Below are 72,089 nucleotides of genomic sequence, written 5' to 3' on the forward strand. Positions count from 1 at the left end.
CAGTAATTAAAGTACATACCTAGCAGTGGTTTAATCTATCACAATCTTTAATACAGTCAGGGTTTTGTAACCCCTCAGTTACACCCATAATGCCCTGAGTGGGAGGGTAGTTTGTTTACCAGTGTTGTGGCTATGTTTGTGAAGAAACTATTTAAGTAATTGACTACATCCAGCTTTTCTGTGATGAGCGTGTTGTCCGTCTTTATGTTTATGTTTGAGAATCTGGTTTTAAGTTTTTTACTGCAGCCTAGTTGGTTATTGAGTAATTTCCAAAGTTCACGTGGTTTGTTTTTGTTTTCCTCGGTTTTGTCATTGATGATTTTTTTTTGCTGTTTTGATCATGGAGTTTCTTGATCATTGTAACTGAGGGGTTACAAAACCCTGACTGTATTAAAGATTGTGATATATTAAACCACTGCTAGTTATGTACTTTAATTACTGGCCAAACAGTACATCAAATATAGATGGTGAACACCCACAAGAACACGGCATTGACACAGAAATACTATTGGAGGGTAATTTATTATTATTAGGCAACGTTAGGTTACAGAATGAGAATTAGGGTCGCGCTTGTATGGCGAAGAATATACGTAAAGTCAGTCAAGAGCATAAGTCACTAAGAATAGCAGGAATCCTATGATGGGTCTAAGCTGACACCACCTGTTGTATAGTAGCAATTATATAGGGCAACACCGGTACCAACTGGAGACAATGGGTTCCCTCCGGGGTGTAAGGCCTGGAGGGTAGAGGAATGTTCGGGTACTCCGTCTGAGTCAACGAGGAATAAAGAGACTCCAGGTACAGGAGTCGGTGCTTGTACTCCCTTGATCAGCAGACAAAAGCAATAGTTGTAATCCAAGATGCTCGACAGCATTGACGACAGCTAGCCAGCCCCGTCCACGAGGCAGGCCCGAGTGGTAATCCTCACGAGGTTAAATCCCAAACGATAGTGGAAATCAACGATGCTCTTCTCCGGTGGTCACGTCCCAAAGCAATATAATCCAACCAGGAATGGTTCTGCAATCGCCGACGCCGATTCTCCTGTGCACTATACTTCACATTAAACTAGGTCGAACTTGACGTTACTTCACTAGACTCTGACACTTTTACTATTCTATTCGCACATGTTCTAAACGCACGGTTGCTCACTTCAATGTTACCGAACTTGTCACACTGCTGCTTTAGATGAACTGAATGAACGAAGTGCTGCTGTTTACACCTGCGCCGTATTTATACTTAAGTGAATATCTAGTCCCAACCTCAGTCCTTGTCTCGTATTACTACGCTGACTCTGGGCATGTTCTGACATGCCTGCAGTTGTCTTTGAACTTGCCGTTGGGGGCTTGCGCGTTGGCGCCTGGGGGCGCTGTCCAATAGGAGAGCGAATATTACTCTGGTCTGAACGCAGGTAAAGAGATATTCCGTGTATATATATAAATAATATACAAAGTATATCAAACGATACATATATATATATTCAGTTTACTCTGGCCCTTCACAACAGCCGCCTCCTAATTAGTCCGCACCTAATTAGTTAAAAGGAGACAGATTAATAGTCCAGTCAACTGCTCAATGTCTGTTGTGGGGAGTAGGGCAATCTACAAAGTCAGTGGGTCATGGCCGTCATCAGGGGAGTCAGGGAGCCTCGGCAACTCTATCAGCCTCGCCACGGGTCGGGTGTAGGTCCGCCCCTGGACAATAACTTCTGCCGCTCTGACCTTTCCGTCGGCACCAGTGATCACTTTGCTTACGCGGCCGGTCGGCCACGCAGCTCGGGGTAGTGACTGGTCTATGATCATAACGACTGTGTCCACTTTTAAGTTGTCCCTGTCCTTGACCCGCTTCTGACGGGCTGGAAGGGATGGTAGGGAGCTTAGGAGGAAGCGGGCCTGAGACTGGTTGATCTGTGCTTGGCTGTGTCTCCACATCCTCCGTCTGTTCCTCTTGTTCGGTCTGTACCCCGTCTGAGGAGGGGCCGGTTCCGGCCGCCCCATCAAGAAGTCGTTTGGGGTGCTGGGTTCGAGGTCAGCTACGTCGTTTGGAGCGTAGCTGAGGGGGGTGGAGTTCGGAACTCCCTCTTCTTGGGCCCACGGTTCTCTCACAGGCCTCTCGTCTAATGTCAATAGCCTCTCAACGGGCTGTACGAGAGAGTGGCCGGTGTCGCTCATCTTTGTGTGCAGGCAGCGTGTAGACGTGGGTTGACTGTCAAGTCCGTAGAGGGGGCCCTGGAGCGTCCACCCCAGTCGGGTCTGAACCGCGACTGGGCATCCTTTGGGTCCGATGTGGGCCGCCTCAATTGGGAGAATGAGGTCCGCGTGGTCGGAGCCTATGAGCAGGGTCGGTGTGGCGCCGTCGATGAGCGGTATAGGTAGTTGACGTAGGTGCACGTACTTCGCCATCAGCTGTGGGATGGGGTAGTTGTAGCTTGACAGGCCTATGTCGTGGCTGGTGAAGGCGTTAGTGATGCTATACTGCTTCTCGGGCTGCTCGACCGCTGCTATCGTGAAGGAGACATTTTCACCCTTTATGGTCTTCCGGTCTCTTCTAATGGTACGGATTGTCATTGTTTCTTTGGCACCCCGCAGGCCCAACTGGGCTGCGGCGGAAGCGAGGAGGAGAGTCTTTTCAGACCCATCATCTAGGACAGCGTAAGTGTCCAGGACCTTGTCCTCGTAACTCAGGAGCACTCTGACCACTTTGATGAGCACTCGGGGGCTCCCGCTATGCTGGTCTATGTGGAGCACTCCTGTTGGTGGGTTGCCTTGTCGGGCTAGTCCTTTCTTGTGGGCCTCGCGCAGTGTATCGCAGCGAGCGTGGTCCTGTGTGTTCGTCCTACTCCACTGATCCATTTCGGCGGGGGTCAGTTTCTGGTAGGCTTCACACCGTGACATGGAGTGTCCGCTGCGGCAGTAAGTACACCAGGGGGGGGGCCTATGGATCTTCTGTAGTGGTGCCGACTCGCGGTAGTCCGAGTAGCACCGTGACTCCCAGTGTCTGCTGTAGCAGTCAGGACACCAGGGGGGGGGTCCAGGACTGGTTTGTGGTGACACCGCCTCGGCCTGATACATCACCGTGACGGGCCCACTTTGGTTTCCTGGCGGACGCTTGTTGCTGTCATGCAGGACCTCCAGGTGGGCGCCGTCGCACTTGCTGCATCTTTTCTTTAGGCGGCACTCAGCTGCCATATGGCTGCGCGCGCAGCGGAAGCAGCGGCGGTTCGCTTTGATCCACTGACTCACCTCGTCAGTGGTCAGCCTCTTGAAGGTGTCACATTGAGACAGCCAATGTTAATTTTCACAGTACTGACAGACAGCCTTCCACTTCTCCTTGACGTGGGTGTTGTGGCTCGTCTGCCGTGGCTCAACCTCGGCTTGGTGCATAACTGTCACGGACCGGCGGTTGTCATTGAACCTCCGCGGTCCATCTCTAGGGCTAGAGTCACTCCACACGAATGTGTCCAGTCGTAGACTGCTGACCTCCCTGGCGAGGAAATCAGCTAGGTCTAGGAGGGATGCTTCTGGGCCGTTGGGGTCGCGGTGGTCTCTCTGCCGTCGAAAACGCTCTTGACGGGCTGGAGGGAGCTTCTCCAGTATCCGCTCCACGTTAGAATTTGCATACAGTTCATGTCTCCCCTTCTCCTTTTGGGACCCCAGCATCCCCACGAGGGATTGTACCTTGATAGAGAGGTCATCCAGTGCTCTATTGTCTTTGGCTGGGGGGAGGCGGTCGATATCCCGTATTTCTTGGATCACGTAATCCCATATGCGTCCATAACGCTGGTCGAGGGCCACTAGAGCCGCGGAGTATGGGGTGCTTGAGTTGGAATATGCCAGCGCTATGTTATGCGCTCTGGGCACCTTGAGATGCTTGAGGAGGATGGCATATTTGTACGACTCGTCGGGGACGTCGGACATCATAGTCTCCAAACACATGCGTAATTCCGTGTACTGTGCTCTGTCCTCGCGCGTAAAGTCGGGGAACGTCGGTGTGCCAAGGTACGATGCCATGGATGGCTGGCACATTGGTGAGCGTAGGGGAAGAGGCCTCCTGGGCGAGTCTCCCCGTACGTGTGGTCGTGGGTTAGTACTTGGTGGGTACCAGAGGCCGGGTCCCCAGGTGCTGTTCCTCGGTGCTGACTGTACGTCAAACTCACCCGTGAGTTGGGTCGGGGGTTTGTAGTGCAGTGACTCGGGGCTGCAGTCGGGGCTGTACTGGGCCTCTTGGTCCAGAGTACGTTGCTGCTGGTGGGCTTGACATTCCTCCTCTTCCTCTTCCTCTTCTAGGTCCTGGAGTCTTCTAGTCAGTCTCTCGGCGACGTAGGCCGGTTCTTCCCGTTGGCTGGGTCTCGTATGGACCGGTCGGGGAGGGGGGTCGGAGACGTAGACAGGTTCCTCCTGTTGGCCGGGTCCCGGGTCGCTTTGTCGGGTAGGGGAAGGTGCCCTAGACCCTTGTCGTGATGATCTCCGGGAGCTCCGTGCGGAGAGAGGGGGTGTCGCCCTGGCAATCAATTGTTCTATCATCTGCGCCTGCAGCCGGTCGCGCTCTGCTTCGCGCTGGGCATTGGCGGCGTCGCGCTGTGCATTGGCGCGGTCTCGTTCTCTTCCGTCTGAAGGCGCCTCTCCTCCAGTCTTATGCGGTCGTCCTCACTCCTTTATTGCGCCTGGAAGCGATCTCGTTCGGTTGCAGAGTGTTCGCGCTCACTAAGGGCTTGCGCTTGGAGTTACGCGTGAAGGCGCTCTCGTTCCGCTGCAGAGTGTTCGCGTTCGCTTAATTGTTGCGCCTGGAGGCGCTCTCGTTGTTCGCGCTCGCTCATCTGTTGAGCCTGGAGGCGCTCTCGTTCCATGGCAGAGTGTTCGCGCTCACTAAGGGCTTGCGCTTGGAGTTGCGCGTGGAGGCGCTCTCTTTCCGTGGCGGAGTGTTCGCGCTCACTAAGCGTCTTTGCTTGAAGCCGGTCGCGTTCACCCTGAAGTCGGTCTCTTTCGGTGGAGGCTGTCAGTGTGGCGATCAAGGCTTGTGCCAGTCTCTGGTCCGCCTCGCTGGGGGATGACACTGGCGGAGGTGATCGGGTGCTGACAGGGCTTGTTGGAGATCTGTTCTCCTGGCGCGCTCCGAGGTCTATCTCCTGGGCGCGGTTCTCTTCTCTTGGTTGTGTGTCGGGTTCTATCCCTGGAGCGCTTTCTTTATCCTGGAGCGCTCCGGGGTCTATCCCGGTGACGCTGTCTGGAGGTATAGTCATGTCATGTCCCACCTGGTCCCCCCCGTGAGCTGAGTCAGTTTCGTTTGAACCCACTGGGGTCTCTACTGGCAGGGTCGCCAAGTCGATAGGATTGGACATGCTTTGACTATCCGCTTTATCCGTATTTAACGTCTGTTTAGATAAGCTAGGGGGTAGAACGAAAGCGAATTCCTCCAGATATGGAGGTGGCTGATGTTTGCGCTGCGGGCGTTCTAGCTTTGGAGAGCCGCTTGGGGAGTGTTCACCGCTGGCTATGTTCAATATTAATATTATATTAAATATTACACTGATACCCTCCGGCTTGAAGGACCAATTGTAACTGAGGGGTTACAAAACCCTGACTGTATTAAAGATTGTGATATATTAAACCACTGCTAGTTATGTACTTTAATTACTGGCCAAACAGTACATCAAATATAGATGGTGAACACCCACAAGAACACGGCATTGACACAGAAATACTATTGGAGGGTAATTTATTATTATTAGGCAACGTTAGGTTACAGAATGAGAATTAGGGTCGCGCTTGTATGGCGAAGAATATACGTAAAGTCAGTCAAGAGCATAAGTCACTAAGAATAGCAGGAATCCTACGATGGGTCTAAGCTGACGCCACCTGTTGTATAGTAGCAATTATATAGGGCAACACCGGTACCAACTGGAGACAATGGGTTCCCTCCGGGGTGTAAGGCCTGGAGGGTAGAGGAATGTTCAGGTACTCCGTCTGAGTCAACGAGGAATAAAGAGACTCCAGGTACAGGAGTCGGTGCTTGTACTCCCTTGATCAGCAGACAAAAGCAATAGTTGTAATCCAAGATGCTCGACAGCATTGACGACAGCTAGCCAGCCCCGTCCACGAGGCAGGCCCGAGTGGTAATCCTCACGAGGTTAAATCCCAAACGATAGTGGAAATCAACGATGCTCTTCTCCGGTGGTCACGTCCCAAAGCAATATAATCCAACCAGGAATGGTTCTGCAATCGCCGACGCTGATTCTCCTGTGCACTATACTTCACATTAAACTAGGTCGAACTTGACGTTACTTCACTAGACTCTGACACTTTTACTATTCTATTCGCACATGTTCTAAACGCACGGTTGCTCACTTCAATGTTACCGAACTTGTCACACTGCTGCTTTAGATGAACTGAATGAACGAAGTGCTGCTGTTTACACCTGCGCCGTATTTATACTTAAGTGAATATCTAGTCCCAACCTCAGTCCTTGTCTCGTATTACTACGCTGACTCTGGGCATGTTCTGACATGCCTGCAGTTGTCTTTGAACTTGCCGTTGGGGGCTTGCGCGTTGGCGCCTGGGGGCGCTGTCCAATAGGAGAGCGAATATTACTCTGGTCTGAACGCAGGTAAAGAGATATTCCGTGTATATATATAAATAATATACAAAGTATATCAAACGATACATATATATATTCAGTTTAATCTGGCCCTTCACAACAATCATCATTTCTTAGTCTGTTTCTTTCCAGTTTGAGTTCAGTCACGTGGGCTTGGAGTTCACTGCTCGTGCTTATGGTAAGCTTTGACTGACTTTTACGAAACTCAGAGCATTTTTTGTCTCTGGTTTTCATAGCGGTCAGTATTTCAGCGTGCATCCACGGCTCCGCGCGATTTTTTACCCTGGTGGTTCTTGTATCGTTGAAAATTTGGTTTTGAAGCCAAGCCATGTTTCTTCAACCAGTGTACCATTGAGCTCATCTGACCAGTCCAGACCCTCCAGTTCAAGGTTAAAGGCCTCGCTAGAGTAGGTTTTGAGGTCTCTAGATGTGACTGTTTTGTGACAGCCAGCCTTTTGTTTTAGCTTTTTGCGGGTACAGAATATCATATAATGATCACTTAACCCGCATGCTATAACCCCTTTATTGGCGATCTTGGACTTGTCAGAGGTCAGGATGAGGTCAATGGTAGTCTGAGTTGACTCACACACACGTGTGGGTTGTGTGATTAGCTGGCTGAGGCCGTGCAGATCACTAAACCTATTGTAGGATTTGAAGACGGGTGCATCTTTTTGTTGCATATCCGTGTTCCAATCCCCAATAAGAATCATTTCTGCATCCTCAGCTCCAGCTAAGCACGCATCCAACACATCATAAAAGCCATTTTGGTCTGGCGGTCTGTAAATTGTGCCGACTAGAACAGATTTAGCCCTTTCAAATAGAATTTCTAGAGTTTCAATAGCCTCATGATCTAGGTCTGTACGGTTAATAAATTTGGTGTCTTTATGGGTGTACATACAGACACCTCGTCCATGCCTGTTCCTGTCATTGCGGACTAAAGAATAGTTCTCCAATTCAATTTCCGGGTCTGTTACTGATGAGTCCAGTTTAGTTTCAGAGAAACATAGTATGTTTACCTTACCGCTAATGAAATGTTGCCTTATTTCTGCCAGTTTGTGCCTGAGGCTATTTACATTAACCTGTTCCACCCCAGGTGAAAATCTGCATAAAATGTATACCTAGGTAAATGGAATATTGCTCCACTTCTACAAGGGCTATTTGCATATTCTTGGTATCTAGGAACATCTATGGACCTCAATGAATGTATTCTCAGTGTCAGAAATATTGTGTCTATTACTAGGCTTGCTTAAATTGTGATGAAACAAAGGAAAATATGAATTATGATTTTTCTTTTCATATTTGACAGTGAATAAAACCATGATAATAATGACCAAACTTAAAAAACTGCCACTGAGCTCATTCAGTACCCTCTTGAGATCATGTGTACAAAAGATCTAAGGAAATTAATAAAGGGAAGATGATCAAACTGAAGGTTCTGTATATACAGTACTGAATTCTCGCATCCGGACCAATGCAATTTGAAATATTATTATAGAATATAGAATATATGCTTATACATTACCTTATTATAGCCAATTCGCACATTTATATATATATACATATAGTATCTTTCAAATGGCCGAGTTCAATTTGGATATAGTATCACCAGGCGTGCATAATAACAGATACTGATATTTACTGTAATCGACTGTACTATTTTATTTCCCCCACAGTGTAACCATTTTGAAACTAATTTCAGATCTAATTATTCCTACATGGTAACAATAGTGTGGGGAAACTGACTGCGTTTTAATATTTGTCAAAAACGTTACCTTTTGTAGCTTATTATCGCGAATCATAACAATTATTGACATAATTCATTCAGAACACTGAACTTTGAACCCCCATAGAACTTGCCAGGAAGTGTAGATCGGAGAAATTCCAACGCTGGCAGATAGCTAGCGACATAGATATCTATAGAATCTATGGCTAGCGATCTCCTCTACAAAATGGCCGCAAAAAGGCTTCAATTCCCATGGTTCAACATTTCTATTTCCGGTTCCGGGTCAAATTGGCGATCGCAAATAGAAAACTTAAAATGATATAAGTACACTTTTAACCTATTGCTAAACTATTGCCAACCTAACGTTTTACATTCTACATGTATTTGTGACATAGTAGTGATAATAATACTTGAAAACGGTTGATTTTAAAATCACAAATTATTTTGCATCTTCATAAAAATATGACTATAATTTAATAAGGTCAAAAGGGGTCGGTACCGACCCCGTCGAGTGGAACAAAATATGAAGACCGTTTTTATTTGCTGTGTTGTCTATATCCTTGAGATAAAGGTATGGTTCTTCTTCAACACAACACTGACTCTTATGTTGTGTGGTCAGTGCTCAGTATGTATGTGATGACGACACGACACACAAGAGTAATAATTATTTGTGTCGTGTCATCATCACTGAGCACACTGAGCACACAAATGTAACGTTAGCGGCCACCACATCTACACGAACGTCTACACAACATATAAGAGTTGTTTGTAGGTCGGAAATGATGGAATAGATTTACCAACAAAAAAAGGTGTTTAACCTGCTCATACCTTATTAAAAGCGAAAGTATAGACGCAGCACGGATAACTTGTGCTTCCATTCAAACAGACGGCAACACACGTGACGTCAAGTCTCGCTCGCGTGAGACTTCCTCTCTAGATACTCTTCAATACCTGGCCAGGGTACTCCTGGGTCCTAGTGCCCCCCGATGTTACACTATATGTCATGCACATGTATTTTATATGTTAATAAAATTGCATTTATCTTTAGTCCTAATTCTGTCACTGTTTGATGTCACAAAGAAGGGTGTATCCGAAAGCTGCCTACAACATTTGTAACATGTGATGAAAAAGTAAACAAATAATTAACTGTATTAGACACTTGTTAATGATGAATAGGCTTCACTTTAGATTGGCCCCCACGATAGCATCTGCAAATGATTTATAGATGTTTTATGAATGTCTTAACAAATCATTTGTTGAACATGAAAAATAAATGGAGATACACTATAGTCGTTTTTTCATATCCATTTTTCAAAGCATCTACAAATGTGTTACTACACATTAAACAACATTATTTAATGAATGAACAAATCAAGTACAAACAATGTTGATAATGAGTTATAAATAATGTAGAACTAATCTGTAAATGTTATACAAATATAGTTATAAATGATTTAATAATCATTTATGAATGTATATAAATGGTTTGTTCATGATTAGTTCATTATCCACTAATGCGTTATAAATACTTTGTAAATGGTATACAAATATAGTTATAAATGATTTAATAATCATTTATGAACGTATATAAATGGTTTGTTCATGATTAGTTCATTATCTACAAATACCTTATGGTATTAAATCTACTGTGCACACCATCCTGCCTAAGTGCCCTTGAGTCAAGGTCCTCGACCTGGCATATCGCGCGGACCTGGCATATCGCGCGGCGAAGGGAACGGCTCCTGTCTACCTCCGGTTAATGGTCTCTTACACACCATCAAGACTCCTCCGCTCTACCACAGTTAGGACAGCCGAAACCCGACCAGTCTTTCGCCATTGACTAAAAACACACTTCTTAAATCAATATCTGAAATGAAAAAAATAAATATAAATATAAATAATAATAAATAAATAAACGAACCTTCTTATTGTCTTTACCACTATGCACTCAACACTGCAACACCCAAGTTTCAGCACTGTTTTGATGATCATTGTTACTCAGCTGTACCGACTTGTAACTTAAGTTGCTTTGGATAAAAGCGTCAGCTAAATGACAAAATGTAAATGTAGAGAAGCATTCTGGATCACCAAACTCAACACTGTCTGTTAAAGTTAGAGGTTCTATGTATAGGATTGCAAGTAACTGTCTAACTGTATTTAACTGTTTCCACTGACTGTACATAACTGTTTCCACTAGAGGGCGCTATAGGCGGAGCCACTAATGCTACCACCAGGTGGAGAGTATTTAAAGAGATGTCTCCTCCCCCTCTATCTCTTTCCCAACTGCCTCTCACGGAGAGGAGAACTCATGTGCTGCTGCTTTACCATGCAAATAATAAACCACGCTGATTAATGGCTGAAGATAGAAACCATGCCTCTTGACCACATTATTGTCGCCCCATAGCCAGATTCTGTCAACACTGTCTATGTGAGGGTTCGGTAAATTAGTATGATTTGAGTAAAAAAGGGTGGGATTAAATTAGTGTATACTTCTTCTCACTCCTTTTCAAATATGTAATGACAAAATTGAGTTAGACTTTTATTTTATACATTTATATATTTTAATGGCTTAAGGCTATACTGTACTTGTTGTTTGTTTGTTTGTTGTTGTTGTGTATTTGGAATACACTTCAATCACTCAATCAAAAAACATAGGCGGTTGCCTAGAGCGCCTCCCAGAGGGGGGTGCCAAATACTTTTATTATGCTGCTCGCCAGTATGATAATAATAATAATGCAGGACCTGTTCAGAGGTCTTTAATTGGCATGCAATTATCCTCAATGTTTAGCGGTTAGCACACACACGGTTAGCACACACACCAGAACACACACGCATGCATTGTCTTTGTAGGATCGCCGATGCGATTAGTCTCTGCGATTAACCCATCCCATCGTCCTTCCCCCCAAGGGCAGCCGGGAGCAGACAGGCATCGGCGAGAGCCGCGCCAGGGGACCAATCCAAGTTCTCCTGCCCGTCTTCGTCAAGGATGCCACAGCGTTAGCGATCTGTTGTTGTGCATGTGTTTCCATTGGGTTTATCTTATCGGGGGGAAACCCTTGCGAGCACAGGGAGAACAGGCAAGCTCCACACAGAAAGGCCTGGGAGATACCCCACCTGGGTACCTGGCATCATGGAAACCTGGTCCCCAAGCGGGAATCGAACCCTGGACCTTCTTGCTGTGAGGCGACAGTGTTAACCACTACACCACCGTGCCGCCATGATTACTACCATACTGTCTTTATACCTGTATCACTGTACAAATTAATACTACAACTCTGTACATACATCTGATTAGCACTATTAGCACTATTACTCAGTACTCATTTATATATTTTAGACCCAGTTTAATCACCTGTACATTGTATATTACTATTGCACTTTACTGTTACATTTGCACTCTGGTTGGATGCCAAACTTATTTTCGTTGTACTGTACTTAATACATTTGAATCTAAAAAAACTAAATCCATTAAGACAAAATAAAGAAAAATCTGTTTATTTGTTCACCAATATCTCAGGATCACATTTAGTTTAATTGATTTTTATCTTGTGTGGTCATTGAAGTAGTAATAATGATACAATGAAAAAGTAATGATGGCCGAAGAGCAAAACCTCCGATCTGAAAATGTTTTGAAATGTGTTGTTTTCTTGGATACCCAATACAATACACTGTTTTTGGACTATATTACTATATTATGTGTTAACAATATCGACCAGGTATTAGTGCCTCGCAAAGTGCAGATATTAGGTTTTCCCCCGCTTTTGTTATGCATATAGAAGGTTTTGCTCTTTGGCCATCGAAGACATGGAAGAAACAATTTTTCATCGCCATATGAATCAGAAGACATCTAATAATGATAATTAAAACCATTATAAAATGGAGTATATTGCCATCCAATGGTATAGGCTCCTTCGATTTACTCCTGTGTCTCCTCCCCTGAGGGTCAAGGAAAAAAAGAATGTTTATTATCATGCAGTATAATGCAATACTCTGACAATATTCCCAATCACAACTGTTGCTTAGCAACAAGAAATGATGAAGAAAAGGGGGCAGGGTTTGAGATAGATCAATTGGACTGTAACTCATACTCACAGGTGATTGGCCCAATGGTGAGCGACTTGATGGGTAAAGATTTGATTATGGAGCGATGTGTCCTCCTCAAGCAAACCTGTTAAGAGGAGCAGTAGGGATATGAGAGGTGGAGAACAGAGTTAGTGGCCCCCAATGACTCAGGTGTATGCTAAATTATTCATGAACGCATTGCCCATGCAAAGTAAATACCATGACGTTTCCCCAAATGGCCTTTTCCTGCTCATACAATGGGCACTTGCCAAAGATTTTGTGTGCTCATATACTATCACGTTTTGCGTACAAAATCAAAACTTTTCTATAGTTATTAAAGGTTCCATAGGTAGCATTTGGCCACTAGATGTCGCACTAGAGCACCAGCATTTTATCCAATCAGGTGCATTCCACGTGGGGAAATGGGAAGTACGGAGGGGATACATGCATGCAACCTGTAAAAAACAACATACATTTTGGACCTGCATATCTATAGCACATTTAAGTCACAAATAGTCAGTGAGAACCCTTGATAAAAGGAAATCTGTCTGAACTTTGCCGCTCTACCAAGGTGCTTGGATAATGGGGAGCATGGAAGAAAGGAGGACATTCAGCAATACTGACAATAATCTTTCATGGCCTAAAACCAACGCATTTCAGCTGAAGTGTCGCTGAATTTCCCCTTTTCTTCAGAACTAAGAGAAGCCACCGGAACTAATTCACGATGCCTCTCAAAGTAGCATTGACCTGCGCTGCTATGAAAGGACGTGACTCACAGGAGAGCAGGAGGAGGAGCTCTGGTCACACAGGCTGAGGCTGCAGTGCAGGAAGACCTCCCGGGAGTTTCCCTGGAACAGGAAGAGCTGTGCGGAGAAGCGAGCCTGGAGGGACGAGCCGCTCTCGTCCACTGTCACCTGATGTGGGTTGCTGGGGCACCTGGATGAAAACGGAGGTCACATTGTAGATCTGTTAGCACACAACGTAAATGGATAGAAAGGGCCTTTCCTAGAATGTCATGAGTACTTACTTTGGTACACATATAAGATGGCTGATGTGGAATTTTTACGTGGTTGTCACGGGGATGAGCACTGTCTGATGTGTGGACAGTGTACCAGACCATTAAAGAATGTAGATTTGAATGGGATCGGTCGCTCTTATCAATTCAAGTTATACCAGCTATTATACACACTATACACAATATTCAATTCACTTCTACAGGGACACAAAACCATCTGTGAGGGGTCAAGAGGGAAAACGCACTTGTTCTGAATGAGGAAGTATCTTGTGTGGTCATCGGGGTTAGATGAGGGTGTAGCATAGCAGTCATCAAGGACCACCACGAAGCGTGGATCCGTCTCCTGTACAGACACGCCCACATGCAGGTCGGAGCCCACTGGCAGCGAGACCAGATAGCCTGCCGGGTATGGCTCTGTGTAGTTGTCGTAGCGGAACAGAGACATGGAGGCTCTGGCTTTGGAACCCAGGCTGGAAATTGCAACTCCGATCCTAAGAACAAAACGTGATGACACTCAAAAACAAACACGAGGCAGAAAAGAGATGTAGCCCACTAACTGTCTCTATAGGGCTCTGATTAAGTCGTCTTGAAGTTGGCAGGCTTAACATTTGAAAATACATAATCTTCATACATTTTTGGCATGTTTTCTATGCAAAATATTTTTCTTCAAAGTAACTAGTGTGTTCTATGTGATCTGGGAGTGGTGGAGGATGTCTGAATATCATTTTGTTTTGTATTGCCCTTTGTACAGTTCACCGCTTTGAGGAGGGCTTTATTTGAGAAAATTCAAATTGTAAATCCGGATTTGTTTTGGCAGTCTGAGAGTTGTATGTTGAGTTGTTTTTTGTGGAGGACATCTTCAGTTTTGCAGGATTTTTGGAGAAAACATGGCACTTGAGACAAAACACACTATATCCTATATAATTGTATATGAATTCCTCTTGTTTCTTTGTTTACATACATTGCGTACAGCTTGTGTTATATTACGTTTTATTGTATTTTGTTTCTTGTTGCCATCTTGGTCTATATGTCATTTGTCAAGTAATTTGTCAAGTATATTATTATATACTTATTGTTTATGTGTCTTGTAATTAGCCAATATGGGCTGAGCATACACCTGTATGTAAGACACGAAAATCAAAAACATAAAAAAAAAAAAAGGAACTGAACTCGGATGTAGTGGAGTAAAAAGTACAATATTTTCTTTGCTGCATTTATATAGCGCCTCACATTCACCCCATTTACTCACACACAGACGGCGGAGGCAACCATGCCAGTGGAGTAAAAGTACAAAAGTCATGTATCTAAAATGAAAATACTCATGTTAAGTACAAGTACCTCTACATTTTAACAGTAATTTAGTGTATTTGAGTTAAAGTTAATACTTTGTTACTTTTCACCACTGCTACAGTCGTGTAACCTACGGAAGGGATGGTCTGATGGCCACATCCAGGCTGACCTCTGTGTCCAGTGGATAGGCACAGGAGAAGGGAACGGCCAGAGGAAGGATCGAGGTCCGATTCGAGGACACGTCATTTAAAGGGTAGACAAATAAAACGTTGGAGTAGATGGCATGGGTGCTGTTGGTCTGAAAGACACAAGGAGTTGAGTAAAATACAGTCAGTTGATTCATTGTTCAAGTCACTAATATGCATTGTGGACACTTTCTTTCTTATACCAACTGAGTGTGGATGTCGATCTTACTGATGCAGATCATTTTGTGAAGCATTCTGTACATTTTGAAGCGCATATCGAGAAATTATCTCATAATCAAGGCTATGTAATCATCATGGCTATATGGTGATGGTTTTATAAATGATAACCCAGGTGACGAAAGAGGCGTAGCCGTGGGGTAAATAATGGTTGTGTTGTGACAGCCATGCCCGGTCTGGGAGCACCAGGGGTTTCCACTCCACTCTGCCTGGTAAGCTAATTTCCCAAAATGTTGGTGTGTTCCTTTAAAGACTAGAAGATGGTAACAACAGTAAGACGTTTTTCACCATCAGCGCGTTTCCACAGACGCCGGCTCTGCGCTCCATGTCGTACCACACCATCCCATCACCCTCTCTGTGGGAGGAGCAGCGGGGCTCCACCAGGTGACCGGAGGACGCGTTCAAACCAGAGGACTCCAGGCCAACCAATCGCAGACCTACTTGAAGTTGACTCCGCCCACATATAAGCTCGAGAGCCCGGAGTGGAGGACCCTGGACTAAAGAGGAGACGTGTAGGAAGATGATGAGGGGGGGAGGAGGGAAATAAATGAAAAAAACATGAAAAGCAAGAGAGAAAGAGTTGTTGTTTTTGAAGGAAGAGCGTTGAAATTGCAGCATTTCTTGGTAATGCTTTACTTTAAGGTAAGGGATTGCAAATATAGACTAATTACCTAGGAGCTACCGTTGATTACCCTCAGTTACTCAAGTCTGACCTGAGTCTCCTCAATCTGGGATGCGGTGAAATCCTTCACGAATGGCTTCTATACTTCGCTTCCCAACAACACATTCAGTCCATCTGACTGAAATGAATTTAACTCTTTACCTGCTTACCCCATGATTCACTTCCCCAAGGGGATTAATAAAAGTACAACTTTTCATGTCAATCAATCCTTTTTTTTTTTTTTTTTTTTATAGAACCTTCACTGTGAATAATGCTGTGACAACCAAGCCTATGGTGTTGACACTTTTGAGAGTGCTGCTTTATTTTAAGAGACAGCTATTAATTAGTGGTGGGACTCGATTACATTTTTTTATCGAATTAATTCGAGACTTTATAGTTAATTAATCTAAATTAATCACATTTTAATCGCATATCAATATTTGATGCGGAAAGCAAAACATTTCAATTCAAATTAATTTTGGTATATGAGTGAATCAATGAATATACATTATACATACGTTTAAGCAGCAAAATCCTGTATTAGCTACACAGACCAACAGATCAATGCATTTTTTAAGAAAGTGCAGCAATTTTAGGAATAATATATATATAGCACAAAGGACCTTTTGTAAACTCAAGCACTTTCAAGGTAAAAGTAAAACGCAGTACTTTCAACTACATTCCAGAACAGTTGACCATTGGAAAAAGAAAACTCTTGATTGATCTCAATTTCTCTTATTTCAGACTAGGAAAAAAAGTTATTTGCGATTTATTATACTTTATACTTATAGCATATGCATGACATGAGTCTGGTCTCCTTTGAAAGGTAACATTCGTACACAATAAAGAAAAATCATCATGCGATTAAATGCACCACTTTTCTTTTTACTTTGAATTCTTTCTTTTCTGTAGTTAATTAATCGAAATTAATGTGATAAAGTAGTAGTAGTAGTAGTAGATTATTGTCACAAATAAAGTACAGGTACATTATAGTGAGATGCTTGGTTCATACACATACAGCTCATTATAGTAATATTCCACAATTATTACAGTTGATAGTAATAATGGCACACATAAATTTCACACCGACATGCGCATTTGATGATACATGATACATGCTAAGTCTTAAGACAACGTATTCAGGGGTGTCAAACTCATTTTCACAGAGGGCCACATCAGCATTATGGTTGCCCTCAAAGGGCCAAAGACCGTATAAATGTTAATGTGATGTAAAATAAATGTAGCTACTCATTTACATATTGTTAAACATGTTGTTTCTGTATTTATTACTTATTCAAGTTATACATATTGCATATGCATTTGCATATATGTAAAAATATATGTTAGCTTATGTTATTTTAACAAATCATTTTAGTTTATCAGAACCCCATATTACTCCATCAATCAATGATCAAACCATTCAAGTAAATAACAAAGAAGAATATCATCAAATACAAGCTATGACATTAAGTTTGTTCAAAACCTTTTTGTCAGTCAAGAGGGGCAGAACTAACACCTGTGAGCTGCAAAGAACACGTGGGACAGATGTAGCAGATGTTACTAAAACAAATGGCTGCACACAACCTTGCAGAGGCCATACATCCAACTAATGGAAGATAGTTTAATTAACTTTAATTAACAGATTGCAGAATTGGTACAGTACAGTACAGCTCAATACACACAATTGTTAAGGGGATAAAGACCAGAGAAAGACTTTTGACTTGTTTACATCAGGGTCCCCCATTTTCAATTCGTAATGAAATTGCTATTATGTGTCTGCATGAACACACAACTGTAACTGTACTCAAAAATAACAAAATAAGGGTTGTCTCAGTTCACAACTATATTGGTCAAGTTTTGGGTGGGACTTGTTTGCGTCCCTACAGCTTCTTATTCAATTGAGCGAGATGCTCGGTTATGTCACACAGCCAGCTTGCATCTGACAGTTCAGACAATATTTCTTCAACCCTTTGTTACCTATTCCGCCTGGATCTTTTTTGTATTTTGGGCTGTAAAATTGTCAAAAAATGTCTGAGGAGTAAGTGCTTTTGGCTTTTTTCCTTTGTTACTTCATCAATACCTCAGATGTTCAACACACATGTATGTGTAAGAATGTGTAATAACTAAGGCTGTCAAAGCTTTATTAACGCATTAACCCACAATTATTTTAACACCGCTATTTTTTAACCCAAAATTAATGTAAATTTTTTTTTTTTTTTTTTTACCAGAGCTCTTGGGGGGCCACATCAAATGACGTGGCGGGCCGCATTTGGCCCGCGGGCCGTGAGTTTGACACCTATGACGTATGTGTATCACCGCTGACATTTCCACGGCGCGGTCCAGCCCTATAGTAGTCCCAGCCCTACTATTAATACAGCTATACATATTCATATTTACCTTCACAGACAACACCAGCATCCTCGTGGTGACCACAGTTGTGGGATCCGAACCCTTGATGGCTGCACTGTGTGATCGCAGACTCATTGCCTGTGCACCCGACGTCATCCAACCATATGGGCCCTCTACCCTGTCCAAAACGTGCAGTATGTGGTGCAGACAGGGCCCGGCCACAGCCCAGCTGTCTACACACCACCTGGGCATCATTCAGGTCCCAGGCATCATCACACACCGTCCCCCACTGGTCATCATGGTAGACCTCCACTCTGCCAGAACAAGGGTTGTCAGAGTAGCCGTTGACCAGCCTCACTGGAGCACCAGCTGAAATACAAATACATATGCATGTATATATATATATTTAGTTTTTTTTTAAACTTTATTTGGAGACAAGCACTGTGTCCAAACGCTGACCAAACTGAGCAGTCAAATTAATTTTCATCATGACAGATGCTGACATACACAGAAAGGATTGGTTATTATAGGAATACATGTTCATACTGACCTTCACAGACAACACCAGCATCCTCGTTGTGTCTACAGTTGTGGGATCCAAACCCTTGGTGGCTGCACTGTGTGAGGTTGGACTCACTGCCTGTACACCTGACATCATCCAACCAGATGGGTCCACTGCCTTGTCCGAACAGTGCAGTATGTGGTGCAGACAGGGCCCGGCCACAGCCCAGCTGTCTACACACCACCTGGGCATCATTCAGGTCCCAGGCATCATCACACACTGTCCCCCACTGTCCACGGTGGAAGATCTCCACTCTGCCTGAACAGGAGCCGTTCCTTCCATCGGCCAGATGAACCTCCCCCTCTGCTGCTGTGTTGTTGCCTGGTGTTGGTGGCCTGGTGATGTTGGCTATCGCTGTAGTGGTGGTAGTGTTTATTGGTCTGGGAGGAGGTGTGGCTGGAGGTCTTGTGGTATTAACCTCTGGTAGGACTGGGGAAAATAATATCTATAAACCTACAAGGCAACTAAAGGTCCCACTGATGCAACATTAACAAGGAAACGTCACTGCATACAGCAATAGTTCAATGTGATTAGATTGTGAACAGATACCATTTATTCAATTTCACCTAGAAATAATTTCTTTTACAGGAAGGCATATCTTCTTCTTTTTTCACTGTACATGTAAATGATCACAAAAATAAATCTATGCATTGTGTATGGTAAATATTAACTGCCACAAATAAATGGAGTCTAAGTGCTTTTTGGGGGGTTGTGGGGGGTATTGGAGAGGGGCTCAAGGGCAACAGCAGGTGCCACATATACTGTACACCATCAGAAAACTGGGACCCAGAATGATTTGAGATGCAGCTCAACACTGTATCTCATTCTTTTCTGTCTATTAATCTGTTGTGTATTTATGCATAATATATTTACCTTCACAGATAATGCCAGCATCTTCATTGTGACCACAGTTGTGGATTCCAAACCCCCGATGTCTACAATCTGTTATAGATGACTCATTGCCTGAACACTGAACATCATCCAACCATATGGGCCCTCTACCCTGTCCAAAACGTGCAGTATGTGGTGCAGACAGGGCCCGGCCACAGCCCAGCTGTCTACACACCACCTGGGCATCATTCAGGTCCCAGGCATCATCACACACCGTCCCCCACTGGTCATCATGGTAGACCTCCACTCTGCCAGAACAAGGGTTGTCAAAGTAGCCGTTGACCAGCCTCACTGGAGCACCAGCTGAAATACAAATACATATACAGTATGCATATATTTAGTTTTTTTTTAACTTTATTTGGAGACAAGCACTGTGTCCAAACGCTGTCCAAACTGAGCAGTCAAATTAATTTTCATCATGACAGATGCTGACATACACAGAAAGGATTGGTTATTATAGGAATACATGTTCATACTGACCTTCACAGACAACACCAGCATCCTCGTTGTGACTACAGTTGTGGGATCCAAACCCTTGGTGGCTGCACTGTGTGAGGTTGGACTCACTGCCTGTACACCTGACCTCATCCAACCAGATGGGTCCACTTCCTTGTCCGAACAGGGCAGTATGTGGTGCAGACAGGGCCCGGCCACAGCCCAGCTGTCTACACACCACCTGGGCATCATTCAGGTCCCAGGCATCATCACACACTGTCCCCCACTGTCCACGGTGGAAGATCTCCACTCTGCCTGAGCAGGAGCCGTTCCTTCCATCGGCCAGGTGGACCTCCCCCTCTGCTGCTGTGTTGTTGCCTGGTGTTGGTGGCCTGGTGATGTTGGCTATCGCTGTAGTGGTGGTAGTGTTTATTGGTCTGGGAGGAGGTGTGGCTGGAGGTCTTGTGGTATTAACCTCTGGTAGGACTGGGGAAAATAATATCCATAAATCTACAAGGCAACTAAAGGTCCCACTGATGCAACATTAACAAGGAAACGTCACCGCATACAGAAATAGTTCAATGTGATTAGATTGTGAACAGATACCATTTATTCAATTTCACCTAGAAATAATTTCTTTTACAGGAAGACATATCTTCTTCTTTTTTTCACTGTACATGTAAATGATCACAAAAATAAATCTATGCATTGTGTATGGTAAATATTAACTGCCACAAATAAATGGAGTCTAAGCCCTTTTTGGGGGGTTGTGGGGGGTATTGGAGAGGGGCTCAAGCGCAACAGCAGGTGCCACATACTGTACACCATCAGAAAACTGGGACCCAGAATGATTTGAGATGCAGCTCAACACTGTATCTCATTCTTTTCTGTCTATTAATCTGTTGTGTATTTATGCATAATATATTTACCTTCACAGATAATGCCAGCATCTTCATTGTGACCACAGTTGTGGATTCCAAACCCCCGATGTCTACAATCTGTTATAGATGACTCATTGCCTGAACACTGAACATCATCCAACCATATGGGCCCTCTACCCTGTCCAAAACGTGCAGTATGTGGTGCAGACAGGGCCCGGCCACAGCCCAGCTGTCTACACACCACCTGGGCATCATTCAGGTCCCAGGCATCATCACACACCGTCCCCCACTGGTCATCATGGTAGACCTCCACTCTGCCAGAACAAGGGTTGTCAAAGTAGCCGTTGACCAGTCTCACCGGAGCACCAGCTGAAATATAAATACATATACAGTATGCATATATTTAGTTTTTTTTTTTTACTTTATTTGGAGACAAGCACTGTGTCCAAACGCTGTCCAAACTGAGCAGTCAAATTAATTTTCATCATGACAGATGCTGACATACACAGAAAGGATTGGTTATTATAGGAATACATGTTCATACTGACCTTCACAGACAACACCAGCATCCTCGTTGTGTCTACAGTCGTGGGATCCAAACCCTTGGTGGCTGCACTGTGTGAGGTTGGACTCACTGCCTGTACACCTGACCTCATCCAACCAGATGGGTCCACTTCCTTGTCCGAACAGTGCAGTATGTGGTGCAGACAGGGCCCGGCCACAGCCCAGCTGTCTACACACCACCTGGGCATCATTCAGGTCCCAGGCATCATCACACACTGTCCCCCACTGTCCACGGTGGAAGATCTCCACTCTGCCTGAACAGGAGCCGTTCCTTCCATCGGCCAGGTGGACCTCCCCCTCTGCTGCTGTGTTGTTGCCTGGTGTTGGTGGCCTGGTGATGTTGGCTATCACTGTAGTGGTGGTAGTGTTTATTGGTCTGGGAGGAGGTGTGGCTGGAGGTCTTGTGGTATTAACCTCTGGTAGGACTGGGAAAAATAATATCCATAAACCTACAGGGCAACTAAAAGTCCCACTCAGTGGCGGATGGTCACTAGAGGGCGCTAGTGCGCCCCCCCCCCCCCCCCCCCCCCAGGTGGAAAGTGGTTTGGGATTTTTCTATAATAGTAGATTTCACAGCTAAAAATATAAAAATATTTTTTTTAAATAAATAATAATTACTAATTTTAAGTATGTTTTTGTTTAAAATGCACAATAACGTGTAATATATCAAATATAAATCATTGTTTGTGCTTCCTGTTCATCAACCTCTCTCTTCTGGGGCGCTAGAAACATCGCCCCAGTCAGTGCGCAACGCAGCCAATTGAAAAATTACATAGCTAAATAAATGCACCTAGCAACATAAATTTAGCCAATCAGCGTCTTCAAATATGATGCCTAGGGGGCGATTCATTTAGCACCCCAAGCAGAGTTAGTGTGTTAGGGAGTGGGGACTGACGTGATGACGACAATGATGAACACAATGAATTAAATGAAACATTTTATATTTTTTTTATCCCCTTTTTCTCCGCCTGATTTTTTAATTTTTTTCTCCCCATCCCAATTTTTTGTCGTTATGCCAATTCCCCCCCCTCCCCTACCTGGTTGTTGTGCGCATGTTCCTCCTACTGGTCGCTACAAGGGAACCCTGAAGTCCACCACATGCTTCCTCCGACACATGTGGAGACAGCCAGTGGCTCTCTTCTCACCTGGCAGCAAGGACTCTCATAGGTGAAGTGTAACGCGTGGGAGGTCACGCTGCCTTCACCATTTCCTGCCTTTCGCTGAGCAGGCGCCCAGACCTGACCTGTAGGCGTCGCTGTCCACAACGCCAGATTACCACCCACGACTTCCCTCCCCCTAACCCAGCCAAACGAGTTAGTATGACGACCGGACCAAGCCGCAGGGCAATGCTGACTCCGGGAGTCGAGACCGCAGCCTCTTGCATTGATGACGAGCGCAATCTCCGCTACGCCACCCGACCGCCTAATGAAATGAAAATTTTAATGAATGCAGCAATCAAATGTTGAAATGTATAAACAAATAAATAAAAGCTATATTGTTCTATAACTTGCCAATTGGCTTCAAACCTATCCTTTTCGCTTGTTTATTTGTAAACATTCGAAATAAAGAATTCTTTCATTCATTCATATATGGGATATCACAATATTACAATACTATCCAAATGTGCACTGGATAAAATGTATACGTTCACACTAATAAAACGAATTGTCTATTGGCATTCATGTTACATCATGTCCGGAACCACATCAACCAGGAAATAACTAACGCTAATAGTCTAATCACAAGATACATTCAGTGCTGGATCTAACTAAATGGATTTATGGAGATACATTTATGGAAAGTTCAAGTACAGACTACAAAGCTTCTGGAAGGGTTAGCGCGACACGAGATGGCTCTTCCAATTCGTACAGCGATGTTCTACCGGCAGCAAAAAAAAGTTATGGAACTCTGGACTAAATCACATCTAACAATAAATATCTGCTCAGATGTGGGAGGGGGGACACACATGAGAATTTGGTTAAAGATAAACAGCAACTACAGAAAACGGAGAACAAACTACCCTGAATAATCCGTTCAAAGCAACCCCAAGGAAACACTCACCAACATAATAATCTCTATCTAATCTCTCTCTCTCTCTCTCTCTCTCTCTCTCTCTCTCTCTCTCTCTCTCTCTCTCTCTCTCCTCTCTCTCTCTCTCTCTCTCTCTCTCTCTCTCTCTCTCTCTCTCTCTCTCTCTCTCTCTCTCTCTCTCTCTCTCTCTCTCTCTCTCTCTCTCTCTCTCTCTCTATATATATATATATATATGAATTTCCCTTGGGATCAATAAAGTACTTCGATACATATATACTTTATAATAAATTATATATTTATTTATTTATTCACTTATTTAAAACAAATTCTGCATTTATATCTCACCATGTACATTCAACTTTGGGAAAGGTAGAATTGAAGAGACATACTATTTTAAGTAAAAAATGACAGCATGACAGACAGTTTACCTGAGCTGATCTCAGTTACAGTCTGCATGAAGAGGAGTAACATCAAACCCCCCGTTGTACTCGCCATGGACCTCATCCTGAACATCAGACACTAACCTGCTGGAAATCAACACATGATTAGTAGACAGATTATCGCGTGGAACAAACTCGATGGTTCAGTACTACAAATGCATCACGTTTTATTTACAAGATCTGTTTACTATGCATTAACCACAAGTCAAATAAGGACAGAAAATGCAGACAGACCAAGTTATCCCCTGCCTCTACTTACCTTGCACAGGTTGTGTTTGGGAATTCACCAGTTGGTGGACATTTCCAAATATATATACTTAACATTCATGACAAGAAACCATGTGACTACTATTGGTTTAAAAAGAAGAAAAAAGAAAAGGACATTTTCAATTGATATTACGGGAATGGGGTTACTTATTAATCTAAATGAAACACAAGATTCAGATAAGACTGTCAAACTAAATTGATACATCCGTGCCATTTACTCCTGAATGAATGTTTTATTGCACAGACCCCAGTGTAGGAACAATAGCCTATACTTCACACTGTTTGCACATTCCAAACTCAGTACACTTATAGTCCGTTTCCTTTGGCGGCCCACCCTTTTGTCAACAGCAATAGCTTAGATTAGCAGACAGGACAAACATTCATTCTTTCATTTGTTAACTTTATGAAAGTGGAATTTGACCTTAATTTTTTTTTATTATGTATGTCCGTATTTTCTAGCATTGATATACCTGATATACGGTAGGTTCCCCTTAAGGGCTCAAGGTAGAAACCATGCCTCATGAGTATATTATTGTCGACCCATAGCCAATTCTGTCAACAACACTAATTCACTTATTTTAGACCCTATACAAACCCAGTGGTATATGAATACATACAATAAATACACATCATTATTATAGGATGTTGCTTCTTGATAGTTCCTGCCCTAGTTCTTGGTTTCACAAGGATTCTTGTACAAAGTATTTCTCCACCAGTACTTTTGCGACAACATGCACTTTCTGGCTTCTGGTGGGGAAAGCCTGAGCATAATGAGTAAAATGGTTGGTGACCACCAACACATTGCTTATGCCTTTACTGTCAGGTTCCATCCATTGAGAGAAAATCAATACACACAAGATCCATTGTATTGGACCTTTGCTCACAATCTGGTGTAGTGGAGCTGCTCGCTGAGGAAGGGACTTACGAGTGATGCACTCTCCACAGGTTATAGGATAACTGTTAACAGAACTCAACTTAGGGCGACAATAATGTGGTCAAGAGGCATGGTTTCTATCTTGTGCCTGAACTGGCGTGGCTTCTTTTATTCACATGTCAGCAGCAGTAGTAGGGGCGTAGCTGGGGGGGGGGGTAGCTTAGGATGATTCCAAGGGCCCAGCACTTTTTTTTTTTTTTTTTTTTACTAGACATCACTCAGGTGTATTATTGATGCTCTCATTGATACTATGTTTCTTTCTGAAGTGTGTGTGTGTGTGTGTGTGTGTGTGTGTGTGTGTGTGTGTGTGTGTGTGTGTGTGTGTGTGTGTGTGTGTGTGTGTGTGTGTGTGTGTGTGTGTGTGTGTGTGTGTGTGAGATATATAGAGAGAGAGGGGGGGCTTTGGTAGACTATTGCATTGGTCCATTCATTGAAGATGAACGCAATGCGACATCCTTTACTAGGCTCACCCACCAACAGTGCAGGTGCTGAACTGCTGATCCGAATGTATAGGTGAAAACCATATTATGCGTTTTCATCAATAAAAAAATTGCAAAAAAAAATTTCACTCGCGCGCTCGCATTAACTGGGGGCCTACAAATACATTCTTTCATGGGGCCCAGAATCTGGAGCTACACCCCTGAGTACAACTCTTCTCTCTGTGAGAGACATTGGGGGAGAGAACGAAAGGGGTGGGCAGTGGGCACCTTTCCTTTTATAGTTGCCATAAGGTAGAATACCTGGGTGGCTCCGCCTAGAGCGCCCTCCAGTGGGGACAGATATATATGCAACTAGGCAATCACTGGTGGAGACAATTGTCTATGCAGGTAAACAGTTACTGGTGTAAACAGTCATATGTACAGTTAGACAGTTACTAACAATCCTATACAGAGTCTCTGATCTCAACACTCCCACTTTTTAGCATACTGGCTGACTTAGTGGAAAAACATTTTAACAAAGGAAATAATATATATAAACTCAAAAGCATCCATAGGGTATGACATTCAATACCTTCACATTAAACATGACCTTTACAAATCACGTCAGTTTTAATTTGAAAACAGGCTCCCTCATAGTATCTATTACTCTGTTGTCCGTTGGACAGTAAACCGGTGTCATTCTTTCTTATCTGATAGCATACCTGATGACATGATATTATTTATAATGACATGTTTACATCTATATTGACACCTCAGGTTCCTAGTAATCACAATGGTCCCCTGGTTGTCCTTATAAACAACAGTCTCCATATATACACAATGTTCATCATTTTAAACGGTTTAGACAGAACGCCCATTCTTCAAAAACACCATATTTGGTATAGAGGATATATTTCAATTACCTATTGCAACCTTATCTTCATCACTTTGAGCAGTTGCTCTAGATAAACACATTTTTGCATTGTCATAGCTAGAAACATATACTCAGCTTCACAGGCTGATAGTATCCCTGTAGGCTTTGAGCCCTTAAACCTTTGTTGTCTTTCCTGAAAAACCGCTGTCCGTCTGCAGCACCTCTGGGATAACGAAAAACATATTTTTGACGTAGTTCAATGATTCTCTGTGGGATCAACAAAAATACTATGACATTCTTACTCACTACAGAACATATGTAGCACCCTGAATATGTGACTATTATTCAGAAGTGCTGACTTGCCTTTTATCTCCCCTTTGTGCACAAAGACATATTAACTAGTTTCCATTGATATTCTCTCGAACAATGACGCAAGTTTCTCCTTCTCTCACCAGCTGGAATATGGATTATAAACAGTAAACTGAATCATATTCAATCCACCCAGTTTGATTTTATTTTATTTTATTTTATTAGGGATCCCCATTAGCTGGTGCGATAGCAACCAGCTAGTCTTCCTGGGGTCCACACACAAAAAAACACACAAAAACAATCACTATTGCAAAAAACAAAATTATTAAAAGTCAGTACACACAATGCATAATGAACCTACTGTAACAATTAATATAGCTAAAATTACATTAGTGTAAAACAAAAACAAAAAATTACTTTACAGTGTTAAAAACAATTTAAAAACAATTTAAGATTCTTTTTAAAAGTGAATCTACTGTAAATGCAGCAGAGGTTCCGAGGCAGGCCATTCCACAGAGTTAATGCTCTAAAAATAAAAGATCTCCCCAGAGCACTGGTTCTAGGACCTGGCAATTCAAGCTGCCCACTACTGGAACCTCTAGTGTAATGCTCGTGCACAGTATTACTAAAAACAATCTGATTATGTATAAAAACAGGAGTCTTACTGCTCATGACCAACTTGAACAGCACAAGTATATTAAAAGACAATCTATTTTCAACGTTAAGCCAAGAGAGGCAGGCATGCATACGGCTCACATTAGACCTTAGTGAGCAGCCCAGTACCAACCGTGCTGCCCTGTTCTGGACCACCTGGACCTTCCTGAGGTCACCACTGGCAGCAGATGACCACATCGCAGAGCAATAGTCAAGATGACATAAAACTAAACTTTGCACTATCTGACATAAAAGGGGACGGGCAACAAAAGAAGCACATTTCCTGGAAATACCAATTGCTCTTCCCATTTTTAAAACAATATAATTAATATGCTGAGACCAAGACAGAGTGCAATCCAGCATCACTCCAAGGAGTTTAGTACTTTCAACTTGTTGAACTGCTGAATTAGTTTAAATGAAGCTTTGGATTTGTAGATAACCTGTGCCTTGTTCCCAGCACAATACATTTAGTCTTGGAGATATTAAGGACAAGTCTATTACATACTACCCAGTCATGCACAACTTTAAGTTCTCTACTCAAAACTTCATTAAGTACATTGCATGATGGTGCCGCGTAATACAATGTTGAATCATCTGCATAAAGAACTGTTGTAGCACATTTGGTAGCCCAAGATAGGTCATTCGTAAATACAGAGAAGAGCAAAGGTCCTAGGCAACTTCCTTGCGGCACGCCACACTCTAGACCTCTGCTACTGGACAGGCTGCCATTTAGATACACCTTCTTCCTGTGGGGCTAGTTGGCGTTACCAGCGGGGGGCGGCGGTGGCAGGCGGAGCGCACAAGAGAGGCATAGAGGAGAAGCAAGTCAACTGAAACGGAAGTGGGGAGAGCCAGCCTCTTCGACGTTGGACTTAGACCTGACTGGTCATGTCGTTGGAAGAGCCCTGTGGTGGATCACGCGGGTGAACGTATTGAACTTGAATATATTACGGGTTATACTAGAAATATAAGCGTAGTAGCGTGTTGCATGTCCCCACTGAATAACCCTAGTGATACAACGAGTTATCCTAGAAGAAAGCGGTATAGCCAAGAGTTGGCTTATGTTAACGTTATCCCCTCCAGCAAGGTGCCCAGCCAGCGTGGCTTGAAGAGGACTGGTGGTTAGAGGCACCCTGCGTTGTTGTATGTTTCGGCTAGCAGAAGGGCTGTCTAGGACCCACAGAGTAGCTTCAGTTAAGGTAGCCCCAGATTATTATTGCGCGTCAACCCAGCACCGGAAAGGCGAGGAAGACCAGAGTACCAGACCAGGTTGGTAAATCCCAGGCCCCATCCACTCCCACTGCTGGCCTCCAGTTTGATGCTCCAGGCCCAAAGATGAAGGTGCAGTTAGACGGAGCTCTACTGTGTCTCGCTACCCAGTGGCTGTGCACACCCGTTCCCACGAAGCAGGGATAATCCACCCTGCTACATTTGGCATCACGAACAGGATCAACATCCTACTCCACTCCCTCGAACGTGACGACCAAGAGACCTAAGATGTCGGACAGCAACGCCCCGAAGCCGGAGGTCAGAGCAGAGTCGTCCCAGGCGGAGCGACGAGGTGACTCACTGGCCCTTCTCAAGGAGGAAGGTGGGGAAGCCGAAACGATGCAGACCTTGGCCGCACAAGTGGAGTCCCTACGGGGTCAACTCCAAGACCAAGCGGGCGTCCTGGACCGCCAGCACGAACATCTGGAGCAGGCCAGACGCCAAGAGTCGCTTGCCTTGGCGCAGGCCATGCTCCAACAGCTCCCTCCAGCGCCCCCTCCGGTGGTGTACGTCCAACGGGAGCGGAAGTGCAGCGAGTTTGGAGGGGAAAAGGAGAGGGGAGAGCTGCCTGTGGAAGACTGGATCCAGGCAATGAGGACCCATCTCCGTGCCAGTCGAGTGCCAGCGGAGGAACAAGTGGAGGTCGTACAGCTCCACCTCAAAGGCAAGGCGAAGCAGGCAGTACGCTTTCTGACGGAGGGAACCGTCCCCGACACGGAAGCCTTGTTCTCGCTCCTCGAGGAAACTTATGGAGACAAGGCCCCGGTCAGCGTCCGCCTGGGGGAGTTCTATGACCGAAGACAGGCCGCCGGCGAGACTGTACGCCAGTTCGCCTATGACCTGCAGGAGAGGATTCATCGCACGCCTACCCAGGTCACCAATGCCGCCGCCCTGCTGCAGGAGCGGTTTGTGGTGGGCCTCAGAGACGAGACCCTGAGGCGAGAAATGCGGAAGTACCTGAGGGAGTACGGGACGCGGCCGTTTCCCCAGGTACCGAAGGCGGCGATCGATTTGTCGGAGGAGGAGCTGGCCCTCCCCTCCGACAAGGGTCCCACCCGGGTCTTAGCCCACGCTGCGGCCGCGGAGGGACGGGAGGCCCCGCTGAGCGTAAACACGCTGCAGGGAGCTATTAAGCAGCTCAAGGCAGGACAGGAGCGGCTGGGTGCGCGCCAGGAGCAACTATTCCAGGCCTTCCAACAGGAGCGCGACGCGCCCCGGAGAGGCGCCACCGGACGGCGACGCCGAGACGACGCGACCGCCGCTACGCGGGAACCACCCCACGAGACGAAGAGGGCAGGCTGATTTGTTATGCCTGCAATCAGCCGGGCCACATCAGCAGAGATTGCCCCCGCCCAGCCAGCGGGCCACGCCCAGCCTCTGCTCCCACCCCCGAAGCCCCGGGCCCGTCAGGGTACCGATCCAGACCACGAAGGGCAGTCGACGCCGTAGCGGCAGGAGCCGCTGACTCGGCCGCGGAGGGCCCCGAGACGCAGGACGTGCACGGGGAGTGCTTCACGCTAGACGTCCAGATCGACTCTTCGACACAGGCGCCAAGGTCACCACCATGACTGAGAGCCACTTCCGAAGACACTTCCCGCGGACGAAGTTGACCCCCGCCAACTGGATCACTCTCACCGCCGCCAACGGGTTGGAGATCCCAGTGGTAGGGTGTCTCTACGCCGAGGTGAAGTGCCTGGATATGACATTTACGGGGAAATGGATATTCGTAATAAAAGACGATCCCGCCCGAGTGCCCCCAGGAGACGCCATCCAGGGACTTCTGGGCATGAACGTGCTCGGCGGAGTAGACGGCCTGTTCAAGGGGATCAAGGGGATGCGCCTGGCGAGCCGAAGCCGCGTCGACGCTAGAAGCGTCGCCATCCGCCGTGTGGTCGCCGCCATGGCCCAAGAAGTTCGAGAGTGTACCGCCCCGGGAAGGATGGGGTACGTTAAGGTGGCCGGCAGGGAGCCGGTGGTCATTCCCCTGCACAGCGAAGTGATCATCTCAGGCCGCTGTGAGACGACGGCGGGGATGTGGCGTCCCGTGATGCTAGAGAACACGCAAAGTGCCAACCTGCCCCCCGGACTACTGGTGGCGAACGTGGTGGCGTACGCCCGACAGGGAAGAGTGCCTGTGTGGGTGTTGAATCCGCCGACGCCGAGATGGTGCTCCGACCCCGGTCCAGACTGGCAGAGCTCCACTGCCCCCGTCAAGTACGGCCCAAGGAGAGGGTGACCGTGGAGGAAGTAGACGGAGGTGTCCGAGTGACGGCGATTGAGGCTCGAGACAGCCCGCCCTCTGCGGTGGTGGACGGGGGGACCCGAGGGCTCGCCGTGTCCGTACAGGCGAACCTTCAGGATCTCACACCAGCCCAAGTGGGCAGACTAAATCAAGTGTTGGAGAAACACAAGGCAGTGTTCTCCGTAGACGACGGGGACTATGGTTACACAACCACGGTCACTCACTATGTCCCCACCGGTAACGCACCCCCGGTCAAGCAACGGCACCGCCGAATACCGCCCCACGTGTTCCAAGAGGTAAAGCGGCACGTACAAGACCTGGTGGACCAGGGTGTCCTGGTAGAGAGCTGCAGTCCGTGGGCGTCACCAGCCGTGATCGTCATAAAGAAGGACGGCTCTGTGCGGTTCTGCTGTGACTACCGCCGCCTAAATAACGTGACGCACCGGGATGCGTACCCCCTACCTCGTATCGAGGAGTCCCTAGACGCCTTGGGGCAGGCCAAGATCTTCTCCTCGCTCGACCTCACTGCCGGCTACTTCCAGGTGGCGGTGAAAGAAGAAGATCAAGAGAAGACGGCCGTCACGACGCCCTTCGGCCTCTACCAGTGGACCCGTATGCCCTTTGGGCTGTGTAACGCACCAGCGACATTCCAGCGGTTGATGACCGCCGTGCTGGGGGACCTGGCCTTCGACGTCCTACTCGTCTATCTAGACGACGTCTTGTTGTTCGCCAGCGACTTCGAGAGCCACTGTCAGAAGTTGGACCTGGTGTTTGGACGGCTTCAGGAGCATGGGCTCAAACTCAAGCCCTGGAAGTGCTTCTTTCTGAAGACCGAAGTCAAGTTTCTGGGACACATCGTCTCAGCAGCCGGCATACAGGTCGACACCGACAAAGTGAAGGCGTTGGAGGACTGGCCGGCGCCACGCTCAGCGAAGGAAGTGAGGCAGGTGATCGGGTTCCTGTCCTATTATCGGCGGTTCGCCCCGCTTCGCCCAGGTGGCCCAGCCACTGCACGCCCTAATGGGGAAAGAAAAAAAGGGGTTCACCAAAGGCCGGCCCGAGGCCTTCAAGTGGACTCTGCAGTGTCAGACGGCCTTCGACCATCTGCAGGAGTGCCTCTTGACGCCTCCGGTGCTGGCCTACCCCGACCTCCGGCTCCCCTTCATAGTGACCACGGACGGGAGTTACTTGGGACTGGGAGCAGTACTAAGTCAGAAGCAAGAGGGCGTGGAGCGAGTCATCGCCTTTGCGAGCCGAGGTCTGCGTGGGTCCGAAAGGAATGACCAAAATTACAGTGCGTTCAAGCTGGAGCTCCTCGCCCTGAAATGGGCGATCACCGAGAAGTTCAGGGACCTCTTGATGTACTCAAGTCAAGTCAAGTCAAGAGTCAAGTCAAGAGTTTTAATTGTCACGGCATACAAGTATACAATGAAATGCAGGTGGTCTTGCCCGCGACGATGTGCAATACAGTGGTACAACATATAATAGAATCCAATAAAAATACAGTGGTACAACATATAATAGAATCCAATAAAAAAACAACATTGTGCAATAAACAGGTAACAGGTAACATGGTGTGACATCTCGGTATCTGTACATAGTATTTACAGAGCATATAGGACATGCTAGGTAGCTTTAGTAGTGCAATACACTGTTCCTGTTGTTATACTAATTTAAAGTGGCCTTTCCTCTTGGCCATAAGTGTGCGTGTGTGCGGCATGAGTGTGTGCCCGCTCGTGTTAAAGTGTTAAAGTGGCTGCTAGTGTGTGAGCGTGCACAGCGTGCGTGTCGTGTGTGTGCTTGTGTGTGCTTGTGTGTGGATAGTTCAGTTTCTGTGGCACTCAATGTTCATTGTTCAAGGTTCTGATGGCCTGGGGGAAGAAGCTGAGCCTAAGCCTCTCCGTCCTAGTAGCTGGGGTTCGCAGGCGTCTGCCTGACCTCAGCAGCTGGAACAGGCTGTTATTGGGGTGGTGGGGGTCTTTCATTATTCTGCAGGCTCTGGATTTGCACCTCTTGTTGTATAGAACCTGCAGGGGAGGTAGCGCAATACCCGTGCTACGCTCGGCTGAGCGCACCACTCTCTGTAGGGCCTTCTTGTCCTGTGCTGTGCTGTTTCCATACCAGGCAGTGATGTTTCCGGTCAAGATGCTCTCTACAGCTCCTGAGTAGAAGGACTGGAGTATCTTCCCCGATACTCTGAACTTCCTTAACTGTCTCAGGTGGTAGAGGCGCTGCTTCGCTTTCTTTACTACTGTGTCTATGTGTGTTGACCATGTCAGATCCTCTGAGATGTGGACCCCCAGGTACTTAAAGCTGCTCACCCTGTCCACGGTAGCCCCGTTAATCATCAGTGGTGTGTGTGTCTCCTGCTGTCCTCTCCTATAATCCACGATCAGCTCCTTGGTTTTACCAATGTTCAGGAGCAGGCTGTTGTCCTGGCACCAGCGTTCCAGTACCTCAACCTCCTCCCGGTAGGCCTTCTCGTCATTGTCCGAGATCAGCCCCACCACCACTGTGTCGTCTGCGAACTGTGACGTCTGTGACGTCACTAGCCAGAGGGCTAGCGGCGACACTGTCTACACCGAACCGAGCGTAGAAGGAGTTGAGTTTGTCCGCGAGAGAGGCGTCGTCGCTCCCCATTGAGGGGGCGCTGACTTTGTAGTCAGTTATTGTCTTCAGTCCCCGCCACAAGCCTCTTGTGACGTTTTGTGCCATTTGTGTCTCCAGTTTATCAGCATATGTCCTCTTAGCAAGTTTAACAGCCTTGCGCAGAGTGTAGACTGAAGCCTTGTACTCTTCCATATTTCCTGACTCTCTGCCCAGGTTATAAGCCGTGGTGCGAGAGTTCAGGGCTGCTCTAATAGTGCTGTCCACCCAAGGTTTCTGGTTTGGGAAAACCCGCTCCTTTTTCGTGAGGACAATACCGTCAGCTACTGTTGTTATGTAGCTCACAACGGTATCAGTGTACTCGCTGACGTCACTGGCGCTTCCTTTAAACATGTCCCAGTCCGTGTCTGCGAGCGCATCCTGGAGCGTGGCCTCTGATTCGTCAGACCACTTTTTTGTCTCACGTGACACGACGGCGTCACGTGATCTTTGTTTGTATGCAGGGATTAAAAAAATTGAGTCGTGATCGCTCGCGCTTGCAGCACCCATCAATGGCGGAGCCGCTACAGCTTTGTAGCCGGCTCTGAACGGGGTGTAACAATGGTCGAGTGTGTTCCTCCCCCTCGTGGAGCAGGCGATGTGCTGTAAAAAGGACGGCATCACTTTCTTCAGATTCGCCTGGTTGAAATCACCAGCCACTATCATCGCGGCTTCCGGATGCTTGATCTGTTGTCTGTTGAGGTGGTCGTGTAATTCCACCAGCGCTTTGCCAGTATTTTCCTGTGGGGGGATATATACGACGGACATGATGACCGCTGTAAACTCACGGGGTAGGTGGAACGGTCGTATGACATACCCGCCAGTGACATACCCGCCAGTGATGTTTTAATAAAAAAAGTAGAAAAAACAAACATAATAGCAAAAAATTTGCACAATCGTCGCGGAGCTAAACCAAAGGCGACTGACCGGGGTCGCGCCATAGTAACTCCCAGTTCACCGTGATCACCGACCACAACCCGCTGAGGTACCTCCGCACGGCCAACCTGGGAGCAGTGGAGCAGCGCTGGAACGCTCAGCTTGCGGAGTACGACTTCGTGGTGCAATACAAACCTGGTCGACTCAACCAGAACGCCGACGCCCTGTCTCGCATGCCGATGCGGTCAGAGCCTGAAGTGGAAGACACTGAGAAAGACTTCCTAACGATACCCGCGACCGGCACTCACACCCGTCAGGGTCTCCAGGAACGGACCGCCCCATTGTGCGCCCCCGCACCAGTTGCCCGCGATGGCTACGTCGTGGTCCCAGCAGAGGAAGTACGGGCCCTGCTAGGCCCCGAGAGACCGACAGAGACGCGGGAGGTCCCGAGTGTCAGCGCACGACAGGTAGCGGCACAGAAAGGGAACAGCGGGTATGACTGGGCGGAAATGCGGCAACTGCAGGCGGACGATCCCGAGTTGGGTCTGGTGTGGCGGGCGGTGACGCAGGGGGTCCCTCCCACTAAAGTACAGTTGAAAGAAGGAGACCCGAAGCTCCGCAAGTTATACGGGCAGTGGGAGCGGTTCCGTCTGCACCAACAAGTACTGTTTCGGCGCGCCAGTGACCCCCGTGACGGGGAGGAGGTTCTCCAGCTGGTGGTGCCCACGGCCCTGCGACGGAGGATCTACGAGACCCAACATGAGGATGGGGGACACTACGGGGGACGAGGGATGGTGGATCTGATGAGGCGAAGTTATTACTGGATCGGAATGGCAGAAGAGGTGAAGAAATGGGTGCAGCAATGCAAGCGGTGTGCATTAGCCCGTCACGTGTTCCCTAAGGCCCAGGCCCTGATGACCTGCACTAACGTGACGGCACCCATGGAGGTCCTTGCCATGGACTTTACCGTGTTGGAAAGGTCGGTGGGTGGCTACGAGAACGTACTAGTGCTGACTGATATGTTCACCAGATTCACTATTGCCATACCGACCAAAGATCAGACTGCGAAGACCACCGCCGCCGCCATCATCAAGTACTGGTTCGTGTACTACGGCTGCCCTGCCAGACTCCATGCCGACCAAGGGCGAAATTTCTAGTCGAGTGTCATCAAGGAGCTCTGCCGACTGTACGGAATTTCCAAGAGCCGCACCACGCCTTACCATCCCCAGGGGAATGGGCAATGTGAGAGGTTCAATCGGACTATGCATGACATGCTGTGTAGTCTGCCCGCAGAGAAGAAGCGGGACTGGAAGGACCACCTACCCGAGTTGGTACTTACGTACAACTGCCACGTGCACTCCTCCACGGGATACTCCCCCTTCTACCTGCTCTTCGGGAGGGACGCTAGGATGCCCCGAGATGTCCTGGGGGGCAGAGACGTCATTGACGAAGGGGCGGAGGACCTGGACGAGTGGGTGCAGGGTCACCACGAGCGACTAAAGGCCGCTGCGGAGGCCGCCGAAGCCACGGCGAAGCATGCGTCTCATCGACGCAAGATGATTTACGACAGGAAGAGCAGAGGCGCACTCTTGCGGGCCGGGGACCGGGTCCTGATACGCGACCACCGAATCCGGGGCCGTAATACGATACAGGACAAGTGGGAACCTACGTCTTATGTGGTGGTTAAGCAGAGCCACGAAGGGACGCCCGTGTTCACAGTCAGGCCCGAAGCAGGGGGTCCAGAAAGGACCGTGCATCGAGACCAGCTCAAGACCTGTCCCTTTCCGGCCTCCGACCCGGAAGTGCGGGCGAGGGCCCCTCGACAGATCCCTGTGGCACCGCGGAGCTCGTCCGAATCGGACATAGGAGATGCTTTCGAATACCGTCGGGAACCGCATCCTAGGGCGTGTAACCACCCCAGGCCCCTGCGGGACACCCCTGAAGAGGCAGCGGACGCCGAGTCAGAGGTGGAGTCGACCCCCTCAGGAGAGGATGGGGAGGACGGCGGAGACGGAGTCGAAGAGGAGGCCGCTGGCGGTCCACCGATGGCCCCGGAGGGCGAGGCTGTGGTCAATGACCCGCCAACGGGCACTGAAGAATCCGACACGGAGTCGGAGGTGGGGGAAGTGGAACCCACCCGGCCCCAGAGGAGCACCAGAAGTCGGCTACCCGCTCTGTATCGCCAGGACTACGTGCTAAAGAGTGTGTTTGTTGAACAGTGTTTCCAATTCATGAAGGAGTGTGTGAAACTGTTGGCCTAATGTGTGACTGTCGATCTATGTATGAAACTGTTGGTCTCAGGACCGTATTCATGCATGCGTTAATTGGTGTTCCATTAAATTAACTTGCAGAGGACTTAGCAAGTTCAAAGTGGGGGGAAATGTAGCACCCTGAATATGTGACTATTATTCAGAAGTGCTGACTTGCCTTTTATCTCCCCTTTGTGCACAAAGACATATTAACTAGTTTCCATTGATATTCTCTCGAACAATGACGCGAGTTTCTCCTTCTCTCACCGGCTGGAATATGGATTATAAACAGTAAACTGAATCATATTCAATCCACCCAGTTCTTCCTGTGGGGCTAGTTGGCGTTACCAGCAGGGGGCGGCGGTGGCAGGCGGAGCGCACGAGAGAGGCATAGAGGAGAAGCAAGTCAACTGAAACGGAAGTGGGGAGAGCCAGCCTCTTCGACGTTGGACTTGGACCTGACTGGTCGTGTCGTTGGAAGAGCCCCGTGGTGGATCACGCGGGTGAACGTATTGAACTTGAATATATTACGGGTTATACTAGAAATATAAGCGTAGTAGCGTGTTGCATGTCCCCACTGAATAACCCTAGTGATACAACGAGTTATCCTAGAAGAAAGCGGTATAGCCAAGAGTTGGCTTATGTTAATGTTATCCCCTCCAGCGAGGTGCCCAGCCAGCGTGGCTTGAAGAGGACTGGTGGTTAGAGGCACCCTGCGTTGTTGTATGTTTTGGCTAGCAGGAGGTCTGTCTAGGACCCACAGAGTAGCTTCAGTTAAGGTAGCCCCAGATTATTATTGCGCGTCAACCCAGCACCGGCAGCCAGCAGCCTGTCTTCGCCGGCGGTCTACATCTGCTCTGCACCGGCGGTCGTCAGCCTAGCACGGGAGTTCGTCCCGTCCAGCAGAGGTCGCCATCACCCAGCACGCGCCTCCAGCCTGCTACTTCCCCCTCTGCCTAACACAGCTTGCTAGCTCCTGAGACGAGAGCGTTCGACGCCATCTTACCACCCGGACAGTGGTGGTGCGGCGAGGCCGCCATCTTGGTTGAGTACACTGGCGCTTCGGTGCTCAGGATCCTATTGCACAGTACACAGTGTGGCGCGGCCTACGGGCGTAGCTAATGTTGCTAACTACAGTCCATAGGGGTACCCCATAAACATTACATGCCGGCATTAGTATAGGACTTTTTCATTTTCTTTGAGTGTGATAACGTGTTTGTTCTTTAATAATATTTTCCCATCTAATTAACCCTTCCCCTGTGGGGAGGTTACCGACCTGTTGTATTATAAGTAAAGTCTTAGAGAGGTATTATCACTACTATATAATTAAAGCCTGAGAGAGGTATTATCCCTGGTACTAACCCAGACGTGGGTGATGAGTCAAGCACATTGAAGTATATTATATTTGGGTCGGCAATACCTGGTTCCATACGGTGTGGCCCTTGGGTGTATAATATAATTAAGCATTACATCACGCGCAGGAGTGGTTTGTGACCAATAAACCATGCCTAGGGGTGGTCGTTAGGCCCGATGCGCAGCCGAGGGTCGTTAGACCCCCCTAGGCATGGTTTATTGGTCACAAATCACGACTACAAGTGGTGTAAAGCTTTTATACAACTGCCAGATTCATCCAACCTTATTTCTATACAATAAACACACATTAATCGAAGATTTATTGAAAAAACCATCCGCCAGAAAAAGTAGTTCCCACAACTACAAAAAAGACAAGTTGCCTCCATGTGGAAGCAGCTTGAAGTGCATCCAACCAAACTAACACATCCAACTGTGTATTATTGGAATGATTGAGAGAAGTTGCCTCATGTGGAAGCAGCTTGAAGTGCATCCAACCAACTAACACATCCAACTGTGTATTATTGGAATGATTGATTGAAAATTTTATTACCAGATGCAGAATGGGTACAATACAGTACGGCTCAATACACACAATTGTTAAGGGAATGCAGACCTACTTTCCATAGAACTTCATTCTTAGATGCTTCTATATAAAGTAGGTAAAACAAATTAAAACGTTTTCTTTGCCCTATAGGAAAAAAACGTTTTCTTCGCCCTATTTTTTTATTTATTTCTTTTAGCCTAAACTTAACCAGTTGGAAACCAGGGGTACAGTAATAAAATTAGCAATCAACCAATCAATCAATTCAATAGACCATGCTCACTTAAAACAGCGCTGCTTCTCTCTCAGTCTGACTCCCCCGCTGTTGCAGACAGGAGTGTGTGTGTGTGTGTGTGTGTGTGTGTGTCACAGTGTGTGTGTGTGTGTGCGTGCGTGTGTGTGTGTATGTGTGTGTGTGTGTGTGTGTGTGTGTGTGTGTGTGTATGTGTGTGTGTGTGTTTGTGGGTACGCCAGCGTCGGACAGTGTGAGAGAGAACGCTGCAGTCAGTAGAAAGTAGGAAGGAAGAAATTTAAATCAATCAATTAATCAATCAATCCGCGATTTTTCTTTTGTTCTAGATTGACTCAAGACCCATCAATTACATCATCCAACATTGTTTAAAGGACTAACACATTCCCCTTGACAGAATCGCTTCATATTTAGTCGTTATGGTGCTTTCAACATAACCATTTGTTGTCCGCGATCTTGTTTTCTCCCGGAGTGAGCCGGGGAGTGATATGTGATTCGGTTGTGGGCGGGTCCTGAGCCCAGGACCGTGGATTGTTGCCAATAAAGACGTGTAAATGGCCAATCAGAATCGAGAAATTTGCATGCCGTTGTATAAGTGTCTATAAGGTATTGAGTTACAAATTGGGTAATAGTAAGACTTCATTCTATTTGACCCATTGCTATTAAATCTTTGTAACTGACCAGTATAAGTAACGATAAAGAATTAGATGGGAGTTCTGTGTGCGTGTCCATTCCTGAGCCCATTATCAACTCTTTTGGTGTGGGTACTGTTAATACAATTAACCCCTTCCTATCCAACATCCCCCTTTTCACTATAAGGTTTCTAATGTCACCGAGGGAGGGTACTGCTTGCGGGAGGAACTAAGTTATTTTATTTACACTTCAGTCACTAGGTGTGGGAGGGTTAACGGAGGTATTGGGGAAGGTGAGAGCGAGTTGGGGAGTACTGCTGACCGCCCCGGAAAGGCGAGGAAGACCAGAGTACGAGACCAGGTTGGTAAATCCCGGGCCCCATCCACTCCCACTGCTGGCCTCCAGTTTGACGCTCCAGGCCCAAAGACGAAGGTGCAGTTAGACGGAGCTCTACTGTGTCTCGCTACCCAGTGGCTGTGCACACCCGTTCCCACGAAGCAGGGATAATCCACCCTGCTACACATAGGTCAGGGCGAGTACAGGTTGTCCAACAGAATGAAGTTACCCACAGTTTATCTATACATTTCTTACTTCAGTCAAAACATCTCAGGACCTTTTCCCACATATCTCTTCTGGGATATTTTTACACAGTTGACAGACTGTTCGAAGTCCATACCTATAAAATGGTTTAACCTGCCTAGGTCATTCTTTTGTGGTCTGGAGCGATGATCAAATCCTCCACTTCTGTATTTTAAACATAGATCCTCTTTTGTATTTAAACATTGAATCACCTCTGTACTTTATCATTGTAAACCACCCACCTTTGTACTTAAACATGGGGTTAAACATAAGATCCATTTCAGTATTTTAAACCTGGTAACTTATCCACCTCTGTACTTAAACATGGGACCAAACATATGGCTCAATTCTTCAGCGTTCAATAAATTTTCTATGAACCATACTTTGTATTTATCGTGGTCTTCAATACCCTCCTGGATTGAATACCCCCTTTCCCTCCCACTGACTGCCTGCCCTCTGGTAACTTGGTTAAATACATCCATTTCCCTCCCACTGTATGTTTGCCCTCTTCGGGGGACATTGTGGCCTCTTTAAAGGTCGGGTTTACCCCACTGACTACCCTGTAGTAGTACTCAACGGTGTCATAATCACAGCACGGGCATACTTCACTCCCCCTCCTTTTCCCCTCACGTTCTCCACACGCTCCTCTTCAGCCCCCTCTCCATCCACTGCACACTCCTCCTCATCCTCTCCTTCTCCATCCACCCCTCCATTTACCCTTATACGTCCAGCATCACTTAACTTCACGCTACCTAGCCCAGCTGCACTCCATCCCCCTAATTCACACGCGGTCAGGCACCTCACTCTTCACCAGTGATGCCACTAACGCGTTACTAAGTAACTGTAATCTGATTACTTTCCCCCGAAAATAGTAATCTAACGCGTTAATCTTTACAAGCCAGTAATCTGATTGCAGTTACTTGTCCAAGTGGCTGTGCGTTACTATTTCGTTACTATCTCATCATAATGCAGGCGGAATGCAGTATTTTCTTTCGTTTTCGACAGTCAAAAATACGTTTGGAGCTGTTTTCCTTGTATTGGGGAGTGACGTCACAGCACGCAACCTCACGGAGTTGTACCATGCTGGTGGGCGGTGGCTATTATTGTTATTATCAGGCTGACCTAAACATAGCGAGCTAGCAGGGAGACGCTCACGCTGGTAACGCTTTCTTGCACTGGAAGTTCAATCACTACTACTCTACTCTACTTTACGTTGGTGTCAGTGTGGTAATATTGCCTTTGAATTTCATAATTAATATGTGTGAATAAATTAGAGAACCATAATGTAAAGCCAGGTGTACCTTTCAATAGCAGAGTGGACTCAGTGGCTAAATAAGGAACCATACTTGAGACAGTTGCATCAGATAACAGCAGCAACAGTTATTTCAACCCCCACTCAAGCAATGACTAATTTAGAGAACAAACAACACCTTCTCGAATTGACTGTATGTAAATGTAGAAGCAGAGACAGCTGGGTTGAACACAGGGCAGACCAGTTTAGACTTGTTGAAGAGATGATTAGTCATGGACACTAAGTCACAAACAAAGTTATCTATTAATCAACTGTTTAGTATCAAAAGAGTAAACCATAATATTAGAAATGTGTAAATTCATATACACGGGAGATAGAGTTGGTAAAAGGTTTATTGGAACAGGCCTCTGTACTCATCAAGCGGCCACACCAAGGAGGGGGGCCACCAAGACCCCCCCTCTGTTTACTGAAAGAAGACTCACACAGCAACCACACGGACGGGGGCCACCAGCAGAACCCCTCTGTACTCAGCAAAAGACCACACCGACGGGGGCCACAGACAGGCCCCCTCCATCTCTGTCCCATCACGTCGCCACAACCCAGAGGTGGGGGCAGCCAGCCCCCACAGAGGACCGCCCACAGAAGACCACATGATTGGACCAAAATGTACTTCTAGAATGTTATGATTGGAGGGAAGTTATAGTATATAAGAGCGAACATAGTGTTAGTTCAGGAGCCCAGACCCCCCCAGGTCTGTGGCTCCACCGCTCCCCACCCAGAGAATGCTGTTGGCTGATGTTCATGTAAGTAGGCTGGAGGGACCCATTATGTTGGTTAGAATAGAATGTAAAGATACTTATCTTAGAAACCAGGCTTACTTATATGAACAGGGGCTTACAGTATTTTCTCTATGTTCAAATTATGTTAACAAATTACTGTTGTATGTACCTACATGTTGGGGTTTTGAGATGCAAACCTTGTTGATTCTGTGTACAAAACAGACATGATTAATGTATTCTGATAATCCTTGTATGTGAAAAGCAACATTTTTATTCACTCTTGGTCACAGAGACAAATAAATCCATGAGTTGAATTCGAACTCTGTTGTCTGGACTGCACATTTATTCCTTGCTGGCTAAATTGGGAGTCAGATGAGGAGACCAAAAATTCGATCACTTATGTCCCTTTCTCCTCCTTCCAGTTAAGCGACCTCCTTGTACTGTACACTATTGTTAGGATTCTATAGGATTATACTACATCAGCTAAGCCGGGTGAAATATACAGCACAGCACGACCAAACGCCAAACGGATAGAAAAAAAACCAAAGCCGAAGCATCGACTTCTACAGGACTCGGAGGTGCACCAGCCAAACAGCAAAAGCTGGATTTCTTTACTGGATTTAAACTTTACTACCCACACTTGAAGTGCTGATGCACTCTGAAGGACACCCTGCAGGACACGACTGCAGGCCTTCCAGATGCCATAGTGCAGGTATGTTCCACCTTTGAGTTAAACATCTTTCGCATTGCACTATTCATGAACATGGAACACCATACTGCAGTATGTAGGTTGTCAGTAGCACACAATAATAAATAATAATAATAATAGCATAGGAGGAGCAGTACCGTTTAATAGACTGTTTTTTAAGAGCATGAGCTTCAGATACTGGATAGACCTTCAAACATAAAGAACATTTTCTTGAAGTATAAGTCACTCCAACCCATCAAGTGCTCCTGTGGAATGGCTTTTTAGTCTGGGAGGGTTGGTGCTCACGCCTAGAAGGAACAGACTTTCTGACAAGAGGTTTGAGAAGATTCTGTTACTGAGATATAATCACTGGTTTACTCACCCCTCTCCCCTGTTTCACTAGGAACATTAGAACCATATCTGAATAGGGCAGGCCTCAAAGGTAGGCTACATATCAGCCTACATGTGGTGTTATTGACCATTTATCTTTTGTGAAATCTATAGATCTATAGATAGGCCTACCTGCCCTATTAGTACATTTTACTCAAACTGAGTACATTTTACTATTTTCTTTGGTCATTCTTATGTTGTGGCAGCAGCAGGGACGACGACTTCATAACCTAGTTACTTTCAAAGTAACTAAATTACTCTGATAATCAAGTAATCAGTAAAGTAACTAAGATTACTTTTTAAAGGAGTAATCAGTAATCAGTAATCAGATTACTTTTACAAGTAATCTGTGGCATCACTGCTCTTCACAGCTGCACCCTATCCTCCCCTGATGAGGTGCCTACTTCTACTCCTCGATGCTGACCAGAAGCCGTCGTGGTATTAGATACCACTACCCAGGTACGACGTCTCTACCTAAAGCTCTGCTGGAATCTACTCTTTGTATTGCCTTGCTCTAACCTGTTCTCTCCTGTGCCCCAAGGACCGCCGTCCCTGCCTGGACGTTTCCTGTCCCCAAAAAGGAACACTTGCTCACCCGCTGCAGCCCAGCAGCCCCCAAGACAAGAACAAGGACCACTTGCTCGCTCGCTGCCGCCACGGCAGCCACAAGACAGAACATAACCCCGTTCTATCCCCCCCCAATTCCTGTGTTGCTCATTTCATTAAAATCTCCTGTGTATTCAGAAATTGGGCTGTGTTCCAGACCACAATCTCACAGAATACCACAACCAAAATGTCAGCACCAGCTGCACTCGAGACCGAGGAGGAGGATACACATCCATCACGTAAAAGGAAGTTGCAAAGGGAGCCCGTGAGTATTATCGAGGACCAGAATGCTCGGGTAGACCAACTCGCTCACTCGTTGGATGAAATCATTACTCAGCTTACTGCTCTCGCACATGGCTCTGCGGAGCGAGACAGACTATACGGCCGTTTCGAGGCATATGTAATGGCTCAGCAAGCTCCACCAGCCTCTTCCCCCGCTGCGGCAATACCCCCGCATAGGGAACCCCCTGTCCCTGCACCAGAACGCTACGACGGAAGCGTCTCTAAGTGCAGAGCTTTTTTATTTCAGTGCTCATTGGTGTTCGAACAGCAACCATACACGTTTCACAACGATAGGTCTAAAGTAGCTTAAAGTCGGCTCTGCTCACGAACGAGGCGTTGAGATGGGCCACCACTCTCCACTTTAATAAATCCTTCCTCTGCAATTCATACTCCGAGTACGTCGACGACATGCGTAAAGTATTCGACCACCCTCCAGATGGCTCAGAGGGGGCCTCCGGCTTGTTTTCGATCCGCCAGGGAGGTCGCAGTGTAAGCGAATACGCTATCGAGTTCCACATCCTCGCCGCCGGCTCCGACTGGGGGGACACACCGTTGCGAGGCGCATTCCGCCAAGGCTTGAGCGACGTTATAAAGGACGAGCTCGCGTCCAAAGAAAGACCCACCTCCCTTGGCGAGTTAATCCATTTGGCCAGGGAACTGGACATGCGTCTTCGGGAACGTCGTTGAGAGAAAGCTAGCACCACTCGTTGGCCTATACCCGGTCCGCCTTGTCGCGCCGCCCGCGCTGAAGAAAATAGTTCCTCGGAGCCCATGGATCTCGACCGCTCACGTCTTCCCCCCAGCGAACGCCGACACAGGCTCGCCACAGGAGCATGCCTGTACTGCGGCCAAACAGGTCACTCCGTTGTCTCATGCCCGCTTCGCCCCAAACGACGAGGCTCGACAGTAGCGCTGGGCGTCTGTTCGAGACTTGATATCGCTCCCAGCTCCGGCCCAAACATGCTATTCCGCGCCACGCTGTGTCTAAATAACCAATCACTCCCGTTATCCGCCCTGGTTGACTCAGGGGCCGACGAGAACCTCATCGACGCCGGAGTAGTCTTTACAACATCGCTACTGACGCCTTGCCGATACCCCGTGACGCCAGGGGGTTAAACGGGAAACTTCTCACGCGAATTACTCGCCACACCATACCCCTCCGCCTTCTGCTATCCGGGAATCACAGCGAGAATATTTGGTTTTCATGTTACCAACTCTCCCCACAATCCCATTGTCCTGGGCATGCCTTGGCTCAAGTTACACAACCCCGTTATCAATTGGCCTGCCGGCCTAGTGACCAGCTGGAGCGCCCACTGTCACGTCGCATGTCTGCAATCGGCTCGGCCGCCACTAGAGGGCGCCGGTTCGCACCCCCCCAGTGAGAACATTGATCTGTCTGCAATTCCGCCTGCCTACCATGATTTAAAAGCGTTTTTTAGCAAGCAACAGGCTCTCTCCCTGCCTCCTCATCGCCAATATGACTGTGCCATTGATTTACTCCCCGGAGCGCCACTCCCCGCTAGTCGCCTGTTCAACCTCTCACGCCCAGAGAGAGAATCAATGGAGAAGTACGTCCACGAATCCTTGGCCTCGGGCATAATCACCCCCTCTTCCTCTCCTGTCGGCGCAGGATTCTTCTTCGTTTCCAAGAAGGATTGTTCCCTTCGCCCCTGTATCGACTACCGGGGCCTCAACAACATCATAGTAAATAACAAGTACCCCCTGCCTTTAATCGACTCTGCTTTTGAGCCCCTGCAAGGTGCCACCATCTTCACAAAACTGGACCTCAGGAACGCCTATCACCTTGTCCGCATGCGGGAAGGAGACGAGTGGAAGACGGCCTTCAAGACACCACTCGACCACTTCGAGTATAAGGTAATGCCCTTTGGACTGACCAACGCCCCTGCTGTCTTCCAGGCCCTCGTCAATGACGTTCTCCGTGACGTACTCCACCGCTCCGTTTTCGTCTATTTAGACGACATTCTGATCTTCTCCCGCTCCATGGAGGAGCATGTCCAGCACGTCCGCCGGGTCCTCCAGCGTCTTCTGGAGAACAAGCTGTTCGTCAAGGCAGAGAAGTGTGAGTTCCACGTCTCCTCCATCGGCTTCCTCAGCTACATCATTGAGGGCGGCAAGATCCGGGCAGACCCCGAGAAGATCAGAGCGGTGTCCGACTGGCCCCGTCCCACCAACGTCAAGCAGCTCCAACGCTTCCTGGGGTTTGCCAACTTTTATCGGCGCTTCATCAGGGACTACAGCCTGGTCGCGGCGCCCCTCACCCAACTCACCTCGCCTTCCGTGCCCTTTGTCTGGTCCGACGCAGTGGACTCCGCCTTCACCAAGCTGTGCCGGCGCTTCACCACCGCACCCATCCTCGTCCAGCCGGACACGTCCCGCCAAATCGGGGTGGAGGTGGACGCCTCCTGCACCGGAGTAGGGGCGGTTCTTTCCCAATGCTCCGTCACCGACCAAAAGCTGAACCCCTGCGCCTTCTTCTCACGCCGCCTAACCCCAGCCGAGGTCAACTACGACATCGGGAACCTGGAGCTCCTGGCGGTCAAGCTAGCCCTGGAGGAATGGAGGCACTGGCTGGAGGGATCGGAGGTCCCCTTCCTGGTTTGGACGGACCACAAGAACCTCGCTTACGTCTCAACGGCCAAGCGCCTGAACTCTCGCCAGGCTCGCTGGGCGCTGTTCTTCGCCAGGTTTAATTTTACCCTGACCTACAGGCCTGGCTCCAAGAACACCAAGGCAGACGCCCTCTCCCGGCAGTTCGCCCCCGAGGAGGGTCCCACACACCCCGACACCATCCTCTCCACATCCTGTCTGGTGGCCACCGCCACCTGGGAGATCCAGTCCATCGTCAGGGAGGCACATCGTGCCCAGCCGGACCCAGGTAACGGTCCACCTAACCGGCTTTTTGTCCCTGACCTTGTCCACTCCCAGGTGCTCGAGTGGGTTCACGCTTCCCGGTTCGTGTGCCACCCTGGGATCGACCGGACACTATCCCTGCTGAAGAGGCACTTCTGGTGGGTCACCATGAGAGAGGACACCCGCGCTTTCGTCCTGGCGTGCACCGTCTGTGCTTGTGCGAAGGCCTCCCATCGACCGCCCGCCGGGCTCCTTCGTCCGCTCCCTGTCCCCGGTCGGCCCTGGTCGCACGTCGCCCTGGACTTCGTCACCGGCCTTCACCTCTCACACGGTAACACAGCCATCCTCACCATTGTTGACCGTTTCTCAAAGGCTGTGCACTTTGTTGCTCTTCCCAAACTCCCTTTTGCTGCAGAGACCACTGACTTGATGGTGCTCGACGTTTTCCGACTCCATGGGATCCCGGCAGACATCGTCTCCGACAGGGGCCCTCAATTCATATCCCAGGTCTGGAGGGCTTTCTGTCGGGCTCTGGGGGCCACGGTCAGTCTCTCCTCCGGGTTCCACCCACAGACCAACGGCCAGTCGGAGCGGGCCAACCAGGACCTGGGATCCGCACTCCGCTGCGTGACAGCCCGGGACCCCTCTGGCTGGAGCACCTTCCTGCCATAGGTCGAATACGCCCACAATTCCCTGTCTTCGGCGGCCACAGGTCAGTCCCCCTTCGAGTCATCTTTGGGCTACCAACCCCCACTGTTCCCTGCCCAGGAAGAGGAGATCGCTGTGCCGTCGGTGCAAGACCATCTCCGCCGCTGCAGGACGATCTGGGAGGAGACGAGGGCTGCGCTGCTCCGCACTACGGACCAGAACCGGCGCTTCGCCGACCGCCACCGGACCTCGGCTCCCGTCTATGTACCAGGTCAGATGGTATGGCTCTCATCTCGGGACCTGCCACTCAAATCCGTCTCACGGAAACTAACCCCCCGTTTCATGGGGCCCTACAAGATCCTGTCCCTCATAAATCTCTCTGTTGTCAAGCTCCAGCTCCCCCCCATATGCGCATTTACCCTTCCTTCCATGTCTCCCAGCTCAAACCGGTGGTCTCCAGTCCCCTGTCTCCCCCTGCTCCAGAGCCCCCTCCTCCACTGGTGATAGACGACCACCCGGCCTACGTGGTCTGGGAGTTGCTGGACGTGCTGCGCCACGGTCGCGGCTTCCAGTACCTGGTCAACTGGGAGGGCTATGGCCCGGAGGAGCGGAGCTGGATCTCCCGGCCAATGATCCTGTACCCGGGTCTCATCCGGGACTTTCATCAGGCTCACCCTGACAAGCCTGGGCCGCCGGGAGGCGCCCGTAGAGGGGGGGGTCCTGTCATAATCCCAGCACGGGCATACTTCACTCCCCCTCCTTTTCCCCTCACGTTCTCCACACGCTCCTCTTCATCCCCCTCTCCATCCACTGCACACTCCTCCTCATCCTCTCCTTCTCCATCCACCCCTCCATTTACCCTTATACGTCCAGCATCACTTAACTTTACGCCACCTAGCCCAGCTGCACTCCATCCCCCTAATTCACACGCGGTCAGGCACCTCACTCTTCACAGCTGCACCCTATCCTCCCCTGATGAGGTGCCTACTTCTACTCCTCAACGCTGACCAGAAGCCGTTGTGGTATTAGATACCACTACCCAGGTACGACGTCTCTACCTAAAGTTCTGCTGGAATCTACTCCTTGTATTGCCTTGCTCTAACCTGTTCTCTCCTGTGCCCCAAGGACCGCCGTCCCTGTCTGGATGTTTCCTGTCCCCGAAGAGGAACACTTGCTCACCCGCTGCAGCCCAGCAGCCCCCAAGACAAGAACAAGGACCACTTGCTTGCTCGCTGCCGCCACGGCAGCCACAAGACAGAACATAACTCCGTTCTGTCCCCCCCGTGTTGCTCATTTCATTAAAACCCTTGAAAACGCTCCTATCTCCTCTCCTGTGTATTCAGCAATTGGGCTGTGTTCCAGACCACAATCTCACAAACGGGGGTAGGTGTATTGTCCTCCTCGTCACTCCCTTTCCCGGCATAGCCTGTCAGACATTCTGGGGGTTTGTGTTCCCTTGTGGAATACCTCCCACTGCTTGAGGCACTTGACGTCACCCTCAGGTGCTTCTCGTCATCGCCCTCTGGGGGTTGCTGACTGTCTGTCTGCACAACTGTACTAAGTACACTGGGGCGTTGTATTTCTATTTCTACACACCTTGTTCTGGAGTCCAGCTCTGGCCCCTGTGTCTGTGTCTTGCCCTCACAGGTTGCCTTCGTGACAAACTTGACTAGCATGTGTTTCAGCACTATCCTAATTTTTGTCAGGCCTACGCTTTTCCCCCTTCAATGTACATTATTATTATCTGACATTATTTGCAATTTCAATAAACCCTTGTAATTACAATTACCATAATCTCGTGCCATGACTGAATATCGTGACTGGCCATCTCGCTACACACATCGTTATTATCATCACACTGGTCGTTGTCATTACACTCTGTTTTCAGATAATATATTCTCTGGTACATCTCTGTCAAACCGGATACCGTCAGGTTCTACAATATATTCTCTGGTACATCTCTATGTCAAATCGGGTACCGTTAGGTTCTACAAGAAATGTTTTACCTTTATCGAAGAATACCTTGGCGCCGCTTGCAGTAGCAGCTATTACAGAGAATAGGCCTTGTAAGAACGATGGTCCGTAGAGAGCGTTCTTTAGCGTCACCGCACGCCGGCGCCCCCCACTGTCCGTGGGCACACCTGTGCGTCTCCCCTCTCCTGCGCCAATCCGTAGGTGCGTCTCCCGCCTGCTAGCTCCACGCAGTGCCTCTCTGGGTGGAAAGTGTTGTCAAAGTTTCTGAACCGACTCCTGTCGTTGATGGCATGGGACGACGCACCTGTGTCCAGCCCACGATCAGACCCCTTCTCTGGGTCCGCTGTGGCTGGGCCAGTCCGGCGATGCCCGCCGCCCACGCCCCAAAAGCACAGTCTTCATGTCCCGTTATTCTCTGGGCGTCGTCTCTGCTCGCCTCACGTCGACCGTCGCCGCCGTCGATTCTCCGGGCGTCGTCTCGATTCATCTCACATCGATAGTCGCCGCCGTCGTGTCCGCTGTTGTCATCCTGTCCACAGCCGTTTTCTTGTCCGTAGTCGCCATTTCGTCCGTGGCCTCCAACTCGTCTGTAGCTGCCATTTTGTGCGTGGCCTTCGTCTCGTCTGTAGTCGCCATTTTGTCCATGCGCGTATCTGGTCGTGTTTCTTCATGCACGCTCTGTCTGTGTGCTCCGTGGATTTGCAGAAGCCACACCAGACAGTCTCTGTGCATTCGCCTCTCCGATGGCTCCTATCTCCGCTTCGCCAACACGCCAGTTCCGTCGTGGTCCTGGTTTTCTCTCTTGGCGTCACTCTGGCCCTCAGCACTCTGGCCCTCAGCACCCTCTCCCCCACCCTCTCCCCAGAGCTCACAGTTCTCTGCTCTTCCATCGAATATCGGCCACCCGTCTCCTCTCTTGCCTTCCATCCTCTTCGTTAATGGTATGCTTAGCTTTTGCTCCTGTTGGCCTAGCGACTAGCCACGCGGTGCCCCCGGTGCTATCCTAGCCTATAACTTCAGCTAAGTGTAGCAACCTGAATATGTCTGGCTATTATTCAGATTGACTAACGTAATCTTTTGCATTCCCTGTGTTCACAAGGACGTTGTAACCAGTTGTCCGCTCTTGATCATACCTGCCCAGACAAATAACGTGAGGGTCTCTTTGATCACCCCGCCCTGAATATGGATTATTAACTTGCTGCCCTTGATCCTCCTCTTGGGTGTTTCATAGCAAGACAGGATTACAGTTGCCGGCAGGAGGCGGTGGTGGAAGGCTGGGCAGAGAGGAGATCAGACGAGGAAGACGGGAGTTCAAGGTGGAGTGGAGCACAGAGGAAGCTCACTTCGGCGTTGGGCACAGACAGAGACGGATGTCAACACCGGGGAGCACCAGCGACGCGTGCATGCGAGGGATATACTCTGCTACCAAACGGGTTATTCCAGAAATACATGCGATAGTTGAGCGGTTGATTAATGCGCCGGATAAAGGAATGTGCTCTGCTACAAAACGGTTATCCCAGAAGTATATGCGGTAGCTTAGCATTTGGCTAATGAGCCAGAGACACTGTGAAGGCTTCACCCAGCGAGGAGAGCCGAAGACCAGGTGATAGACATTGATCACCTCGCGGTAGCTGTGTATATAGGCGTCATAGTAGGAGGGTGCAATACGACCCGCAGTTTAGCTGTGTTCAGGCGAGCATTACAGTATTAGCAGGCGCGACAAACCCCCCTCTTCAGCCCAGCAGAGGACGCCACTACACTGCACACCCCTCCAGCCTCTTCAAGCCGTTGCCAACAGTACCTGCCCCAGCACCCACTCCGCCCCGCTGGCTGTTAGCGCGGGATCTCCGTCGGCCATCTTAGCACCCGGACTAGCGGTGCTGAGTTTGGGCCCACCATCTTGGATAAGTAGCAGTGTTCGGAGTGTTGAGACGTGTTCGGTAGACAGTACACTGTGTGGAGCGAGCTCTATAGAGTGAAGATAAACAGTGCTTTGAATGCACACTGGAGTAGCAGTGTAAAAGGGGCGCCCCAACCATTACTGCCAGCTTTATATAGGGGTTTATGTGCTAAATAATAATAATAATAATAATAATAATAAATCAAATTTATATAGCGCCTTTCATAGAACCCAAGGTCGCTTTACAATCAGGACAAAAAATAGGGCAAGGAAAGTAGGGGGGGAGGGGGAAGAGGGGATGAGGGAAAGTAGGGGATAATGGACCTAATTTAATCTAAAACTAACTGATGGGGAAAGCCTTGGTGAAGAGGTGTGTTTTTAGAGCGGATTTGAAGGTGTCCAGGGTTGGGGCGTTGCGGATTTCGGGGGGGAGAGAGTTCCAGAGGGTAGGGGACGCCACGCTGAAGGCTCTGTCCCCAAAAGTCCGTAACCTGGTGCGAGGGATGGAGAGGAGACCTAGATCAGAGGATCGTAGGTTCCGGGATGGAGTGTACTGGTGGAGGAGATCAGACAGGTACCGGGGGGCGAGGGCATGGAGGGATTTGTAGGTGAGGAGCAGGAGTTTGAAGGTGATGCGGAACCTGACTGGAAGCCAGTGGAGATGGATGAGGGTGGGGGTGATGTGCTGCCAGGGCTTGGTGTGAGTGAGAACCCTGGCAGCTGAGTCCTGGACATACTGGAGCCTGTCCAGGGCTTTGCTGGGTACCCCGAACAGGATGTGGGCCCACTATTGATTTCTTTTGAGTGTAATAATATGTGTGTTCTTTTATCTAAACGTGGGTGTTTCATAGCGAGACAGGATTACAGTTGCCGGCAGGGGGCGGTGGTGGAAGGCTGGGCAGAGAGGAGATCAGACGAGGAAGACGGGAGTTCAAGGTGGAGCGGAGCACAGAGGAAGCTCTCTTCGGCGTTGGGCACAGACAGAGACGGACGTCAACACCGGGGAGCACCAGCGACGCGTGCGTGCGAGGGATATACTCTGCTACCAAACGGGTTATTCCAGAAATACATGCGATAGTTGAGCGGTTGATTAATGCGCCGGATAAAGGAATGTGCTCTGCTACAAAATGGGTTATCCCAGAAGTATATGCGGTAGCTTAGCATTTGGCTAATGAGCCAGAGACACTGTGAAGGCTTCACCCAGCGAGGAGAGCCGAAGACCAGGTGATAGACATTGATCACCTCGCGGTAGCTGTGTATATAGGCGTCATAGTCATCATCATTAGGTGGCTTCTTCGTTCCGAAGGTTGCCTATCACTCTCCAACCCATTCTGTCCCCACTTATTCTCTCCAACTCCGTGACTCCGCCTCTCACTCTGCTCCAATCACAGACGTCGTCTACCCAGCCTCTTCTTGGTCTTCCACTTCCTCTCTTTCCATCCACCTTCCCCATCACCACCTTCTTGAACATCTCCCCGCTGGATCCTCTCAGAACATGCCCGCACAACTCCATCTTTCTCTTTTTCAACCTCTCCAGCAACTGTTCTCCTTGCATATCCGCTCTTCTCAATACCTCCTCATTCTTGATCTTATCCTTCCATGTTATCTTCAGCATCTTCCTCAGCGTCCACATTTCAAAAGAGTCTATCATCCTCTTTGCCTCTTCATTCAGCGTCCATGCTTCTGCTCCGTATGAAAAGACTGCCATAACATACGTTTCCAAAATCCTGGGCCCTCATTCATCAACGTGTCTTACGCACAGATATGTGCTTAACCTGTGCGGACGACCATTTCTAAGCAAAGAGTGGGATTCATCAATTTCAACTTGAACTTGACTTCGTGCTTATGTGTACGCACAGCTCGGAGCACACTTAGCTGACGCCCAGTGGTAGAATATATTATTACAACAAGGAAATGAGCTTCTGTGCATTAGTTTCAACACTGGCATGTTCTGTATGAACCGTAATTCATTATAATTCATTGTAAAATAGCAACAGTAGTGTAATTATGGTCAAAACTGTTATGGTTTGTAACCGACCCCAATCGCACAACACAAGACAGGTATGGTGGTTTGCCAAGAAACAGATATTTATTGTGAACAGGGAAAAAGGGCACTGTCCCTTTAAGGGAGAAAACACAAAACACTGGAATAACACGAGAGGGGAAGGTAAAGTGCCTTTAAGAGGTGGGCAGGTAAAGGGAACACTATGGGAAGGTAAAGGGAACGCCTAAGGGAAGGTTAAGGGAACGCCTTGGGAAGGTTAAGGGAACGCCTTGGGACAGAGGACTAGGGACTAGGAGAGCTAGGGATAGAGGACTAGGGACTAGGAGAACTAGGGACAGAGGGACAGGTACTGAGGAAACTAGGGAAACAGGTTCTGGGGAACAGAGGGCCAGGTTCTGGTGACAGAGGGAACAGAGGCCCGCGGAGGCGGGCTGGGGACAGGGAGGAACTGGGGACTGGTGGGAAAACATCTGGGCCGCTCTGCAGAACAGAGGAGAGGGTTAATATTCAAAGGGAAAAACAGAGCAGATGCAGAACAGTCCAAATAACAAAGTAACAAAGTAAATACTATCTTCGTGTGAACAAACACACAGTGGGAGATGGAATGTCCAAAATAATATCCACGAGAGAACAAAACAGAGTGGGAGATGAAAAGTCCAAACTAATAACTAAGTGAGAACTAAAGGAGGCGATACACTGGGGAACAGCAGCGGGACGAGGGCAAGGGGCATTACGCTGAGTGAGTGACATCACAATCAAAACTCACCCAGGCGTATGCGTAAAGGTACAGGGACAGGGTACAGGGACAGCAGCGGGAACGGGGGCAAGGGCACTACGCTGAGTGAGTGACATCACAATCAAAACTCACCCAGGCGTATGCGTAAAGGTACAGGGACAGCAGCGGGAACGGGGGCAAGGGCACTACGCTGAGTGAGTGACATCACAATCAAAACTCACCCAGGCGTATGCGTAAAGGTAAGGGACAGCAGCGGGGCGAGGGCATCGCCACCGGGTGGCTGGCTGTCCGAGCCGAGGAACAGAGTGCTGGAACAGTGGCGGTGACGAGGGAGTCGTCCACCGGGTAGCCGACTGTCGGAGCCGAGGAACAGAGTGCTGGAACAGTGGCGGTGACGAGGGTGTCGTCCACCGGGTAGCCGCTGTCGGAGCCGAGGAACAGAGTGCGCGCCACACCTTGGTGTGCGCGTCGGAACAGTGGCGGTGGCGAGGGCGTCGTCCACCGGGTAGCCGCTGTCGGAGTCGAGGAACAGAGTGCGCGCCACACCTTGGTGTGCGCGTCGGAAACAGAGAGCTGGAACAGTGGCGGTGGCGAGGATGTCGTCCACCGGGTAGCCGCTGTCGGAGCCGAGGAACAGAGTGCGCGCCACACCTTGGTGTGCGCGTCGGAACAGAGAGCTGGAACAGTGGCGGTGGCGAGGATGTCGTCCACCGGGTAGCCGCTGTCGGAGCCGAGGAACAGAGTGCGCGCCACACCTTGGTGTGCGCGTCGGAACAGAGAGCTGGAACAGTGGCGGTGGCGAGGATGTCGTCCACCGGTAGCCGCTGTCGGAGCCGAGGAACAGAGTGCGCGCCACACCTTGGTGTGCGCGTCGGAACAGAGAGACGCCTCGGGGTGCGTCTGCGAGGAGGAGTGTGCCAAGCTCGAAGGTCTGGAAGATGCGCGTCTGTGCGCTGGGACGGAGGAGCGTGCCAAGCTCGAAGGTCTGGAAGATGCGCGTCTGTGCGCTGGGACGGAGGAGCGTGCCAAGCTCGAAGGTCTGGAAGATGCGCGTCAGTGCGCTGGTACGGAGGAGCGTGCCAAGCTCGAAGGTCTGGAAGATGCGCGTCAGTGCGCTGGTACGGAGGAGCGTGCCAAGCTCGAAGGTCTGGAAGATGCGCGTCTGTGCGCTGGGACGGAGGAGCGTGCCAAGCTCGAAGGTCTGGAAGATGCGCGTCTGTGCGCTGGGACGGAGGAGCGTGCCAAGCTCGAAGGTCTGGAAGATGCGCGTCTGTGCGCTGGGACGGAGGAGCGTGCCAAGCTCGAAGGTCCGGGAGATGCGCGTTGGTCTAGATGTGCGTCAGGACGAACAGCTGCGCTGGGGTCTGCAGTGGAGCGCTGGGGTGCCTCCCGTGGAAGTTACAGGGAGCGCAGAACAGTCTCCTCCACAGGCTACGGCGACAGCAGACGAAGGCTGGAGCAAACATCTCAAGGCTGGAGAGATCCATCTTACAGCATTGGTAGACCAGAGGATCTCCCGAAAGAGTCTAGATGTTAGAGAATATGACTCAGCATGAATACAACACGACCCCACGCCGAAACGAGGGGAAGCGCCCTGGTATTTAAAGCCCACCGGGGAACTAATTAGCCTGCCACCACAGGTGCGAGAGGATAATTGATAATAGTCCAGGTGTGGCCACTGAGAGTAAACGAGAGTAAAGAACGAGAGGGTGGGGGCTAGAGAGAGTGAGTGAGAAGGGAATTTCTAACAGTAGGCTTTAAAGAAGACAGAGAAAAGGTAGTGAGCAGCGGGCAAAACCTCACAGTACCCCCCCCTCAACGGGAGCCACCCGGCGACCCAAAACAAATACAGACAGAGTGGCAGGGGGCAAAACAAGAGGTACTGGCCAAGCCAGCAGGGGAAGCCACCACAAGAGTGGGGCTAGCAAAAGAAACAGGGTCGCCGAGGGGTAACTAGGGTAGCAGAGGGGCAACTGGTCTAGAGGAACTGGGTCTAGAGAACTAGTCTAGCGAACTGGGCAAGAGAACTGGTCTAGAGAACTGGTTTAGAGAACTGGTCTAGAGAACTGGTCTAGAGGAACTGGTCTAGAGGAACTGGGTCTAGAGAACTGGTCTAGAGCAACTGGTCTAGAGGAACTGAGGGGCAAGCAGGGTAGCTAAGGGGTAACCATGGAAGCACCGGGAAAGGGCTAGCAGAGGGAAGGTTAGCTGCCAGGGCACTGATAGCTACAGGGCCTATGCTAGCTGTACTGCTACATCAACATAGAGGCTGCGCAAGCTGCCGGAGCCAGGCTAGCAGAGGGAAAGGGTAGCTGCCAGGGCACTGATAGCTACAGGGCCTATGCTAGCTGTACTGCTACATCAACATAGAGGCTGCGCTAGCTGCCGGAGCTAGGCTGGCAGACAGGGCTGGACCAGCATGAGAGCACAAGCTAGCTGGAAGGACAGTCCTAGCTGTGTGAGACAAACTGACCTTGCTAGCTGAAAGGGCAGTCCTAGCAGTGGGATAAACTACACAAAAAGGTGGAGGCCATGCAGAGGGACCGGGTTAGCTGCTTGGGCCTGGCTAGCTACAGGGCCTATGCCAGCTGCAAGGCTGCATTAACATAGAGGCTGTGCTAGCAGCCGGGGCAAGGCTAGCAGACAGGGGCTCTGCTGAGGGACTGGGTTAGCCGCCAGGGCATGGCTAGCTACAGGGGGGTCAAACAGGGCAAAACGGGAAGCAAACAGGGGAGCTAACCGGGGAGACTAACAAGCCAAACAGGGGAGTAACAGGCTAACAAGGGAGCTAAACAGGACTAACAAGGAAGCTAAACTGGGCTAACAGGGAAGCTAACAGGGCTAACAGGGGAGCTAGAGGGAACAAGAAAAAAAAGGCAAACTCAACATACACAGTCTGTGCTGGCTGGGGTCGTAGACTTGGTGGGGTCGTACTGTTATGGTTTGTAACCGACCCCAATCGCACAACACAAGACAGGTATGGTGGTTTGCCAAGAAACAGATATTTATTGTGAACAGGGAAAAAGGGCACTGTCCCTTTAAGGGAGAAAACACAAAACACTGGAATAACACGAGAGGGGAAGGTAAAGTGCCTTTAAGAGGTGGGCAGGTAAAGGGAACACTATGGGAAGGTAAAGGGAACGCCTAAGGGAAGGTTAAGGGAACGCCTTGGGAAGGTTAAGGGAACGCCTTGGGACAGAGGACTAGGGACTAGGAGAGCTAGGGATAGAGGACTAGGGACTAGGAGAACTAGGGACAGAGGGACAGGTACTGAGGAAACTAGGGAAACAGGTTCTGGGGAACAGAGGGCCAGGTTCTGGTGACAGAGGGAACAGAGGCCCGCGGAGGCGGGCTGGGGACAGGGAGGAACTGGGGACTGGTGGGAAAACATCTGGGCCGCTCTGCAGAACAGAGGAGAGGGTTAATATTCAAAGGGAAAAACAGAGCAGATGCAGAACAGTCCAAATAACAAAGTAACAAAGTAAATACTATCTTCGTGTGAACAAACACACAGTGGGAGATGGAATGTCCAAAATAATATCCACGAGAGAACAAAACAGAGTGGGAGATGAAAAGTCCAAACTAATAACTAAGTGAGAACTAAAGGAGGCGATACGCTGGGGAACAGCAGCGGGACGAGGGCAAGGGGCATTACGCTGAGTGAGTGACATCACAATCAAAACTCACCCAGGCGTATGCGTAAAGGTACAGGGACAGGGTACAGGGACAGCAGCGGGAACGGGGGCAAGGGCACTACGCTGAGTGAGTGACATCACAATCAAAACTCACCCAGGCGTATGCGTAAAGGTACAGGGACAGCAGCGGGAACGGGGGCAAGGGCACTACGCTGAGTGAGTGACATCATAATCAAAACTCACCCAGGCGTATGCGTAAAGGTAAGGGACAGCAGCGGGGCGAGGGCATCGCCACCGGGTGGCTGGCTGTCCGAGCCGAGGAACAGAGTGCTGGAACAGTGGCGGTGACGAGGGAGTCGTCCACCGGGTAGCCGACTGTCGGAGCCGAGGAACAGAGTGCTGGAACAGTGGCGGTGACGAGGGTGTCGTCCACCGGGTAGCCGCTGTCGGAGCCGAGGAACAGAGTGCGCGCCACACCTTGGTGTGCGCGTCGGAACAGTGGCGGTGGCGAGGGCGTCGTCCACCGGGTAGCCGCTGTCGGAGTCGAGGAACAGAGTGCGCGCCACACCTTGGTGTGCGCGTCGGAAACAGAGAGCTGGAACAGTGGCGGTGGCGAGGATGTCGTCCACCGGGTAGCCGCTGTCGGAGCCGAGGAACAGAGTGCGCGCCACACCTTGGTGTGCGCGTCGGAACAGAGAGCTGGAACAGTGGCGGTGGCGAGGATGTCGTCCACCGGGTAGCCGCTGTCGGAGCCGAGGAACAGAGTGCGCGCCACACCTTGGTGTGCGCGTCGGAACAGAGAGCTGGAACAGTGGCGGTGGCGAGGATGTCGTCCACCGGTAGCCGCTGTCGGAGCCGAGGAACAGAGTGCGCGCCACACCTTGGTGTGCGCGTCGGAACAGAGAGACGCCTCGGGGTGCGTCTGCGAGGAGGAGTGTGCCAAGCTCGAAGGTCTGGAAGATGCGCGTCTGTGCGCTGGGACGGAGGAGCGTGCCAAGCTCGAAGGTCTGGAAGATGCGCGTCTGTGCGCTGGGACGGAGGAGCGTGCCAAGCTCGAAGGTCTGGAAGATGCGCGTCAGTGCGCTGGTACGGAGGAGCGTGCCAAGCTCGAAGGTCTGGAAGATGCGCGTCAGTGCGCTGGTACGGAGGAGCGTGCCAAGCTCGAAGGTCTGGAAGATGCGCGTCTGTGCGCTGGGACGGAGGAGCGTGCCAAGCTCGAAGGTCTGGAAGATGCGCGTCTGTGCGCTGGGACGGAGGAGCGTGCCAAGCTCGAAGGTCTGGAAGATGCGCGTCTGTGCGCTGGGACGGAGGAGCGTGCCAAGCTCGAAGGTCCGGGAGATGCGCGTTGGTCTAGATGTGCGTCAGGACGAACAGCTGCGCTGGGGTCTGCAGTGGAGCGCTGGGGTGCCTCCCGTGGAAGTTACAGGGAGCGCAGAACAGTCTCCTCCACAGGCTACGGCGACAGCAGACGAAGGCTGGAGCAAACATCTCAAGGCTGGAGAGATCCATCTTACAGCATTGGTAGACCAGAGGATCTCCCGAAAGAGTCTAGATGTTAGAGAATATGACTCAGCATGAATACAACACGACCCCACGCCGAAACGAGGGGAAGCGCCCTGGTATTTAAAGCCCACCGGGGAACTAATTAGCCTGCCACCACAGGTGCGAGAGGATAATTGATAATAGTCCAGGTGTGGCCACTGAGAGTAAACGAGAGTAAAGAACGAGAGGGTGGGGGCTAGAGAGAGTGAGTGAGAAGGGAATTTCTAACAGTAGGCTTTAAAGAAGACAGAGAAAAGGTAGTGAGCAGCGGGCAAAACCTCACAAAAACCCTATAAATAGCATTTGGAATAATAGATCTTTTTCTCAGAATGAATGCAGCATGGTTTATATAGCATTATCGGAATATACGGGGTGTACTGACTGACTGCGCTCCGCGTAGCTCAACTCGTTATTATTTTGCGCACAGACCGCAGAAACACGGGAACGTTTTGATTATATTTAAAAGGCTTTACGTTAAACGAAACAAGTGGAATTTCGAAGCTGTTAGCAGAATACAAGTCATATGAACACCCACGATATAGTGTTCTTCCCCCTTTTTACTGTATAAGAAAGAATAGAAAATGCATTGCAATGACACCAGATAGTGGACAGACTATGTAAATATGATGATGGGATTCAAGTTCGCGTTTTTGTTGATCATAGGCATGCTGTCAGAGTATGATATCTTAATCAAACATTCTAGAACATTTGTCGTCACAGATCATGTCATAATAGAACATAGGCTATGGCATGGTCCATCGTGATATTGTGTAGACTGTTATTACTGTACCGGTACCACCCATTGTGACAACAGCCTTGTGAGTCCCGCACACAAACATGATGGAATTCAAGTTCATGTATTGAAAGGCAGGCTACATCATACATGCAGTGAGATTCATTGTTCTTGTATATGTATAACGGGTACGTCCTAGTACCCGTCACGAAACTTCGACCATGCCTCGAGTGGGAGTCGAACCCCGAGCGTCTGCTCCGGGGCCAGTATAGCAAACCGCTGCGCCAAGAAGGGAATTCCCCTCTAAGCGCTCGGTTTATCTGCCTCTGGGGAGTGAGTTTTACACACTTCTATGTGCCGTAGTCACACTATCGCGGCACATATCCGTTACATTCACCCCCCCTAAACTCACACCACCCAAGGCATCCGGGTCACGGCACCACTGTAACGGGTACGTCCTAGTACCCGTCACGAAACTTCGACCATGCCTCGAGTGGGAGTCGAACCCAGAGCGTCTGCTCCGGGGCCAGTATAGCAAACCGCTGCGCCAAGAAGGGAATTCCCCTCTAAGCGCTCGGTTTATCTGCCTCTGGGGAGTGAGTTTTACACACTTCTATGTGCCGTAGTCACACTATCGCGGCACATATCCGTTACATTTGCTCTCGTATTATTGTTTATATAGGCTACCCAATACTGACATCAAAATAGATTGTAGTATGCCTCTAGAAATCATATGCAGCAGGTAGAAAATTGACGGAAAATCCATCGCGATTTGGAATAAAATTGAGGAGAACTTTAATCCCTGGGTATTAATCAAACAACACGGGAAAAGGCAGTCATATTCCAGCACGGTCTTTATTAGTGTTTGCGCTGCCCAGGCAGCAATGGTTAATAGATATCATATCCGACATCACCGTACGTGTACACGTCTGTCAGCCTGTCTCATAACACGCTTCCCTCGGCTTAGTCCATTTCTCCACATTTCATGGGGGTATTCCATTACCGTATATGGTTAATCGGGGCGGTTCTGGTATGCAAATACTTAAAACAGTGCACAAGCTCAAACGTAGGATCAAAGTCATATTTATCAAGACAGGTGTGCGTAGAACCTGTGTACGCACGTGTGATAAATCCCGTTTTTTTTGTGCGTGTACTGATTCTAAATTCTGTGCTTACGTGTGGAAATAGAACATTTTTTACGCCACGTTGATGAATGAGGGCCCTGGTCTTCGTTTTCCAACTTATATTTCTTCTCAATAATTCTTTATGGTTCCAGAATGCGCCCTTTGCAATTCCGGTTCTTCTCTTAATGTCCATGTTAGCTCTTCCACCTTCACTGATCCAGCTTCCAAGGTACATGTACTCCTTCACTTGTTCAAGTTTTTCTCCATCCACCTGTATTTTACAAACAGTTCCTGGTGTTTTTTCAATGATCATTACTTTAGTTTTCTTTGTGTTTAGCGACATTCCATAGTTTTTGCATTCAACATTCAGCTTATTCATCATGTCCTGTAGATCTTCTTGACAGTTACAGACTATAGCAGTATCATCCGCATATCTTATATTGGTGATGTTCTCTTCGCCAAGTTTGACTCCTTTCCCTCCTCTCAGACCTTTTTTCATCAGTGATTCACTGTAGGCTACATATTAAAGAGTACAGGGGACAAGATGCATCCTTGTCTTACACCCTTCTCCACCAGGAAGTCTCTTGATTTCTCCTTTCCTATTCTAACATTAGCCTTCTGCCTCCAGTATAAGTTGGCAATTATTCTTCGGTCAGAAACTGGTATTTTGAATTCTTTCATTGTTCTCATCAATGTTGTATGTTCAACTCTGTCGAAGGCCTTCATGAAATCGATGAAGCAAATATACAGCTTCTTCTGTTGGTCTATCGATTTTTCACCAATGATTCTGAGTTGGCAGATTGCATCTCTTGTTCCTTTTCCTTTGCGAAAACCCATTTGGCTATCCGAGAGCTGATGTTCAATTATGGGTTCTATTCTGTTCTTGATGATTTTCAGGAGTACTTTTGATGCATGAGATATCAAACTGATAGTCCTGTAATTGTTGCATTCTGTGGCTCTTCCGGTCTTTGGGATCGGAATGAACATTGATTTTAGGAAATCATTTGAAATATTTCCTGAGTTGTAGATGTTGTTTACCAGTTTCACAAGGAGCTCGATGCATCTGTCACCAGAGTTCTTAATCAGTTCAGCAGGGATCTCATCCTCGCCAGGCGATCTGTCCGTGGCTAGTGACTTTACAGCCTCTTCAACTTCTTTTTTCGTGATCTGGACTTTTTCTATCTCTTCTAGACTAATTCCTGTGTCTGATGTTCTGTTCTGGTCTTTGTATAGTGTTTCCACATACTCTGCCCATCTATTGATTATTTCCTTCTCGTCAAGGAGCAGTTTTCCTTCTTTGTCTCTGACACCTTGGGTTGTTTTTTTCCTCTTCCTTGTTAGTTGTTGGATCTTGTTGTACATGAGAGGGTTGTGCTTCTTGTCTAGATCTTCAATTTCCTTGCATTTTTCTTTGTAATACTTCTCTTTTGCATCTCTACACATCTTCTGTACTTTTCGTTTTGCTCTGTTGTATTCAGTTTTTCTGTCCACATTCTTCATGTCTGCTCTCTTTTTCATCTCATCCAGAATGTCTTTCGTCATCCACTCTTGTTTCTCAACTTTTTCTGGTTTACCACAGATTATGTCTGCAACGTTTCCCAGTTTTTCTTTCAATTTTGTCCATAGTTCTTGTGGATCTTCAATATCTGCTAACTCTCTATTTTCTAATGTTTTGTTCACTTCGTTTCTGTATCGTCTCTTCATGGTTTCTCCTTTCAGACTCTTCACATCCCATCTTTTGTGTGTCGTTTTCTTTTTCTTGATGGTTTTCAGTTTGATCTTCATTTTCATCACTACTGGAATATGATCTGAACCACAGTCTGCAGATGGTCGTGCCTTAGAGTTTGTTATTCCTTTCTTGTATCTGTGGTTTATCATATAATGTAATCAATTTGGTTTCTAGTGTTTCCATCAGGAGATCTCCATGTGTGTCTTGCAGATTTACGTTGTTCAAACCAAGTGTTGGTGACCCACAATTGGTTCTTCCTGCAGAAATCCACTAGTCTATCTCCTCTATCGTTTCTTATACCCAGACCAAAAGGTCCGACAACACCATCAACTTTTTCTTCACCTAATTTGGCGTTGAAATCGCCCATGACTATTTCCACATCTCCCCATTTCTTTTGGTCTTTCATCGCTCTCTCAATATTTTCATAAAAGTTGTCTATTTCATCATCCTCAGCTTCTCCAGTTGGTGCATATGCTTGTGTGATGCATACACTTGCTGGTGTTGCTTTCATTCTCAAGGTGATAATACGTTCCGATATCGTTTGATAACTTTCCACGCTTTTGGCTGCTTTCTCAGTCAAAGAAAGCAGGGTGCAATACGACCCGCAGTTTAGCTGTGTTCAGGCGAGCATTACAGTATTAGCACGCACGACGAACCCCCCTCTTCAGCCCAGCAGAGGACGCCACTACACTGCACACCCCTCCAGCCTCTTCAAGTCGTTGCCAACAGTACCTGCCCCAGCACCCACTCCGCCCCGCTGGCTGTTATCGCGGGATCTCCGTTGGCCATTTTAGCACCCGGACTAGCGGTGCTGAGTTTGGGCCCACCATCTTGGATAAGTAGCAGTGTTCGGAGTGTTGAGACATGTTCGGTAGACAGTACACTGTGTGGAGCGAGCTCTATAGAGTGTGTGGTATATTTCCCCGGCTCAAACTGAAAAACTACTGTAGAGAATTGGTGGGAAAATATTGAAGTCTGTATTTCCCCAGAATAGGTCAACCAGCTACTGGACGAGGCTGATAACAGTAAGACCAGTGCATACACATCTTAACTAGACTTATGTTGAACTGTATTTCCCCCAAATAGTTACATTTGTTAGTGACATATTGCTGTGAGGCCCAGTGTCCTCTCTGAAAATAACAGGTCACTGTTAAGACACCGTATTTCAGTAAGTCTGGCTTCCTGAAACAGAAGGATTACCACCTCCAGGCTGGCTTGATTGCCAGGTAAACAAGAAAAACAGGAGGCCATTGAGTAACTATCCTTCCCCCGCTCGCATTTATGGTCAACCTATAGAATTTACAGGAGGCTATCTGCTACTCGAACAATGGGGGCTGACACGGACTTCTACATTTGAGTGTGACAGCCTCCCCCAGCTGCAGATCAAACAAGTTACTAGGAGAACATTTACAGACCCACTACGGGCAATATGGCCACTCCCAGCCAGGCCAAAAATCAGTAATTTAGTTCTAGTTTAAAAACGTAGTTATGAGTGTATTAGACCTTTGAGCTATACAGGAAAATAACGATAAAATAGAGACCTTTTAATTCCAATCAGTTTAAGACAAAATAGGCCGTTGTTAGACCTATTAAAGGAAGTTAGATAACAAAAACCTAGTTTGGAGTAATGAAAAACGTGACAAGTAGACTTAAAATACTCTGAGAATATTGAAATAACCTCTTACTTGAAATATAGAAAGATAGATTCCTTTGCTGTTAGAAGTAACATAAAGCTAAATACAGTTCTAAACACCTAAAGATACCAGGAAAAAAGGTACAGTCATTGTTTAAGTCTTGTCACAACTAAATCTTTAACCTATTAGTCAGTAAAATGAAATATTATATACTTTAAAACACGATAAAACAGAACAGTACCCTTGGGCTTAACATAATCAGGGGTACCTCTAAGATTCAAATAAAACTCCATATTTAGTGTTGGTAACGACACAAAATGGCAGACTATGCGCCTTAAGACAATCAGATTGAAGAGGTCCTCCCCTCTGACGTAAGTTCTAGCACATCCCAAAGGGGGAGGAGAAAAGGCTTTAAGACTAGCATGTTAGGTAGAGTGAACAGAACACACACACAGACAGAGACGCTTTTTGACCCACCCCCACTGGAAGCAGACGGCGACGAGCTGAGAACGAGAACAGGCTCTCTTTTTGTTCTTAGGAAGAAGAGACGACCATCCGAGAAACCAGAAGACCATTCTTTAATTGTATTATTTTAGTCTGAAACGAGTAGCCGATGGCATAGTATCGGGTATACTTGAATCAGTGCACACAAGTTCTTGTTATTTCACTTCCTGACTGCTGAAATAAAAGAGTATTTTTACATTAGCTCAACTCTCTTCTCTTCATTTTATACTTCTATTACCGCCGCCGTCATACAAACCTTTTTACTATAATTGGTGCTGTGGTCCTAGGCTGAAGCGCTTTAAAAAAAAATTCTCTCGGCTGAACGAGCACTCGGCTCGTGGACAATCGGCGCTTGGGAGATCGGGTTCATCACGACAGTCTCCTGCGAATCTACAAAGAAATCAGGTGAGTGAATACGGGGCCGTGATGGATGAAAATACGGGGCATTCAGTTCGAACTGGGGTTGGAGAATGTGATTACCTCATGAGATAATGGGGTAGGCAGGGTATGCGTGGCGATCACAGATCATATAGGGCAGGAATGTCAGTTTAAAGCGGGGATGTCCCGGCCGGTCACTCGGTAACTGATGGTGTTGTACTGCGCGTTGGCGTGTGGTTCTGATCGAGGCCACATTCGTTTTTGCGTTTAGGAAGTAGGATAGGGTACGCCCTGGGATACAAGACAGGCTGTGTCTTTCCAGGGAGCGTAAGAATGAGATGGTTATTTTTTTCGTGAATCTGAGCAGTGGGTGGACCGGGTGTACAAATTGCTGGGCAACGCAGGACTTCCGTTTGTTGGCGCCTCTCAAGCGGCAGGGAACGGAGGTTTTAAACATCGGCAAACGATGCGGATGTCATTTACAGGCTCTGAATCCAACGCTGAAACAGATCCGCGGAATCAGGTGGATATGTAAGAGGGCGCTAATATGATGGTGGTCGTCACGGGTCGCGAGATTATAAACGTGGTATGGTGAAATAGGTGAACGGGGGCCTTTCGAAGCTTAACGCGTAGGCTTTTGAAAATATTACTCAGACTAGCCGGTCACCTCGAAAGTTTTAACGGGGAGGGGATTTTTTTTGGGATATCAGCCGATCTAAATATAATTGATCCGACATTAAGGGTTGGTTAGGAGGATGCAGGGTTTGCTTGTTAACCCGTGGGAAGGTTGATTGCAGAAAGCAAAAGCCGCAGCAGATCCGATTAGAACGTGTTTAGCTTCGGCGTCCTATTTCGACACGTTCGTCGCGGCAAACGGAGACAATAGCGCTTAGCAACAAGTCGTTTCAATATACTGTTTATAATGTAAATGTTCATTGCATGTATTGTGTACTAACGCTCTTAAGCGCGGTGGAAATGAGTGTGGCGAAACTATTGAAAATAGTAACAATGTGTGGTAATGCTAATGTTGTCAAGCTAGCCTTTCGAAAACGGGAGACAACAAACACTTTGAACCGGAAGTCGTTTTAAGCATGTCGAGTATGAAAAGTTTTTATATTTTGTAAGCTGTGATAATATGCGCTTACGTTGGATTAAAGTCCAGTTAATGGATGAAGGCCGCTGCGGCGCGGCTCGCGGCTACCTATGTTCAAATGCTGAAGGCCGCTGCGGCGTGGTTCGCGGCTACCTATGTTCAAATGCTGAAGGCCGCTGCGGCGTGGCTCGCGGCTACCTAGGCTACGTACTACATGATACTGGGTATCACTAATGTTAAATGCGTCGTGTGAATTGCAGTGTTAAGATAATGTGTTTTGCTGATTATGTATGTTTGAAGCATGTCTGTTAGTGGTTAGGAATGAATGCCAGGTATGTGTAGGTTATTGTTGTATTATTATGAAAGTCTAGTGGCCAACAACCACGGGGAAATGTAATAGATAACGCCATTTTCTCGGAGGCCGTTGGGACGCGGCAGCCGTTAGCTGCTACGTTAGCCGCGGGGGCGAGCGAGGTTGACTATGGACGGGGCGTCGGGGTATCGAGTGTATGAAGTGGATCGGAGGTGTGTTGGGGTCACTGGGTTGTGTGGTGTACGTTAGAATTTTCGAATTCGGTGGGTTTAAGGTCATTGTTTAATGAAATAAGGAATCGAATGGGGCGGATAGTTTGACCCGGAAGTCGTTCCGAGCACTGCTAGATCAATGGCGGCAGCCGGCGGCGGGGTCAAGCTAGCATTTGCAAATGGCCTAAGTATGTTGTAATGTTTTTGTTTTGATTAAATCTGTACACTTGAGGGGATTAAAGTTCTGCTGCGGGGTGGAGCTGTGTTGTGCTAACATTGCGGTGTGTCGGACCGCTCGACACTACGGGACAAAATGCCGTTTGGGGACGTTTATTGCAATGTCGTGGTTGAAGCTAAGCTAATGCTAACTAGCCGCGCTGGCTATCACACAAATGGCTAACGAAGCTAATATGCTAAGCTACCTATGCTAATGACGTAGCATGATGGGACTCTTGGGATATCTCGCGATGTGCTAGTACTACGACTTGGCATGTAAACAGGGAGCGCGGCCATCTTGGGTGGGGGCGCCGTGTTTATTATCTAGGGTAGGGGCGCCGGGCGTCCATTTTGAGGGATTTATTTTTTCTAGGTGGTGTTTGTTTGGGATTGCAGTAGGGGGCGGCAGAGGCCAGGTTTAGGTTTCCATTCAAAGCTGCTTTGGTTTTCATATTTTCCTACACACAGGATGTTTTTTTCTTTTAAGGGTTAATTTGTTAGTAAGGTTAGGTTGTTAAGCAGTGGTAGTGTTGGCAGTATGGTTTAGTCTAGTAGTGAGATGTAGGGGGAGGTGGGATCCCAGCCCCCCCTCCTCTCTCACTCTCTCTCCCAGCCCCCCCTCCTCTCTCATTCTCTCTCCCTCCCCCTCCTTCCCTCTCTCTCCTCCCCCCTCCCCCTCCCTCTCCTCCCCCCTCCCCCCCTCCCCCGCTCTCCCTCTCCCCTCCCCTCCTCCCCTTCCTTTCCCCCTCTCCTTTCCTTCCCCCCTCTCCCTCCATCTCTCTCTCTTCCTCCCTCCCTCCGTCCCTCTTAAGTCTCTCCCCCTCCCCTCCTTCTCCTCTCCCTCCCTCCCTTTCTCTCTCTCTCCCTCCCTCTCCTCTTCACTCCCTTCCCCTTTCTTTCCTTCCGTGAGGGGGGTTGCTTCACTTAGTGGTAAGTGTTCAGTACCCCCCCTCCCCAATGTACTTTCCTTAGTTCACTTGGTGGTAATGTTCTGTGCCCCCCCCCCCTCTTTCCTTACTTTTGATTTGATGTTAAGGGTGGAAGCTTTAGGCTTGGGTCTACACAGTTATGGCCGGTTTTGGGTGCTGGTGATGTTGATTAAGGGAATGGAGTGGAGCAATGTGGGGGGTGGATTTAGGGGCGCACAGATGTGTTTTAGGAAGTGGGGATGAGGTACAGTGGTACTCGCTCTCCCTTTCTCTTTCTCTCCCCCTCCTCTTTCTTTCTCTCCCCCCCTCTTCCCGCTGTAAGTTTCACCAGTAGACGTGTGCATCACATAGTTGTGATGGGGACTCAACGGCACTTAGAAGTCACATCACAGGGCGTTTAGGGTGGTGTGACCGTAAGTCAAAGTGTGCTTTGGCGTTATGTTTGGGGCTCTGTGCACAGATGGACCTGCGTATGAGGGGTCGCTCTGCTCGGCTGCACCTGCGGTGGCGGTGTTGGTAGGGATACAGGAGGTTGTGACGGGGGCCGAGCAGGGGTGGGCGTCCCGTAGATGGCGGCATATCAGGAATACGCCCCGGCTGCCTTTCTGCGATCTGGGTGGTAGACATTCTGGGTTGGGGAATGATAAGGCCAGGGTGTGCAAGGGGTGTGACATGGGGGACGTGCCTGTGGCTGTATGCATTGTTGGTTCAGTGGTAGGGTTCTTGCCTGCCGCGGTTGTGTGTGTGTGTATACAGTTTTTTTTTCCTAGTGAGTTGATTCTAGTTCGGGCTTAGGCAAACAGGGTGTGTAATTTTTTTCATTTCAACGGGGTACCGGCTCCCAACTCCCCCACTGAGGTATCAGGGGGTCGAGGGGTACATTTGGGTACGGTGTTAGGCTTTATGTCATATTATATGTGGGACTTGCGGTAGAGGTGTTTGTTGTTATTATTGTGAATCTGAGATGCTGTGTAAGTGCAGCGGTGGATGAAGGTTGTGTGAATTTTGGATATCCTTGTGGGGAGCCTGGGGATTCTCTTTCAGGTCGCTACTGGGAGGGGATGTTTTGGGCTGCGGATGGCAGGCCTGTGGGATATCATTGGTCTGCAGGGGATTTCATTAGGAGTTGTGTCTGGGACACTACGCCGAGCACGGGGATTCTGTGATATGAGTCGCTGAAAATTTATTTTGTTCCTCGTGAGTTGATGGCGGTTGACGTTTAACACCTAAGGTTAAGGTGTTGAAACGGGGGGAATGTGTATTAATTATGAGTAAATTATGTGAATACTGTGATGTAAAATGTGATGTAAGATAGGAATACATTTTAGACTTTCTCAGATAGAAATAAATACAGCTACACATAGAAGGAAATGTTATAATTACATATACACATAGTCATTAAACTGAAGTTGGGATTTAGAATATTTTGATTGAAAAATATGACAAATACATTAGGAGAAGTTGAAATTTTAATTAAACTAGATTACCATATCGGCACAAATGTTTAGAAATGATAGGCTGTAAAACTAATTCTGATTGTTCAAAGGAAAGGACCATCAACGTACCAAACAACGGGAGAGGTTGATGTACAATGGGTATTCCGCAGAGTCGTGTGAGGGGATACACGAAAAAATTATTGGAAGATCCAGTTTTCCAGATTGGACAAAGGACAAAACGCAGCTAAGGCTGTCGTTATAATTCAAATAAATTGCACTGACTCTCTCTAAAGTGATACTAGTATAGAGATGCCCGACATTTCCATGCTTAAAGATAATGATGGATTGAGAAAGGGAAATGCCACTGCTAATTAAGTGTATGTTTTTTTTTCTTTCTTTCTCCACAGTTGCCCGGGGCGGACTGAGACAGTGCTGACAATTCCAACTCCAGACTGGGGAACAATTGACTGTTAAAGTCTGGGTATAGTATACTAAGCGTCTTGTCAATTCCTGTCTGCACCAATGAAATCTGCCAGTGTGAGTGATTCTTAACTCAAGGTTGTAAAAATAGTTTGAAATACAGAGAAGCTTGTTTTTCCAAACGGTAAAATTACGAGTGGATGAGAGGGAAGTGTGAATGTTAAATATAGAAGCAAATTCTCCAACATAGTATAACAAATAGAAGCAAAATAGAAATGGCCAACAATAGTCAGGCCAATGGTGGGAGAAAGCCGGGAACCTCTGCAGACATTTCCCAGATAGACTTTACCAGTGATGATAATCTGATTGATTGGGATGGGATGGACTTCTCTCATGTGACCAGTATGATAGAGGGACTTGAAATAATGGCTTTGACTCCAACACAGGGGGTCATTGAGGAGGGACAAACAGAGACAACTGTTTTACTCCAACCAGTGTCTGTTGAGCAAGAGTCGACAGGGCTGGTCCACGCTGGACTAACCATTTCAGATAACTACAACTTGACGAAAGGACAGAGAAAGTGACAGAGGAAGGCTGCATCGTTACGGCAGTCCCAGGTGGGCCACCCTGGCCTTGCGGCCGGAACCGAGGCTGGACGGGGGTTGGGGCCACAGAGGGGGTGGCCAATACATGGGACCGACAACAGGTATGGACATAAACATGAGAAATTGTCTCAACCCTCAAGTTCCCCATGCCCAGATCTTCCCCGGTACCAGAGCCAGAACGGGGCAAATGGATCCAGAGCCCGGTCAGGACCAGTGGAGTGCTGGTCGTGCGGAAATTTCGGACATATGTCTAGGGACTGTGACCAGGACGATCGACCCCGAGGAGAAGGGTATCGTCCTCACGCCAGAGGAAGTGGTCGTCGATGGAATAACATAAGAAGAGGCGGCTACGGGCAGAACCAAGGTCGGTATCAAGAACAGTGTCCACAGCCCATAAGCTCCCCCTGTCCAGAACCCCCCCAACACCAGAGCCAAGATGAGAGGCGGGGCCCAGAGACGGGAAGTCAGACCGCCAGCGCCAGGATGGAGGAAGAGACGCAGACCTGCCTCTCTCAAGAACGACAGAGAGCGTTTGTAGAAGCGTTCGAACGACATGAGGCGGTTCATCGAGACCTGATGAAGACACAGCGGGCGATTGGTCAAGCCACACACGAGACGCAGAGACTGGAGCAAGAACTGGCGAGAAAGAATGTACTGCTGAATGGTACAGTTTGTGATGTCATGCTTCGGGCGTCAGAACTAGGCCGCCGTGATCAAGAAAGCCGCGGGCGGGGTGAGTTTCCAGGCCCCTCCCCACTCCAGGCTCAAAGGACGGCGGCTGAAAGGAACAGGTATGTGGCTTTCTCCCCGGAACAGGCTCAAGGGGGGCGGGCCAACAGATGGACTGTCGGAGGAAAGAGCCATGGAGGTAATGGCAGAAAGCAAGGACAGACTCTGTGGCCGACGAACCCAGGGCCATCCAATTACAGGCGGGGGGCCCACAGGGCCCCGCAACCGAGGGAACCAGGACAGGTTTGCTGGTCCTGTGGACTGAAAGGCCATTTCCAAAGGTCATGTCTGCGGAGGTCATCGGCAGAATAGAAAAATATAGATAGGTATTAAGAATAAAAAGAAATCGAATAAAAAAATACTACTGATTAGAATAAAAATAGAACAGAAGATATGTAGATAGGTTAGGGGATTAGGTTATGTGTGCAAGTTACTAAAATGGATGTGTGACTAACGTAGGCAAGTGGAAGATGGAGTAACTGACAGTTGCATGGCTAATCGTACTAACAACAAAATGGTAGTTAAACAGATTTTTGGAACACATAACATTAGAAAGAGTAATGACATGGCACTACTTCAGTTAGTGACCAGTAGTAAATATTCATGCTTGATCAATAAGTGGTTTGGTCAAAGGGTGGACTGCATGATTAAGAAATTAAGAAGGAGATATTGATAGACGAACATTAACAATCATGAATAATAGATAGAGGAGTT

General features: G+C 48.3%; 1 protein-coding gene across 1 annotated transcript; it reads right to left on the bottom strand.

The window, feature by feature from the left end:
• Positions 1-12,380: 12,380 nt before the first annotated feature.
• LOC311231621 (scavenger receptor cysteine-rich domain-containing group B protein-like) lies at positions 12,381-23,981 on the bottom strand (the record flags this gene model as incomplete). The annotated part of the gene is made up of 11 exons (XM_084318249.1): positions 12,381-12,482; positions 13,153-13,312; positions 13,637-13,882; positions 14,816-14,979; positions 15,392-15,600; positions 18,664-19,029; positions 19,678-19,869; positions 20,047-20,412; positions 20,931-21,251; positions 21,431-21,796; positions 23,906-23,981. The coding sequence occupies 11 exons, from the start codon at positions 23,979-23,981 to the stop codon at positions 12,381-12,383; spliced, it is 2,568 nt and encodes an 855-aa protein (XP_084174375.1).
• Positions 23,982-72,089: the final 48,108 nt, after the last annotated feature.

This window comes from Notolepis coatsorum (genome assembly GCF_963971535.1).
Source record: "Notolepis coatsorum genome assembly, chromosome: 7".
Taxonomy (NCBI): Eukaryota; Metazoa; Chordata; class Actinopteri; order Aulopiformes; family Paralepididae; genus Notolepis; species Notolepis coatsorum.